At 37.7% G+C, this 72,089-nt stretch overlaps 2 protein-coding genes and 2 long non-coding RNA genes across 11 annotated transcripts in view; 2 read left to right on the top strand and 2 right to left on the bottom strand.

The window, feature by feature from the left end:
* The window catches only part of LOC131526573 (gastrula zinc finger protein XlCGF57.1-like), an 18,533-nt gene extending 18,353 nt beyond the window's left edge, over positions 1-180 (bottom strand). For all 5 annotated transcript variants that reach the window (XM_058754919.1, XM_058754921.1, XM_058754920.1 and 2 more), the window contains exon 1: positions 1-180. This exon is cut by the window's left edge and continues 225 nt beyond it. The gene's annotated coding sequence lies outside the window, so the exon portion shown is untranslated.
* Positions 181-19,639: 19,459 nt separating this feature from the next.
* Positions 19,640-20,642, top strand: LOC131526576 (uncharacterized). Its single transcript, XR_009267498.1, has 3 exons — positions 19,640-19,759; positions 19,958-20,198; positions 20,528-20,642. It is a non-coding gene; the product is annotated as an uncharacterized LOC131526576 (long non-coding RNA).
* A 9,480-nt stretch (positions 20,643-30,122) lies between these two features.
* Positions 30,123-41,984, bottom strand: LOC131526574 (uncharacterized). Of its 2 annotated transcripts, XR_009267492.1 has the most exons (5): positions 41,721-41,885; positions 40,620-40,731; positions 39,992-40,039; positions 32,969-33,080; positions 30,123-30,300 (listed from the first exon to the last, which is right to left on the bottom strand). It is a non-coding gene; the product is annotated as an uncharacterized LOC131526574 (long non-coding RNA). The 2 variants fall into 2 exon arrangements; XR_009267493.1 differs by lacking the exons at positions 39,992-40,039; positions 40,620-40,731 and adding an exon at positions 41,895-41,984 and having other exon boundaries at positions 41,721-41,810.
* A 6,136-nt stretch (positions 41,985-48,120) lies between these two features.
* On the top strand, positions 48,121-61,263 carry LOC131526572 (uncharacterized). 3 transcript variants are annotated; one of them, XM_058754915.1, is made up of 11 exons: positions 48,121-48,313; positions 54,199-54,264; positions 54,399-54,464; positions 54,608-54,658; positions 54,752-54,808; positions 55,365-55,470; positions 55,738-55,808; positions 55,896-58,080; positions 58,286-58,384; positions 59,887-59,931; positions 60,026-61,263. In XM_058754915.1, exons 5-11 carry the CDS (start codon positions 54,752-54,754, stop codon positions 60,274-60,276), a joined length of 2,814 nt encoding a protein of 937 aa, XP_058610898.1. In that variant the 5' UTR covers positions 48,121-48,313; positions 54,199-54,264; positions 54,399-54,464; positions 54,608-54,658; the 3' UTR covers positions 60,277-61,263. The 3 variants fall into 3 exon arrangements, with proteins under 3 accessions (XP_058610898.1, XP_058610899.1, XP_058610896.1); XM_058754916.1 differs by lacking the exon at positions 48,121-48,313 and adding an exon at positions 49,230-49,290; XM_058754913.1 differs by lacking the exons at positions 48,121-48,313; positions 54,199-54,264; positions 54,399-54,464; positions 54,608-54,658; positions 54,752-54,808 and having other exon boundaries at positions 55,230-55,470.
* The last annotated feature ends 10,826 nt before the right edge of the window (positions 61,264-72,089 follow it).

The raw sequence follows: 72,089 nt of genomic DNA, 5'->3' as shown, positions 1-72,089 counted from the left end.
AATAACTTTCATTAATGTTGGACAAACAATTACAATGTCATTAAATCGCCTGCACACACTATAATATAGATGGTTTGCATCGATTTAAGCCCGTTAAAAGCTTAGAACATAAACCTTTCTTCCAGTTAGAAAAGACCCAGGAGCGCGGCGCAGCCTTATGACGTCATATCTTCTTCTTCTTTTGGTTTTATGGCGGGTTGCGAACCAACTTCAAAGGTGCATACCGCCACCTACTGTGATGGAGTGTGAAGAGAATTATCTCATTTCTATATCCTATAATATAACCCACAATTCTTGATGAATTTTTTGACTACATTTATTTGTTTCCTTGAATTTGGACTATCATTTAATATATTCGTTATATTGAATTCCCGGCACCCTACTGCTCTTCCTTAAGAATCCTCCTTTCTTCTTCATATGCTTTACATTCCTTAAAAACATGTTCTACCGTCTCATCTAACAAACAAACCTCACATAAACCTGTGTTGTGCTTCCCTATAATGTGTAAAGTGTAATTTAAATTTGAATGTCCTGTTCGTAAATGTGTAAAAAGAATTTGTTCTCTCTACTTAAATTGAAACTTATTTTGCTTTTCTTTACCGTTTTTTGAATCCTATAAAAATACCGCCCCGTATGACATGCATCCCATTCTGTCTGCCATTTCCTATTGCACGCTTCTAAAACTAACTGTTTACCTTCTGCGCTACTGAGTGATGTGTTTATGTTTGGTTCTTCCATTTTTAATGATTCTTTTGCCACTTTGTCTGCTTCCTCATTCCCTTGAATTCCCACGTGCGCTGGTACCCACATAAATCGAATTATAATTCTCATTTGTTTTAAACTGTATAACCTGGTCATGATTTCTATTAAAATGTCAGTTCTATTTGTTTCGAAGGATTGTAGACTCTTAAGAACAGCCATTGAATCAGAGCATATTATTACTTTATCAGGTCTAACTTCATAGACCCATTCAAGTGCCATTAAAATCGCTATCATCTCACCCGTATATATTGATGTACCATTTGTTATCCTTCCAGCCTTTTTCACCTCAAACTCTGTAACATAGAAGGCAGCCCCTGTCCTGCCATTATCTACATTCTTTGATCCGTCTGTGTATATTTGAAGAAATGAATAATGTGTGTTTTTGATATATTCAAATGATATCTTGATATCAAGTCTAAACCACCTTCAGTAACCCACCCCTTTATTTTCCAAGCAAACCCTTTACCGGTTACATTTAAAATTTCCCAGCAGTCATTCAGGACTTCCCTTACAGGATGATTATCCCTTTGTCCCTGAAGATTGATCCAGTATGCCATAGCTAATTTCTGTCTTCTTATATATAATGGCATTTGTGATGTTTCTACTTGCAATACTGCAATTGGCGTGGTTTTAACTGCTCCTATAATAAGTCTTAATGCCTTAGCTTGCATGACATCTAGTTTCTTTAGCAACGTTGATGATGCTGACTCATAAACAATGCATCCATAATCTAGTGTTGATCGCATAAGACCAACATAAATGCCCTTTAATGACTGTTTGTCAGCCCCCCAGTCTTGTGCAGCATTGTGGTAATTGTGCCCCGCTCAACACTCGGTCTCTAACTGGGAAAGGAACGTTTCTTCGACACTTCATCTCTGATAATAACTGTGATATGCTGATGCTCACAGAAACCTGGCAAGCATCTAATGACTTTGTTGAACTTAATCTGCTCTCTCCTCCTGGTTTCGGTACTTTGACTAAGTCCCGAATCGGAGGAAGGGGCGGGGGCTTGGCGGTGGTCTATCGCCAGAGTCTTCATATTGAGCTGTCTCCTTTCCACGAGGTGACATCGTTTGAATATTTGGCATTTAAAATCACTGGTCACACTTCACTGCTCATAATACTGGTGTATCGTCCTCCTAAAACGAACATACAATTTCTATCAGATATCTGTGAATTGCTGACAGTTGCTTCTGCCCAATCTACAGCTATGCTATTGCTAGGGGATTTCAATATTCATGTTGATACTGATACTGTTCATGCCCTTGAATTCATGTCTGTCCTTGATTGTTTTAATCTGCAGCAACATATTGATTTTCCAACTCATGTACATGGCCACACACTGGATTTGGTTTGTTCTACAGGTATTGACATTATTGCCTCTAAAGGCTCTGACATAGGTATCTCTGATCATAAACTGATTGAATTTTCTTGTGATTTGTATACTCCAAAATCTGTTGCTAAATCTCCGATTGTTTATCGTGCTTGGAAGTTGGTTGATCCACTGTCATTCTCTGCTGCACTTAGTGATTCCCCCCTTTCTGGTTGCTATAGTCTTTCCAGTGCTGAAGACATTGTTAATCTCTATGATGAAAGTATTTCTACTATTTTGAATCAATTTGCACCCTTAAAATTTAGACAGGTCCCTTCCTCGCGTTGCTCCCCTTGGTTCAATACTGAGCTTAGGGCAATAAAAACCAAAGGCCGCCGGCTAGAAAGGCTTTATAAGAAAACTGGCCTTGTTGTTCACTCCTTGGCTTATACTGAACACATTAAGCAGTACAGGAATGCTCTTAATGCAGCCCGTTCATCTTATTTCTCCACTTTTATTAATAAGTCCAAAAACAGGCCTAGAACATTATTTACTTCAATTAAAAAGTTAATTCAGCCTCCTTCACGGTCTCTAGAAAGCTCTGATCAAATGTGTGACGCTTTCCTGAACTTTTTTCAGAGTAAAACATCTTATACCTGTCTACACCCTACCTCTGCTCCCACTACTGAACTTCTCTCTTCAAGCCTCGCTCATAGTCTCCCTAGTTTTGACTCTATCGCCCCCACAGTGGTTGATGAGATGATCAGGCTGTCTAACTCCTCTACTAGTCTTCTTGATCCTGCACCTACCCTCTTACTGAAGAATTGCTTGCCTGCCCTGTCAATACCCATCACTCATTTCATTAACATGTCAATGTCATCCGGAACTGTACCTTCCAAGCTTAAGATTGCTGCTGTCACTCCAGTTCTTAAAAAGCATGGTCTCGAACCATCTTCCCTAAGTAGCTATAGGCCTATTTCTAACTTATCCTTTCTCTCTAAGATATTAGAAAAACTTGTTGCCTCCCAGTTACAGACCTACTTAACTGAACACAACCTCTATGAGCCCTTCCAGTCTGGTTTTCGCCCATTGCACAGTACGGAAACAGCCCTGGTTAAGGTTATCAATGATCTTCTTTTAGCTTCTGATTCTGGTGCTCTTAGCACTCTCCTTCTATTAGACCTCAGCTCAGCTTTTGACACCGTTTCTCATGAGATACTCCTTTCACGACTTTCAGCAATTGGAATTACTGGCACAGCCCTTGATTGGTTTTCCTCCTATTTGACTGGGAGGCAACAATTTGTTATATACCAGAATCACAGATCATCTACCAAATTCATCAGCTCTGGTGTACCTCAGGGTTCTGTTTTGGGCCCTCTCCTCTTCACCATTTATATGCTACCTATTGGACAAATAATTAAGCAATATGGGTTTAACTTCCACTGCTACGCAGATGACATTCAGATTTATTTTAGTACACCTTCCACTTCAGTGTTTCCTCCGCCTTCATTAACAAATTGCATCAAGGAACTCAAGCTTTGGCTAGAGGCAAGTTACCTTAGATTTAACTCTAATAAAACTGAGCTAATTCTGATTGGCTCTAAAGCTGTTGTGTCAAAGCATTCTAGTCAACTGCTGGATCTGGATGGTGATCTGATTATGCCCTCCACTAAAGTTTGCAATCTTGGTGTTCTCATTGATTCTACTCTTTCATTCAACGATCATATTGGTGAAGTGGTTAAGAGAGCTTTTTTCCATCTACGTAATATCTCGCGTATTCGATCCTCTCTCAGTCAGCAGGATGTTGAAACTGTTATACATGCCTTTGTTATGTCCCAATTAGATTATTGTAATTCACTTCTTTGTGGCATCTCAGCTAATAATATCAAACGACTACAATATGTTCAAAACTCTGCTGCTCGCTTGATTACTCACACTAGAAAGAACGATCACATTACCCCTATCCTTTATCATCTTCATTGGCTCCCGGTTTCCTTGCGTATAAACTTCAAGATACTAATTCTCACTTATAAAGCCCACCATAACATTGCTCCTCCTTATTTATCTGATTTACTTCTGCCCTATGTTCCTGCCCGCTCATTAAGATCTTCTAGTGAGGGATTGTTAGTCACCCCTAAATTTCGTCTGGTGACAATGGGAGCTAGGGCCTGACTATTACTCTTCAAGTCATTGACTGTGAACTGTACCCTGTTATGGATGTTTCTCTTCATTCTTTCTGTTTGTAATCTAATCTTGTAAGTGGTTTCTGTATATTACTCAGGTTTTATTTATTTATTTTTTTGTTTTTTGGTATTGATGTCTATTGTCTGTCCTTAAGCCTGATTTGTAAAGTGACCTTGAGTGCTAGAAAGGCGCTATATAAATAAAAATTATTATTAATTATTATTGTCCTGCTACTGCCCTCATTAGGTTTAAAACTTTAACACATTTTTTTAATATATACTCTATTTGATCCTTCCAGGTTAATTTATCATCAAACCACAATCCTAAATACTTACATTTTGACACTTTCTCTAAAGAAGCCCCATATAATTTTAACCTTTTCTCCCCTTTAATTTTCTTCCTTGTAAATATCTGATAACATGTTTTAGATATTGAAAATTCCTGAAATTTATCTATATTAAAAGATATATTCCGTCCTCTTTTCCACATAATTCCATCATCTGCATATAATCCAGTGCTAATTCCTGGTGCCACATTTCCAAAAATACAATTTATCATAATATTAAATAATATAGGGCTAATTACACTTCCCTGAGGTGTTCCATTTTCCACACTTTTGATCTGAGATACTTCACCATCGACTTGAACTTGAATTGTTCTATCAAATAAAAAACTTAAAACCCAATTAAACATTCTTCCTTCTATTCCAATTCTCTTCATTTTAATAAGTAACCCCTCTTTCCATAACATGTCATATGCTTTTTCCATATCAAAGTAAACTGCCACTAATTAGTATTCTTCCAGTAGTCTCTAAGGTTGCTGAAAAATGTGTGTCAGAGCAGTTTGTCTCTTTTCTTAATAATAGTCCTTCACACTTCATCCGATGCAGTTTGGCTTCCGGGCCCATCACTCCAGAAACGGCTAACTGTTACTTTTTAGAGACTGTTAGAGCAATGGTGGACAAGGGAGGTGTTGTTGGCGCTGTGTTTTTAGACCTCCATAAAGCATTTGACACAGTCAACCATCAGGTCCTTATTGCCAAACTCTCTACTTTTAATCTTTCCCTCTCTGCAATTAAATGGTTTGAGTCATATTTAACTGGTAGAACTCAATTTGTTTCTGTGAACACCCATCGTTCACTAGCTCTTAATTTATGCACAGGGGTGCCACAAGGATCAATACTTGGCCCGCTTTTGTTTAGTCTATATATTAATGACTTGCCATCAGTTTGCCCTGATATCAATACAATAATGTATGCGGACGATACTGTAATTTATGTGCATGCCAAGACAAAAAATCTGGCTGCCATAAAATTGACCAAAGCCATGGATCAGATTACCAATTGGCTAAATCGTTCATGTCTTCAATTAAATGTAGACAAAACTGTGGGAATGTTTTTACAAAAGACAATGTAATAGTGTGTCAAACATATCAATTTCGGTCAAAACATTACTATTGTGCCACAATTTAAATATCTGGGCGTTATTATTGATTCTAATTTCTTTTTAAAACACATATTAAGAAAGTCTGCAATAGGGTCAAGTTTAGTTTAGCTAATTTTAGATATATTAGAAGTGCCCTTACATTTCATGCTGCTAAATTATTTATGGATGCAATGATTATGTCACATCTAACATATGGTCTGACAAGCTGGGGACAAACTAACAGCTCATCACTTAAGCCACTAGCAACTATTTATAAAAACTCTTAAAATTTTGGACCAGAAGCCTAATAGTTTACACCATTGTATAATCCTTAAAAATATAAACTGCTGAGCTGGGAAAATGTAATCAAATATAAAAATATTTATTTGTCTGGTTTACAAAATTTTACATAATACCGCTCCGCCTCCTTTCAATTCATTCATAATCCAACGTAATAACAGCAGTCATAATACCAGAAGTACCACACGTGGCGACCTAGTAATCCCACTCAGAAAAAGTACATTTGGTCAATTATCATTTTCATTTACTGCAATACATAACTGGAATTCATTGCCCATTACAATTAAAACATACATATGTATTCGACTTTTATTGTACACCTTAAAATTGGCTAATCGACAATTACACCTGCACACATTAATATGCTAGATGTGATGTGTGCACTAGATGTGACATGATCATGCTTCTGCTACTTGATCTCTGCTGACTGTTTCAATGCTATGTTCTATATGTGTTTTAATGTGGCCTTTGCATGATTATTTTGTGTGTCAATTTTTCTAGTTTATTGCTTGACCTGCTTTTATGTCTTTGCAAGTTGTGTTTGCTTGTCTGTTTCAATTTTGTACCACTTTGTTTGTTTGTCTAAGCTTTTGCTTAAGCTTTGTTTTAATTGTAATGTATTTATTGATGTATGCCAATTAACAACTGGCTGGGGACTACAGCTGGAAATTAGCCGTAGAGGCTAAAGCTGCTCTTTTCATTAAAAGAGGTTGTCCACATTACTATAAACCAATAAAGTAAAGTAAAGTAAAGTAATCCCTCTTTAACTGCTATAGCTTTTTTTATATCCGTTTCCAGCTTTACTAAAGCATCTACTGTTGATCGACCTTTCCTAAAACCATATTGATTAGGTGCCAATACTCCCTTACTCTCAAGTACATAATTTAATCTATTTACAATCATTTTTTCCATTAATTTACATAAATTTGATGTAAGTGCAATTGGCCTGTAATTCCCTGCTATCGATGCATCTTTACCTGGTTTAGCTATAGGAATTATTATTGCATGTTTCCATGACTTCGGCATTCTTCCTTCTATCCATATCTTATTATATAATTCCAATAATACTTTAAGTATTTTATCATTTGCATATTTAATCATAATATAATAAATTCCATCTTGTCCAGGTGCTGATTGTTTTATTTTGTGTACTACTCTTTTAAGTTCCCATATTTTAAAGTCAGTATCTAATGCTCCTTCGCCATCAGGTCGTTTATTACAAATGTCTTGATGTTGATTTAAAATTTCCTGTCTTTTTATTCTGTAACTCTCATCAAGATTTTCTTTACTATGCGCTTTCTGAAAGGTTTTGACTAATAATTCTGCCTTATCCTTTTCTGTAACAGCTGTCCTTCCTTCTCCTGAAAGTACTGGCATATTTCTGGTTTTATATATTCCACTCATTTTCTTTAACATATTCCATACCTCTCCTAATTCAGTTTCCTTCCCTATAGAACTACAATAATCTCTCCAGTATTTCTTTTTTACCTGTTTAATTGTTTTCCTTGCCTTTGCTCTTTCCCTTTGATATTCTATTACTGCTTCTGGTGTCAGTGTCATTTTCAGCACTTTAAATGCTTTATTTCTGTTTTTAATTGATTTACTACATTCCTCGTTCCACCATGGAACAGCTTTTTTCTTCCCATTTCCTTCAACCTTTGGTATACTTCCTTCTGCTGCTTTGACTAAAATCAAACTTAACTTTTTTGTACCCTTATCAATATCATCCTCTGTACTATAGCTCCTTAATTCTGACTCACATATTCTATTATACTTTTCCCAGTCAGCTTTCTCAAATTTCCATCTATATTGTTTTATCATCATACTCCTTTGCATTTCCAAACCCACCGTGCAAATTATTGGGAAGTGGTCACTCCCGATTGATGACTTCTCTACCACCTCCCATTGACATTTTACTGCTATTGATGCCTTAAACCATTGTTAAATCTACGCATGATTTTATTTGTTTCCTGATGTCAAACCTCGTCCCACTGCCATCATTTAAGCAAACCAACAGATTATCTTCCATATATTCTTCTACCACTGTGCCATTTTTATCTGATTTTAAACTCCCTCATACCACACTATGTGCATTAAAATCCCCACACCATATCCCTATCCCTTCTTCTTTACTCCAAATGTTATTCAGCTCCACTAAAGATATTTGTTCACATGGATTATAATAATTTATTACTGTTACTTTTCCTAATAATGTCCACAATTCCACCTTAATACATTCATATTGTGTTTCTACCTTTACTTCCCTACATACCACCCCATTTTTAATAAATATAGCACATCCTCCACCTGTTGTTCTTGATCTGTCTTTCCTAATGGATAAGTACCCTGGCATAACGAAGTCTAAGTGCGATTTAAGCCATGTCTCCTGGATACATATTACATCAGGAAGGTCTGTCATTTCATGTACAACCTTCTTAAGTTCTTGCCCATTCGCAGTCAGACTCCTGGCATTCCATTGTACTATCTTAAATGTCATATGTTAAGTCTTTGTCTATCTGGGGTTTCCTGAAGGCTTGCATTATTCTCAGCTTGTCCTAGTAGATATTGAATTTTCTCAACTGTTACCTCTGTTATTCCCAGCTGACGAGCCGCTGCAGATATGATGATTTTCAATTTCTCTGTTCTTTTGTTTGTTTGTGCTGTACAGTTGATGACTTCAGCAATAAATGCAATGAAACTTACTTTGCTAATCATAAGCATACCGCATCAACATTTGTTTTATACCTTTCTGTATCCTTGTTTGGGGTTTCAGTTGCCTTAGATCTCTCATAACTTATCCTATTTCCTTGTTCATCTTGAACCTTCTTTACTGCTTGTGCATATGAAACATTGTACTCTGATTTGTACTTCATTGCTTCCACAGCTTGTTTTTGTGCTATACATCCTGAATATGCTGCACTGTGTGGACCTCCACAGTTGCAACATTTAGGCTCAACTAGATCCCCACATTCTCCATAACCATGTTCGCCTCCACATTTACAACAGTGTTTCTTTCCCTTGCATACTTCTGCTACATGGCCTAATCTTTGACAATTGAAACCTCTCAATGCAGGTTTTATAAAAGGCCTAACTGGATAGCACACATATCCCATTTTAACATTTTCTGGAAGCAATTTCCCATTCACTGTTATCATCACCGTTGTACTTAGTTCTCTTTTCCCGTTTTTGTTAGACATCAATCTCTTCACATCACTTACTTTTTCGCTCATTAACTGGTTTCTTAATATCTCATCTGTTAAAGATATTGGAACTCCAGTAATCACCCCTTTAATGCCCTTCATCTCGCCAGGCACATGACATTTAACTCCTTGTCCTCCTAACTCCTTCATTTTAGTCACCACATCTTGTTGTTTTTTGTTCATACACATCACAATTATCCGATTGTTGGTTAAGTATCTGGCTGATTTAATTTCCCCAATGGTTTTCCTAAGTACCTTTGTTAACCGCATTGGATTACTCATTTCACCCATTGTCTCAAACGTCAAGATAACTTTGTACTCATCCTCCTTCCTTATCGTTTTACTCCTTCCTTCTCCTCCTCCGGCGACCTCCTCAGAGTCTGAGCCTCTGTCTTTACGTTTCTGAGACATCTGTTCAGCCCGAGACCAGTCACCAAAATTCATGCTATTAGACTCTTCTTCTTCATCTAAACTACCCCCTTCATTCTCTTCATTCACACCACAGCTGTCGCTTATTCCTCCATGTTGTCTTTCCTTTGCAGCGTGTGCAGAGCTACACTCCACTCTTCCTGCTCTCGTCGCCATCCACTTTCCAGAGCTCCTTTCAAAACATCAGAGAAGATTTGCTCTAGCAGTGGCACCCGATTATTAGCTTTGCTCTGAGGTTCGGGAGTCCTCGACCTGACATCATATCACCAGACCAAAATAAAGGTCCTTTCTTTCTTCTTCTTTTGATGTTTTATGGCGGTTGGAAAACCGGCTTTTGGTGCATATTCCGCCACCTACTGGGATGGAGTGTGATATCACGTGATATCGTGCGGCGATATCAAGGGAAATGATAATTCAATAAATAAATAAAAAAACTTCTACCTATATTTTGTTATATACATTTGTTCTTTTCAGGAAATTTATAAGAGCTTTGTAACCTTTATTAGAACTGTTTAACACATTCTGTAATGTCATAGAATTAATGCCAGCAGATTTTAATTCCTCTTTTAACTGGATTCTTTTCCTTTCATATGCCCTACAGTTAATCAGCACATGCGCTATAGTTTCTGGAAGTCCACAATGATTACATTGACTGGATTCATGTTTTCCTATCATCTGGAGTGATTTATTAAGAGTAGAGCGTCCAATTCTCATTCGAGATATAACTGTATCATCCCTTCCATAAGCAGTTCTTACATGGCCAACTTGTTTATATATATTATACAAATATAAAGGTCCTTTTCGTACACTGCTGCATTTTATAATCACATTAAAAAGATGTAAGAATAATTAAAAGATGATTGTTTGGTGACATGCATATTTAAATACATTTTCTCCAGTGATGTACTGAAAATGTTAACAACTACACTGTAAAAATTGCTGTAGTTTCTACAGCAAAATTGTACTGTTTAAACATTTTACAAGATATAGCTGTAATTCACAATGCATTATAGGTCAAATAAGGTTTTACAGGTCAGGAAGCAGACAGACTGGCTAAACCGATCGTCTGCTAGCCACCTCACGTCACAGAAGTCAGTTAACTCTCAGCACATAGAAACCTTTTCACCTAGATATCACTCTATAGAGACTGTGTCTGTTCCCCGAACTAGAAAATACAGAAAACATCCAAACCAAAGTAAGAGTAACAATTTAATTGATGTTCAACAGATAAAAAAATGATATAATACAGATAAACATGATATAGCTTGGCTATACCAAATTGAGTACCAAAACACACCAAATTGAGAAACTAACGGAATGCATAGTCGATATAAAAAACTGGATGACGAGTAATTTTTTACTGCTAAATTCTGAAAAAACAGAGGTGTTAATTATCGGACCTAAAAACCCCACATGTAACCTAGAACATTATCTAACACTTGACGGCTGCTCTGTCAATTCTTCTTCATCAGTCAGGAACCTAGGTGTGCTGTTCGATAGCAATCTGTCATTTGAAAGCCATGTTTCTAGCATCTGTAAAACTGCATTTTTCATCTCAAAAGCATATCTAAATTGCGACCAATGCTCTCAACGTCAAATGCAGAAATGTTAATTCATGCGTTTATGACCTCAAGGTTAGACTATTGTAATGCTTTATTGGGTGGTTGTTCTGCACGCTTGATCAACAAACTACAGTTGGTCCAAAATGCAGCAGCTAGAGTCCTTACTAGAACCAGGAAATATGACCATATTAGCCCGGTTCTGTCAACACTGCACTGGCTCCCTATCAAGCATCGGATAGATTTTAAAATCTTGTTAATTACTTATAAAGCCCTGAATGGTTTAGCTCCTCAGTACTTGAGCGAGCTCTTATCGCATTATAGTCCTCCACGTCCGCTGCGTTCTCAAAACTCTGGCCGTTTGATAATACCTAGAATATCAAAATCGACTGCGGGCGGCAGATCCTTTTCCTATTTAGCACCCAAACTCTGGAACAGTCTACCTAACACTGTTCGGGAGGCAGACACACTCTGTCAGTTTAAATCTAGATTAAAGACCCATCTCTTTAGCCTGGCTTACACATAACACATTAATACGCTTCTATTATTCAAATCCGTTAAAGGATTGTTAGGCTGCATTAATTAGATCAACCGGAACCGGGAACACTCCCCATAACACACGATGTACTCGTTACATCGTAAGTTGAATGGCATCTGCGCTAATGTTTGTCTGTTTTTTCCTAGTCTGTTTCTCGGTCCGTGTCCGATCAGATGGTGGGTCGGCGCCGGAGGTGGCGTCTGCGGCCCTGATCGTCGGCGGAGACCAGGACGCCGGATGACCCCCAGAGATATATCCCCAGATATATCAACCAAAAATAACAAAATAACTAAAATATAATAAAATACCTAACTACATAATACTACTATTGTTAGAAATTGCAACAAAATTAAAATAGAAATAGAAACTTTTGAACTGCGGGTTTCGTCTGGTCAGAGGAGAACTGGCCCCGACTGAGCCTGGTTTCTCCCAAGGTTTTTCTCCATTATGTCTCAGAGGAGTTTTGGTTCCTTGCCGCTGTCGCCTCTGGCTTGCTCAGTTGGGGACACTTAATTTCTAGCGATTATCGCCGATTTGATTGCACAGATACTATTTAAACTAAACTGAGCTAGACAATGACATCTCTGAATTCAATAATGAAATGCCTTTAACTGAAAATTGAGTGTTTAATCTTATCATTATACATTACTGACACTCTATCCTCCAATTTGATACTGTTAAGTGCTTTGACACAATCTGTATTGTAAAAGCGCTATATAAATAAAGGTGACTTGACTTGACTTATTGAATATTAGATCCCTTTCTTCAAAAGCACTTTTTGTAAATGATATGTTCACTGACCATAAACTAGATGTGCTTTGTCTGACAGAAACCTGGCTAAAACAAGATGATTACATTACTTTTAAACGAGTCTACACCCCAAGATTACTGTTACAAACATGAACCGCGTCCAAAAGGTAAAGGGGGAGGTGTTGCTACAATTTATAGCAATATTTTCAGTATCTCTCAGAGGTCGGGTTTCAAGTATAATTCATTCGAAGTAATGGTGCTTCATATAACGTTATCCAAAGAAACAAGTGTTAATGATAAATCCCCTGTGATGTTTGTACTGGCTACTGTATACAGGCCACCAGGGCACCATACAGACTTTATTAAAGAATTTTCTGATCTTCTATCGGAGTTAGTGCTGACTGCAGATAAAGTCCTAATCGTTGGTGATTTTAATATCTACGTTGATAATGAAAAAGATTCGTTGGGATCAGCATTTATAGACATCCTAAACTCTATTGGTGTTAAACAACACGTGTCAGGCCCTACTCATTGTCGAAATCATACTCTAGATTTAATACTGTCACATGGAATTGATGTTAATGGTGTTGAAATTTTGCAGCAGAGCGATGATATCTCAGATCATTATCTAGTCTCCTGTATATTCCATATAGCTAAAGCTGTAAAGCCAACTCCTTGTTACAAATATGGTAGAACCATCACTTCTACCACAAAAGACTGCTTTATAAATAATCTTCCTGACTTATCTCAGTTCCTCAGCATATCCAATAGCTCAGAACAACTTGATGATGTAACGGGAACTATGGACTCTCTCTTTTCTAGCACTCTAGATGCGGTTGCTCCTTTACGCTTAAGGAAGATTAAGGATAAGAGTCCAACACCGTGGTATAATGAGCACACTCGCACCCTAAAGAGAGCAGACATTTCCCAAGAGCATAGCAGTAATGACTTTATGAACTACTTCACTTCCAAGATCGATACTATCAGAGATAAAATTGTATCCTTGCAGCCGTCAGCTACAGTATCGCATCAGATAGTGCACTATAGATCCCCTGAGGAACAATTCCATTCATTCTCTACTGTGGGAGCGGAAGAATTGTATAAACTTGTTAAATCGTCTAAACCAACAACATGTATGTTAGACCCGATTCCATCTAAACTACTAAAAGAGCTGCTTCCAGAAGTCATAGATCCTCTTTTGGCTATTATTAATTCATCATTGTCATCAGGATACAAAAAAAACCACAACTTGACCCCAAAGATCTAGTTAAGTACAGACCGATCTCAAATCTCCCTTTTCTGTCAAAGATACTAGAAAAGGTAGTATCCTCACAATTATATTCCTTCCTAGAGAAAAATGGTATCTGTGAGAAATTCCAGTCAGGATTTAGATCGTATCATAGTACTGAGACTGCTCTCATTAGAGTTACAAATGACCTGCTTCTATCATCTGATCGTGGTTGTATCTCTTTATTAGTTCTACTGGATCTTAGCGCTGCGTTCGACACTATCGACCACAACATTCTTTTGAATAGACTACAAAACTTTGTTGGCATTAGTGGAAGCGCCTTAGCATGGTTCAAATCGTACTTATCTGACCGCCATCAGTTCGTAGCAGTGAATGAAGAGGTATCATATCGATCACAAGTGCAGTATGGAGTACCTCAAGCCTCGGTACTAGGGCCGTTACCCTTGGGAGATATTATTAGGAAACATGGTGTTAGAAACTTACCAATTTGCAAAACTAACGGAATGTATAGTTGACTATAGATGACTAGCAATTTCTTACTGCTAAATTCTGAAAAAACAGAGGTGTTAATTATTGGACCAAAAACTTTTGCATGTAATAACCTAGATCACTGTCTAATACTTGATGGCTGCTCTGTAAATTCTTCGTCATCAGCTAGGAACCTAGGCGTACTTTTTGATAGTAATCTTTTCTTCGAAAAACTTGTTTCTAGCATTTATAAAACTGCATTTTTCCATCTTAAAAATATATCTAAATTACGACCCATGCTCTCAATATCAAATGCAGAAATATTCATTTGTGTGTTTGTAACGGGGTCAACGAGATGTGAGGCGTGCGGATCCATTTGCAAAGCTTTATTAGTCAGAGACATGGTCATAACAGGCAGGGTCACACAAATGGCAAACAGGTATATAGAGGGCAAGGCAGAAGAGTACTCAAGTGAACAGGCGTGGTCTCCGATCGGCAAACAATATCCAGAGGGCTAGACGAGAGGGGTAATCCAGGTACACAAGCAATAATCCGGGCAGGGGCGAACCGAGTCCGAGACAGCAGGCAAAGGGTTAATACAAGATACAACGGCAGAAATCAGAACACGAGGAAACAGGCAAGGCAAGACTAAGACAACTAAGTGGGCTCCGTAGAGTAGCTATCACTGGGGGAGAGATAAACGCTAGACACTACAGGAACTAAACAAACACAGAATGGCTTGGTAAAGCAGCTATCGCTAGGAGAGGGATATATGCAGAACTAAATGCAGAGCTAAACATAAACACAGAATGGCTTGGTAAGGCAGCTAACACTTGGAGAGTACTACACACAGAACAGTACTTGGCAAACTGTGAATGGACGTCCATGGTTTATATAGAGTGTGTGATTGTGTGATAGTTCTCAGGTGTGAGCGTGTGATTGAGACAGCTGTGTGTACTTGGTGCAATGAATGATGGGAAATGTAGTCTGGTGAAGTGCAACAATAGTGTGGTGCAAGGGTCCATGTGATGAGCAAGTGACCTCTGGTGGTGAGTGAACGGAAGACCATAACCCGGATTCGTGACAGCGTTCATGACCTCGAGGCTAGAATATTGTAATGCTTTATTGGGTGGTTGCTCTGCACATTTAATAAACAAACTCCAGCTGGTTCAAAATGTAGCAGCTAGAGTCTTACTAGAACCAGGAAGTATGACCACATTAGCCCGGTTCTGTCAACACTGCACTGGCTCCCTATTAAACATCGTATACATTTTAAGATCTTGCTAATTACCTCTAAGGCCCTGAATGGTTTAGCTCCTCAGTACTTGAGTGATCTCTTATCACACTACAGTCCTTCACATCCACTGCGATCTCAAAACTCTGGCCATTTGATAATACCTAGAATATCAAAATCAACTGCGGGCGGGAGATTGTTTTCCTATTTAGCACCCAAACTCTGGAACAATCTACCTAACACTGTTCGGGAGGCAGACACACTCTGTCAGCTTAAATCCGTATCCAGATCAGATGGTGGATCAGCACCTAAAGATGACCTCTACAGCCCTGAACGTCAGCGGAGATCAGGACACCCAGATGACCCCCAGAGACTGATCCCCAATGAAGACCTCGTCTCCTAGACGGCCATCTAGACAAGACCACAGGAACCAGACGAGTCCTCTGCACAATCTGACTCTGCTTTAGCCTAGATTTAAACTGCTGATTTTGTCTGGCCAGAGGAGAAAGACACTACTTCGACACACTATTTCCCCGTCTAAATACTTTAAAGCTAATATAAAGCCACCCAGCTTTATATCAAGCTGATGTAAAACTGCTTTGACACAATTTACATTGTTAAAAGCGCTATACAAATAATAGTGCCTTGACTGGACTTGACAGTTGTTAACAGTATATTTCCATGTCAACTGTAATTAATTTACGAGAAGCAGGTGTTGTCGCTGTAGCTCCTGCTTTTTACACTACTTTACTTTAGTGTGGCATTATGGGATTGCGCGCGCATCATTCAGCCGACTGGAGCAGTGCCAGAACGATTGAAGATTAGAGGCTTTATTCATAATTCCTGGTAAATTCACTTATTTTTACCTAAGAAACATATCCTTTTAAATTTATTTAAGTTAATGTATAAGCGTCGCAATAGCCTGCTATCACGACATTTAGACAAGCGGCCTTGGTATGTGCAGTAAGCTGGACAGTTTAATTTTCTTATTGAGAGCATTTAAAGTAGTGTTTACCCAACTTTTAATGTAATGCCCAGTACTAACGATTGTCATAGTAACGTTCTTCTCTGTCGAAATAACTGACGAACAGCAAAATATGTGAAATTTCATTTGTTTATATGTTTTCAGCTGTCCCATATTGACATGACATCTTACTATAATTAGAAACTACATGTAAATGAGAAATTGTGTCTATTGCCACTGTAGTTGTACCCGACATTAAAGCTTGTCCGGGACAATTTTTTAGTGAAATACATCTTTACATGCCAGATTGGACCAGTTAGCCTGATTAAAACTTGAGTGAAAAATAATAATAATTAGGAAGCATCGAAACGATTTTATTACATTCAACATCAAAACAAATAACCTTAACGGCACACATAAACTCACGGAAGAAACATGAGGTAAATCAAGTTCAAGTTCAAGTTCAAGTTGAGCTTTATTGTCATCCTGCTACATGTGTGGACATATAGTGGAACGAAATGTCGTGTCTCGCAGGACCACGGTGCTATACAACAGTTTAACCATCAGACTATACATATACTATAAATACAAAATGTAAGTGTACTTCAGTGTTACTTCAAACCTCTTAATAATAATAAATTGCGCTCACCACACACCAACTACAGGTGGAGACGAGAGAGAGAGATAGAGTCAATCAAGGGGATGGGGATTATTAGGAGGCCATGATTGATAAGGGCCAAGAGCCCAGAGCCCAACAAAAGGAAACACTGGTCTCTTTGATGGTGATTTCAAACAAAACAATAAAGCATCTAAACCTCTGTTAATTCTCAATAAGAGCTTCTCTAGAAGTCTGACAGAAATAAAGTCAATCTGGTCAATCTGATGCTGTTTGTGAAGCTGTTTAATCAGATCTTGAGAGATTTAATGTCTTCTTTTATTTCAGTTGATTTCATCTTCGGCTGTGGCTGAAGTCAGTTGTAGTTCTTGTGTTTCTCTTTCCTTCGGTGATTCTTCTTGATAACAGCAGGTGTTCATCATTAATGATCAATCATCACATAATTATCTTCTTAACTCCAGCACTGCTTCAATTCTACTTGAACACTCTGTAGTGTGGAAACACATGAACACTGAGCAGTGTGGGGACTTTGCTGTGAATTATTACATAAATCTTACCTGTTTCATTCATGTATGACTGATGCATATGACTCACATTAAGTTTATTGATTTGTTTATGTTAAAACTATGTAATCTAAATGGATGGAAAATTGTTATGCAATTGAATTACATAAAATGTCAATTTAGACCCAATCATTTTTTTGAGTGTATACATCTCAAAGGTCATAAGGTCAGGCAGTTATAGCTGAGGCAGCTTGCTGTCAAATAGAATAAATGATTAATAATGCATTATGCATATACATTTGAAAGAAGTCAGAAATAATTAAATGTGCTTTTCAGTGTGATGTCGGGACCACACAGATCATGGACCAATTCAGAGCAACAATGAAGAGTGCACCACTTGACCTTAATGGTGATTCCAACACTTACTGCACACCAACATTCATTTCCCGTTTGACCAAATACTTCCTCCCGCATGCCGTTCTGTGGTCTGGAATGATGTTAGGTAGGTTTAAGTCAAGTTAAATTGATTTAAGAGAACTATTTATTAAACAATACATCAATACAGTATTTGTGTCCAGTACTTTTACAATGTTCTAATTGTCTTTAGGGGATCTAGAACGTCATGGGACAAGGCAAGCATACCAGAATTTGAGTAAGCTCTATAACAAAGTCAAACAATCAAAGAAACAGGTAAAGTGTTGCAAGAAGCATCTCATTTTTTCTAATTAAAGCATACTTTTTGATGGCCCTTATAATTTCAACAGATTACAGATGTACTTTAAATTTTCAGAACTTCACTGAAGAAAACCGAACACAAGGCATCATGGAGAAGAGTCAGTGGGACCTAAAGCGAATTCGGCTCCAAAGAAGGCAGTTTACAAGACTGGATGACTTCGTTAGAGTATACCAAAAGATGCATGATGCACTGCTCCTTGAATATGGAGACGGAAAGATGCAGGAAGAAAGTATGGGATACTTGTTTTTAATAAAGTCACTTCAGTGGCAGTATCTAAGTACCAAATAAGATTGCTGCTTTTTGCCTGATCACGTTTTAAAAACAATAGGCCTGTGTATAGATTTTTGTTTTATTCTTTTTAATTGTGTGTAAAAGTATTTAACTTTATATGTGTTTTCAAGTCCTTTCAAGTGGAAGAGGAAGTATGGCGAAAACCTCAGAAGCGTACAGGACTGTACGTGTCCCCTTTAGTGCTAGACCTGTCATTGAAAGTAATTATGAATGACTATTATTAAGAGGTTAATTATTATTAAGGGGTTTATTATTATTAAGAGGTTTGAAGTGACACTGAAGTACACCTGCATTTTGTAATTTTTACTATTGCTACATCCTATTGTAGTGCTTAGAATTGTTTTAAAGCAAATGTAACTAATTGAAACTGTCACTTTTTTTTCAAACAGAAACAAAGAGAGAACTTTTCACACAACAGCCACAAATAGCTGAGGAAAAAATACAGTTATCATCCAAACACAGGTATATGTCTATAAAAATAAATATATGTCAAAACAGGAAGAAGCATATAGATTTCTCAATTAACATGATTTCATTCTGTATTTTAACATTGTTTGCATTCAATATGTACATTATATTCATTCAGTAATCAATTTATTATTTTTTTGTAGCAATTTCTGTGGTAATATCATATAATGAACATAATTTTGATGTGTTACAGGTTAACTTTGGCAACTACCAAGCTATTGTGTCCTTTGTTAACATTAACATTCCGAGTATGGGTCACCATACTTGGCTGTATGTCACTTCACTCACTAACAATATACACTGGAAGTTTCTGGTTAGTTTTTATTTAACACTTTGTATATTGATGTGCATTTCCCATGTTTCTGGTGTTGTGGTAAATATTTGTGGAATAATGTCATTTTTCTTGTGGTTACAGTACATGAGTGCAGCAGATGTACAGATGCACCGTGTGTATTTGGTGGATCCTTCAAGCAACGCTGCAGAGGAGGCAGATTCAGAAGCTGCTGCTCAAAAATTCCGGTTCTTATGCAATTTAGTTCATTCAATCTAATCATGTACACTGCATCTATGTAATTGTGTCTAAATTGTAGTATTTTTGCACATATATAAAGAATAATTATATTTTAACATTTCATTGTCACACAGTGAATACTTTCGGATAAGGACTATCCGCCACCGTGAGAGAGAGTGGGCAGATATTGAATTCACAGGAGCTGTTATGCAACACCCAGTTCAGCATGATACATATAGCTGTGGTGTGATGGTCATGATGGTAAAATAACATAGATGTGCAGTTACATGCTGTATTCACGCTTGTATTTTGTATTTATTTTAGCTTCATATTTGAAGAGCTATTTACAATATTTCAATGACTACAGTAGGCAATATACAGTACATACAGTATTTATCTTGTGTACATCACATATTTTCTTTCTGTCTTATTTTGTTTCTTTGTTTTTTGTTTCTTTAGATGGCAAAGGCAGTCATGGAGGCATTTCCTAAATTGCCTAACATGGAATTTGGGACTACTGAAGAAGAAATGGCAGAGGAACGCACAGCTATGGCACTTGAACTACTTGGGGCTGTTTTTTTAAATTTGTCTTTGTATTGTCATAAATTGTCAATTTTGTTTTTCATTAGTGTTTGATGCAGAGAACAATTGCTCCATGTGTGCAAAAGAGGAAAGTCCAGGGTCTGCCCTTACTGACTGGGTAAGGTGTTGTTTTTTAATGTTTTCTTTTGTTCTGGTTACTGGATTAAAGTGTTTGCATTTTGTGGCTTTAATAGAAAAGTAGATATCTGCTACATACCAAGGATATAGCTATTTTCCTTGCACTTGGCCTTTGGGAGCTGTCAAGTTCATATTAAGAACTATTGCAGATTGCCAACTACTGTAAATAAAAAAAGACAACTCTTAACCATGACAGTAGCATTTTTGGTAGCAAGTTTGTACATCATGTTAAAATATGTTTTATCGATACAATCTGTTTGTACTATCTGAATTTCTTTTATAAAGGTGTTGTATTTGTTATATTTACAGATTCGGTGCGACAGCTGTAACAGGTGGTTTCATGTACCGTGTGAGGACATGGACAAAAACAGTTTGAACATGCCAGAAAAGCAGCCTGGGATTGCTGTTTGTGCAAAGCTTGATCCAGAACTTATTGTGTATTTTCATTTATCAGATTAAAGACTAAAGGGTATCGTGCCTTCTCTGTGGCAGCTCCACGTCTCTGGAATAGCCGCTCTCCTCATATTAGATCATGTAACTCATTGGGTATGTGTACAATTTTTGCTGAAAATGCATCTCACGCTATTGCTTAAAACTGCCCTCAGGGGTGGAGTCTGAGTAGTGACTTGTTTTCGTGTATTTTTATTTGTCTTTGTGCTGACAGTGTAAAGCACTTTGGTCAACATGTGTTGTTTTAAAGTGCTTTAGAAATACGTGTTGTTGTTTTTATGATGTTACTTTTGATTCTGAAGAGTTGGATTCTGAAATACACTGCTACTTCAATAAAAAAAATAAAAAAAATAAATAAAAATATATATATATATACAGTGGGTACGGAAAGTATTCAGACCCCCTTAAATTGTTCAATCTTTGTTATATTGCAGCCATTTGCTAAAATCATTTAAGTTCATTTTTTCCCCCTCATTAATGTACACAGCACCCCATATTGACAGAAAAACACAGAATTGTTGACATTTTTGCAGATTTATTAAAAAAGAAAAACTGAAATATCACATGGTCCTAAGTATTCAGACCCTTTGCTGTGACACTCATATATTTAACTCAGGTGCTGTCCATTTCTTCTGATCATCCTTGAGATGGTTCTACACCTTCATTTGAGTCCAGCTGTGTTTGATTATACTGATTGGACTTGATTAGGAAAGCCACACACCTGTCGATATAAGACCTTACAGCTCACAGTGCATGTCAGAGCAAATGAGAATCATGAGGTCAAAGGAACTGCTTGAAGAGCTCAGAGACAGAATTGTGGCAAGGCACAGATCTGGCCAAGGTTACAAAAACATTTCTGCTGCACTTAAGGTTCCTAAGAGCACAGTGGCCTCCATAATCCTTAAATGGAAGACGTTTGGGACGACCAGAACCCTTCCCAGAGCTGGCCGTCCGGCCAAACTGAGCTATCGGGGGAGAAGAGCCTTGGTGAGAGAGGTAAAGAAGAACCCAAAGATCACTGTGGCTGAGCTCCAGAGATGCAGTCGGGAGATGGGAGAAAGTTGTAGAAAGTCAACCATCACTGCAGCCCTCCACCAGTCGGGGCTTTATGGCAGAGTGGCCCGACGGAAGCCTCTCCTCAGTGTAAGACACATGAAAGCCCGCATGGAGTTTGCTAAGATGGTGAGAAATAAGATTCTCTGGTCTGATGAGGCCTTAATTCTAAGCGGTATGTGTGGAGAAAACCAGGCACTGCTCATCACCTGTCCAATACAGTCCCAACAGTGAAGCATGGTGGTGGCAGCATCATGCTGTGGGGGTGTTTTTCAGCTGCAGGGACAGGACGACTGGTTACAATCGAGGGAAAGATGAATGCGGCCAAGTACAGGGATATCCTGGACGAAAACCTTCTCCAGAGTGCTCAGGACCTCAGACTGGGCGAAGGTTTACCTTCCAACAAGACAATGACCCTAAGCACACAGCTAAAATAACGAAGAAGTGGCTTCACAACAACTCCGTGACTGTTCTTGAATGGCCCAGCCAGAGCCCTGACTTAAACCCAATTGAGCATCTCTGGAGAGACCTAAAAATGGCTGTCCACCAACGTTTACCATCCAACCTGACAGAACTGGAGAGGATCTGCAAGGAGGAATGGCAGAGGATCCCCAAATCCAGGTGTGAAAAACTTGTTGCATCTTTCCCAAAAAGACTCATGGCTGTATTCGATCAAAAGGGTGCTTCTACTAAATACTGAGCAAAGGGTCTGAATACTTACGACCATGTGATATTTCAGTTTTTCTTTTTTAATAAATCTGCAAAAATGTCAACAATTCTGTGTTTTTCTGTCAATATGGGGTGCTGTGTGTACATTAATGAGGAAAAAAATGAACTTAAATGATTTTAGCAAATGGCTGCAATATAACAAAGAGTGAAAAATTTAAGGGGGTCTGAATACTTTCCGTACCCACTGTATATATATATATATATATATATATATATATATCAAGTGGTTTATGAAGTTGTTCATTAATATTATTCTGTGAAATTTTCAATGATTTAAAGGATTTACTCATGTGAAAGTTGAATAGCATAGAATTACATGTCTAGAACATGATCTGTCCTTGGTTGGAGAAAAGCACCCAACATGATAAAACATACATGTACTCTTCTTTGACAGCTTAGGTCATTAGGGCCTCTCATGTACATGACCAATTTACAGTTTACTTTATTCTTCAAATTTCCAAATAACAAAAAAAAACAAAAAAAAAAAACTTTAGTCTGAAACCTCTGGTAGAATAAAAGTACTTCATATCTGAATGTTTTGGGAAAGTTACTGATTAGAGCTTGGATTTGAACAACCCAGCCTTGAAGAAGTTGCATTTTTCTCTATGTATGTGTGTTATTGTCTGTCTGTTCAGGACCTGTTTCCTGTCTCCTGCCATTGCGAATGTGCTATATAAATAAACGCGTCTTACCTGTAAAGTATTAAATAACAGAACGTTTGGACCACATTTTTTGTCTTTTTTGAATATTACACATTTGTACAGTAAAACACAGTGAAAGCTGATGTACACAGAGTCTTGGGTGTCCTGAAGAAGAATGTATTGAAAATGTCATGTTAACTCTGAAGGAATTTGAATAATGCCTGTCTAAATGTCAAGGAATGGTCAGTGCTATAATGCATTGTGGCAGACTTTGCCATTCATTTTCTCCCAAATTCTACAGTAAAACCCAGGGAAAGCTGACACAGATAGAGACTTGGTCGTTCAGAAAAAAAAATGTATTGACATTTTTGTATTAACTAATTAGAATAATGCATGTAGAAAATAGTAGGAAAAAAGTATGTATTTTAACAGACTTTATTTTTATGGAAAACTCTACAGTATAATATATTTGAACATAATATAACTGTATCTTTTATTTTTTGTGTTTTGGGGCACATTTAATTCACAACTGCTGAAATATAGGTCTTTGTCAGCTGTTTGGCCGCTCCGTGTCTCCGTACCGTAATACCACAAATAGACGTGCAGCAGAATCCAGGTGGCGGCTCACTTGACCGCGGTTTCTATTCGCCGCGGGAGTTTTGCTCGTTAATTCTGGTGAGTGTTTACATTCCTCTGCAAGCGCACGTGAGCTCGGCTTTACAGAAACTCGCTGATATGATCACAGAGAGTGAGCAACAACACCCGGACTCTGTTTTAATAATTCTCTGGGACTTTACTAAAGCAAATCTCTCACGTGAACTGCCAAAATACAGACAGCATGTTACATGTCCCACCAGAGACAATAATACTGGATCACTGTTACACGGCAATAAAAGATGCATATCACTCCGTCCCACGGGCAGGCTCTCTGATCACTGTTTAGTTCATCTCATACCGACCTACAGGAAGAAACTTAAATCAGCTAAACCTGTATTAAGGACTGTAAAAGCAGAGCGGGATTTACAAGCCTGTTTCTCTCTCACTGATTGGACTGTTTTTGAAGCTGCTGCCACCGATCTGGACGAGCTCACAGAGACTGTAACATCATATATCAGTTTCTGTGAAGATATGTGCATTCCTACCAGGACTCATGTTTTGGGGCCCCGGAGAAGTTTTGACATGCCCTGACATTTGTGCTCTTTTCAGTTGCTTATAAACATTTTAATGGCTAAAGTCTAAAAACACTGTATTCAGCACAAACTGGGCTACAATAATATGTGAGCAGCATGTACATATGTGATTGTGTTTTTGAGAAAACAACGTTTATGCGTGGTTAGAAAAAAACAAACATTTTAAAGTAACTGAAATAAGGCCATAAAACACATACAGAACATTTGTTCACAAGACTTTTGAGAACTGGATCTTGTAGCCTAGAATATTTGCTTCAAAATGATCTGAAAATAATCTAACTCACTCATTCAGAGAAAACAATATATTGATTTAAATTTTCTAAGTCACTTTTTGAGTAGAAAGGGTGTATGCGAGAGGACGTGACTCACACCTGAGAAGACAACGGCCCGCATAATGAGCTCCATAATGAGCCATTCAGTCAGGTGTGTGACTGAGAGAGAAGAGTTACAAGAAAGAATGTGAGGAAAAAAGAAACGTGTATACATATAACTATCACATAAAATAACTTGAGATTCACTTGTGAGTGCAGTTAAATAGTTTATTAGGAACAAACAAACAAATAAACAACAGAAGAGTCAAGACATCGTGGGTGTAATATCCAAAATATCCAAAACAGTGGCAGGAAACTGGAACCCAGGAAAACAGGAGACAGCAGAAATTGCATGAGAAAACACAAAACAGACGTGAGCAACACAATGAACGGACAAAGACAAAGCAAACATGGTGACAATACATACACTACCAGTCAAATTATTTAAACAGTAAGATTTGTAATGTTTTTTTTTTAAGAAGTGTCTTCAGCTCACCAAGCCTGCATTTATTTGATCCAAAGTACAGCAAAAACAGTGCATTATATTTATTATAATATATAGGCCTACATATTGTTACTATTCAAAATAAATAAAGCACCCCCCACACACACACACACACACTAAAATTAATAAATAAATTAGTGAGCATGTTGATAGGCTTATCAGGAGCAACTATATTATTACATTAGCAATCTCCAATATTGCCCATGCGATTTTATAACATAGATGCACACATGCTTTGCATGTATTATCATACAATACAAAAACAACATTTTATAACTGAGAAACTAAATTATTATTGTTAAGCTTATTATAAATATGTTTGAGCAGGTATTTGCAAACAGAGTAGGCTACTTCACAGTAAAGACTGGTCTAAACTTTCTTAGACATTACTTTTATATCATTGTTTATAGAACATATAACTATCCTCACGTCGTTGCACTCGATTTCACACATTTTATTCTGGAGTTATAGTTTGGGAAAAGTTCACCTAGTAAATGCGTTCAACTTTGCCACAACAACACATTATCGAATGCCAATAAGAAACATTACTTAATCGGTATAAAATATCTCCTCCGTGGCTCCAGCTGAGCTTGCGTTCTGTTTGTGAGGTAAACAAAGCTTTTTCCTCTCAGCGTGTCTTCTGGGGGTAAATACAAGGCTTATTCCTCACAGCGTGTTCTTCCAAAACTGAAAAGTATCTGAGATGAACGCATTGCTGCTTTGTTTACGGTGCTGTGGGCGTTTACATGCCATGTGTCTCACGTGGAGATTTGTAATAACAATAGCGCGAGCAGCGTGTGGGCGTGACCTAATTAGAGATAATGAGACCAGACGGAAAAACTGGACATGTCCTTGGTTTCATACGGATTACTTTATCACAGAATATTTGTTTTCGGTAAGACTTACTTCATTTAAGAGTAAACATATTAAGCTTTCTATAGATATATTTCTCATGTCTCTGTGTGAAGTATTTGCTGAGTTACAGTTCATTTTAGTGACGTGTTTCAAAAAGCAGTTCGCGGAGACGGAGAAGACAGAGAGTGCACCCTGTTTGTTTTCTTTATTCTTCAAAAGCACAAAGTTTAGTTGTTATGAGTGTACACACATAAAAGTAGACCCCTTACAGATTCAAATGGTGTATTGCTCTTATCTGTACGATCAAAAATGGCAGAGTAATTCAAGCTCATGTCGGCCTTATCAGGAAAATCTGCCTCAAAACGCATATATGCGTTTGTCGACCCCAGAGGGTTAACTTACAACAATGACAAACCATGGTTCACTGCAAAACTTAGCCAGCTCTGTCAGGCCAAAGAAGATGCTCGCAGGAATGGGGACAGAGTCTTGTACAAACAGGCCAAATACACACTGGAAAAGGAGATCAGAGTGGCAAAGAGGAATTATTCCGAAAAGTTTCTTCAGTTCTCTTCTAGTGACACGGCTTCAGTGTGGAAAGGTCTGAAAGACATCACCAATTACAAGACACCATCCCCAGCACTGTGGAGAATCAACAACTGGCAGACGATCTGAATGAGTTCTACTGCAGGTTTGAAAAAACACCATTCACTCTCTCCCACACCTGCAATTCAGATCAGCGAAGATGACATGCGCGAGGTCTTCAGAAAGAACAAAAGAAGAAAGGCACCAGGCCCAGATGGTGTGACACCAGCCTGTCTGAAAACTTATGCTGACCAGCTGGCCCCCATCTTCACGCAGATCTTCAACGGATCACTGGAGCTGTGTGAAGTCCCCTCATGCATCAAACGCTCCACCATCATCCCCATCCCAAAGAAACCCAAAATTACTGGACTTAATGACTACAGACCTGTGGCTCTAACGTCTGTGGCCATTAAATCATTTGAAAGACTGGTTTTGGCTTATCTGAAGGACATTACTGAACCCTTACTGCCTACAGAGCAAACAGGTCTGTGGACAATGCAGTCAATATGGGACTGCATTATGTTCTGCAGCATCTGAACAGACCAGGGACTTATGTGAGGATCCCATTTGTGGACTTCAGCTCTTCTTTTAACACCATCATCCCATCTCTCCTCCAGCTCAAATTAACTCAGCTCTCCATGCCCACCTCCGTCTACCAGCTTCCTTCCTCCCTGGCTGGGAAAATTCTCATCCAGCACCCGCATCATCAGCACTGGTGCCCCTCAGGGCTCTGTCCTCTCACCACTGCTCTTCTCCCTCTACACCAATGACTGCATCTCTAAAGACTCCTCTGTCAAGCTCCTAAAGTTTGCAGACGACACCACACTCATCGGCCTCATCCAGGACGGTGACGAGTCTGCTTACAGACAGGAGGTTAAAGAGCTGGCTGTCTGGTGCAGTCTCAACAACCTGGAGCTGAACACGCTCAAAACAGTGGAAATGATCGTGGACTTCAGGAGAAACCCCCCTGCTCTCCCCCCACTCACCATCATGAACAGCACTGTGGCTGCAGTGGAGTCATTCAGATTCCTGGGCACCACCATCTCTCAGGACCTGAAGTGGGACACTCACATTGAGTCCATTGTGAAAAAGGCCCAGCAGAGGTTGTACTTCCTTCGGCAGCTGAGGAAGTTCAACCTGCCACAGGAGTTGCTGAGACAGTTCTATTCCACCATCATTGAATCCATTCTCTGCACTTCTATTACTGTCTGGTTCAGCTCAGCTACCAAATCTGACCTCAGAAGACTACAGAGGGTAGTCCAGACTGCTGAGCAAATCATTGGTACAACCCTCCCCACTCTCCAAGAACTGTACTCATCCAGAGTGAGAAAAAGGGCTGGAAAAATCACTCAGGACCCTCACATCCAGCACACTCGCTCTTTGAACTGCTGCCGTCTGGTCGGCGCTACAGAGCTCTGAGCACCAGAACGACCAGCACAGGAACAGTTTCTTCCCTCAAGCAATCCATCTCATGAACACTGGACAATAACGTGGAACACACAACACTATAATACATTTTTTATTTAACGCACATACTTATTTACATTTCAAATTTGCACATATCATAACTGTACGTACATAATTGTCTATATTATACAGAGGTGTCAAGTAACGAAGTACAAATACTTCGTTACCTTACTTAAGTAGAAATTTTGGGTATCTATACTTTACTGGAGTGATTATTTTTCAGCCGACTTTTACTTCTACTCCTTACATTTTCACGCAATTATCTGTACTTTCTACTCCTTACATTTTAAAATAGCCTCACATTCTATTTCATTTCACCTTGTTTTCATTCCGCTTGTCATCGTTAAAAAAACCTAAAAAAAAAAACCTATCCAGATAAATCGTGCCATCCGGAGAATTTGATTGTGGTTGGATGAGAAGTATAAACATATACCATTCCGACACCTTATTGGTTTGTACGCGATCGCACCTGCACATGACACAAATCACGTCACACTCCAGCAAGGACATATATACCCAGATAGCAAAATTTGTCTGGCCCATCTCTGGGCCACAACCTTGCTTAGCTTCTGGCCCAGTTCTGGCTGGGTCCCCGGCCCGAAACTGGCACACACACTGAAAACCGACTCAAACAATTTCCTCTGGCCCAGATGCGGCCCACGGCCCGTAAAATGACTTATTTATTGACGTGGCCCAGATCTGGCCCGCATTCTGTAGAGTGACTTCTATTATTTTATGTGGCCCAGGTCTGGCCCAGACACTTTAAACCAGATCTGGTTGAGACTCGGCTTGGTCCCCGGGCCGAATGTGGCCCAGAAACTGCTAAATGTAATTCAGCAGTGAAACACAAATACAACCATTTAAAAACATTAAAAAGGCTTTAATTATAAAATTACCAAATACTTTAATATAAATATATATGAACAAATGCACTACAGTATAAACATTCACACCTTTTAAACCACAAAGTAACAACTAAATTATATTTACTGTATATATATGAAGAGTTCATTTGCAGAAACAGATAACTTCGTTTTTAATCATTTTTAAAAATCATGTTTTTTCATTGTGCATTCCAATTAATCTCAATCAAACTGCATTCAGGTTATTTTGATTAGGCAAAGAATAACTAATAAATACTAGCTAACTAACACAAAACAAAAACACGATAACAAAAAACATGATTTTTAAAAATATTACCATAGGTAATTTCGGCTGAAATCATTTTATTTTTAATAGTAAATTGACACTGTGTTGTTTAATTTTAATATTGGCCCTTTTTAACTTAATGTTGTGCCGTGGCTCAAGAAGGTACCTGCTGATACTCTAACTCTCTTAATTTTAAAACAATTATACTTTTTGACATTTTAAAAATATATACATATTTAAGAGACCCATGCTAATTTATAAAAAATATAATTAGTTCTTATGCATTGCTTATTTGATGGTATTATAAGTCATTTACCAAAACGAGGCCCATTTTAGCTGACTTCACCCTATTCCTTAAAACAAAATCTCTTTTTTAACTGTGATGATAAAATGCAAAAAAACAACATTTTTTTTGTTTTGCAGATTGATATTATTATTATTATTTACTATAGTATTATTTGAATTCATTGTAAAATGAAGTTAGTTAAATTAATAATTTTAATTTCTTGAAAAAGAAAATAGGAGTAAATTCTGTAATTAAAAATGTCATTAAATCAGGAGTCTGTTTTCAGCATTTAAACATCAAAATCATGATACCCTTCAATAATATAATTGAACATATAGGCTACAATTAGGTTTATGCATTCCCCATGCATGAAGAAAATAAGGTTGCAGGAGCTCTAAAAGAATGTTATAGAGTGATGAATGCAGCCAAGGAAAACATGAAGAAAAGAAAGAGGAAAATAACACAGGTAAGACAAATAAATTAATTCTTTCCATTTACATATGAAACTGTTGGTAAGCCAACAACAAAAAAATAAGCATAAAAGCTTATAAAATAAGCAGTTACTATGGAATGAAAGATTACTTTACGAAGATCCCATTAAATCTGCTTACAATTGTACTATACTAATCTTATAATATAAGAAAATATCTGATATTAAATAAAGGAAAACATGTACAACCACAATCCAAATGGAAAACTCCAAAGACTTTTATTATTGCTAAAGGTCCAAGATTTAAGCAAAGCACTGCAAACAGAAATGCACAGTGACAGTTGCTCAATCAGACACATGCAATGACCTCCAAACAGAAACAGCAAGCACAGGAGACACCAAACAGGAAGGAAACGAGTCCATTGTTGAGATTGCTGGAAAATAAAACAAAAATATACAGGTAAGACATACATCATAATGTAAACTTAGCTTAAATGATGGGTGTAAACTATGATATCGTCTGAGAAACTTTGTCAGGCAGCAACATGTGTTTTTTTTTGGTCCTAATAATAAATAAGTTTCATGCAGCATAATAAATGCAAATATAATTTTCCCATCAAAATGTTTTCAGAATAATCTGAAAGTCTAAATTTCTTCTCAAATAGAATAAGGGGATAAAGCTTATAACCAAATGCCTGCTTTATTTGTTTGATCATGTGACTGTATATTTGTATTTGTGTTCATGTTATCTATCAACTTTATGTAAAGCGTCCTTGGGTTTTGAAAGTTGCTATATACATAATATTTATAATGATGAAGATAATAATGTTTTGTCACTACAGGCACAAATTGTGTGGCATACTTCATAGAAAATGGTTGAAATGTTTGTGATGTCAAACACCAAATATACTGAAAGAAAAAAAAAAAAAAAGTTGTCCCAAAATGAAATCTCTCTGCTGTATACAAAACATTTCAGAAAAGCATCTCTGCTCTGTAGGTAAAAAAAAAAAAGGAATTTAAATTGCAGCACAATGTATAACTCCAGTGTTTCCAAGTCTTAAAGTTGTTTGGAGTGATGGACCAAGCTCAATTGTTAAAATATTGGTATGATACTTAAATATCTGGAAATTGTGATTGAAATGTTATGCTAACATTCTATATTATATATATATATATATATATATAAATAAAAGTCATAGTAAAAATAAAGAACACCCTCTTTGAAGTTTATTATTTGTTTAGGTATAAGGACATAATAATAAAATATCTTCCTTAAGTCATAAATTAGCACACAAAAATTAGCATTAAGAATTAAAAGGGTAAGTAGCAGCTATATCTATATCTATCTATCTATCTATATGAATGAATGCTTTAAATGTGGCTTTATCAGAAAAAAAAAAAGTTTTATTTTATATATATATATATATATATATAAAAATTTAATCGCGTTAGTCGTGGACTGTGATTAATCATGATTAATCACACATTTAAAATACTAGGATTTACCTGTAAATGCATGAAACTAGTTTAAGGAAACAGAACCTTTCACACCTCCGTATGAGACATAATCCTTATTATTCTTTTGTTTTTATTCAGCCATTATCAGCATTTATACTGGCAATAAAACGTTTACCAAGCCACATCGCTTCAATCCCAGTATACATTTACCCAACTATTATCAAAAGTATTTCTAAATAAATACAACAAAACATTTCTTGCGACCTTACGTGAAGTATTATGACAAAATGCATTATGAAGAAGAATTGGACCTGTTCTGCAGCTGCATTAGAGCTAATATTAGCATCATGCTTCATAAGACAGTTTATGAGATTAATAGTCTTTTACTCAGAACTCACTTTAAACCACCATCAGTGTTTGTAATAACTTCCTTTTGCGATCACATGTGGAATTTGGTCGTTTACTGCTGTTAAAATATGCCATTTATAGCCTTTTATATGCTGCACAAATTAGCATAGATGTACACATTCTCCTCAAGAAAACCACATACAGACCATATCTATCGTAATCGTGTGTTTATTATCTAATATAATCTACAGTGGCTGTTGTCATGTTTATTTCTGCTGCTCTGCTGAAACTCAGGTTGTTTGTGATGTTACCGCCTCTCCGTTCTTAAGTTGCCAGGGACACATTTCAAGTATAATACACATTAGTAAAAGGATCTATTTTAATTTTAATTTGTCTATATACACTTTGGGCGGCTGCGGTACATTATAAAAGTAGCCCAAAAAACTGCGAACCAAGGCTCTGTAATTTTTCCCGCGACTGTATTTTCAAAATATCCCACTTGTGCCGTTACCCTGGCAACACTGTGCTGGAGCCTCGTCACACAACGATAGATGACCTTCCGCGCTGCGATGACGGGAAGTTGGGGTCAAACCTTAACAAACAATTAATCTGCGTTAAAAAAATATTAACGCGCTAAAAATTTGATTAAATCGCATGCGTTAACGTTTTAAAATTTTTTACAAAATTTCCTGATAAAAGCCACATTTAAAGCATTCATTTAATGCATTACTTGCTTCTTTTTTTACTTTCAGATTTGATTCTCACTCTTGATAATTATATTAATAAATCACAATATAGCTCTTTTGTCATTTGATCTTTGTTATTTGCATCTTTGTTTTCTTTTTTAGAACAAACAATAAAACAAATACAATACAACACGGGGGTGTCAATCTCAATTACCACAGCCCTGCAGAGTTTAGCTCCAACGATAAATACAAAAGCTACATGTAACTCATGTAAATGTCCGGTTAACATTTTAACCGGAGCTACTTCTCCAAGTTTATGTCTATGGCGATTCATGCAGGTATGTGTATGTGACGACCCGAACAGGCTACAATAATCCAAATATAAGCACTTATTATAAATGTACCGTAGTGATTTGGGATAAGACAAAAAGGTGGTTTGTAAGATGAATTGATGATGTACTCGCTCATTATATACATTTCACAAATTCTGAAGAGAAAAAGTTAATTAGTGCTGCTTTAATTGGCCTTTGGGCTCATTTGAAAACTATGTGTGTTGGAGCAGGGTTGGAACTCAAGCAGGGAGCCACATTCCTGAAGAGTTTTCTTTTACCTTTTTCAGTGCGTTTGATTATGGTTGGAGCTGAACTCTCAGGACCGACATTAGCCAACTCTGAACTAAATTCTGCAAGGCTGTGGCCCTCCAGGAACTGAGTTTGACACCCCTGCAATATAAAAAAAAAAGAAACAAATTAAAATTATCAGTGCTTCACTTATTTACCTTCACTTTACATCTATTTACCATTCATTAAAGAAATAGAGTAATTGAATAATCACTCATAAAATAATCACTGCATAGTGACTAGTGTAATCATATATAAATAAATTATTAAAGCTACAAAAGTTACTTAAGATCAGAGAGCGGTTCCCTCTTTTCTTTTGTTACTTATGTTAAGAGTATAAATGACAGGCAGCAGGTTAATTATATGAAGACCTAATGTACTGATCTATTGTTGCATATCAGATGTTTTTTCTTCCAACTGTTTACTGCATTTAAAGGTCGGGACACACCTCGCCTCACGTCAACAGCAACTGGACCAAAACGCTGAGCTTGAACACCCTGCAAACTAACATGTGCGCTCTGCACCTGTGTGAGAGGAATTAGCTCTCTATATTAGCAGCTATCAATAGTATATTTGTCACACGAATATACGAAACGCAAACAAAGCAGTGCTTTCTTACCATTTTAAATATCACCCCCAGTTACAGACAGGGCTTAAGCCTAATCCAGACTAAAATGTACATCTAAACTGTTTCAGCTGAAAGAAACTTGCATTGACTGATCGTTAAATATATCAGTGCCTTTGTTTTGTCCCAAGATGGACACCAGTAATGTTTTTTTTTTTTTCTAAAGGAACGTTTATAAAAAATTACTTTAATAACCTAATTAAATGATGGCCTAATCCTGGTTTAGTCTAAACCCTGTCTGTGAAACCAAGCCTTAGTTATGTTGATAACTTTCCTCATTTTAAGCTGCTCATATTGTTATAAAGATATTCACATATTGTAATGTTTGGGTAAAATCCGAAAACATTCGAACATTTTGTCATGAAATCTCGACTGTATTGTTTGCGATTGTGATCGCTGAATAAATGCACTTACTCAACTGCTGTTGTTTGAATAGAGAAACATAGGCTATTGCAATTTGGAATTACTATTAGGAATTTCACTTATATTTTTCATTTGTTTTAGCAGTTGTTTTCATAATATAGACAGAGAGAGTGCATAAGTCTTTGGTTTTAATAATATATATATATATATATATATATATATATATATATATATATATATGGGATGGGCAACTTCAGTCCTGGAGAGCCGGTGTCCTGCAGAGTTTAGCTCCAACCCTAATTAAACACACCTGAAGAAGCTAATATTATATTATTCATATATAAGCCTATAATCAGGGCTGGAAATGGGGGGGGGACGCGGGGGGACGGAGTCCGGGGAGTGAATTTCGAGGGGGGACGGCGTTTCATTTCTATGTGTATTTGGAAATTAAAGGGATTTCTATATTTTATCCATTCAAAAGACTACGAAAGCGATCCCAGTTCTGCATATAAACGTAGCGCTGTGTTTATGGTCAGCTGCGCAATGCTGTCTTTTGCCATTTAATATCTGCAGACTGCAGCCAATAGAAATGCTTCTCTATCGCTGCGCGTGCTGCTCCTCACAGCACAGAGCGTGAAGCAGACTGCAGTTGTTGTCATTCATTGTAACAAACAAAGTGTAGAGACGATGTAAATAATATATTAAGTGTGTAGAGAGCTTCATTCATTAAAATGGAAGTTTGTGAGATAGCGATGAACGGAGGGTAACAGCTTTTAATGATTATAGAGAGTTTGCAAATGTGAAATTTAATTTATACAACAGTTTATACATTTTGATTTTATACAAAAGTTAATATTAAGTGACTTACATTTTAGGACCACTGTCTATTTTGCTCTATTTCGTCAACAAAATATATTTAAAAACAAAGTCACAGCTGAGCCTCTGTGCAAGCCTTTAACACAGCGCTGTTTCGTTTTTGAATGAATCTTTGCTTTTGAACAAATCTAGTGAGTCAATGATTCAATGATCCATTCATAAAGAGAGTCACTTGCTTCGTTCCTAAATGAATCAGCCGTTTGAACAAATCGATTGAATGAATGATTCAGTGACAAAGACAGTGATTTGATGCCACCTACTGGCAGTTTCTGTTTCATTTTTAAAGTATAAATTGAGTCATTTAATTCATTGAAATGTATATATTTAAAACATTAATCTCATAACATTGTTATTATGAGATGCATTAATGCCACCTCTGAGTCTTGTCAAAAATTTCTTAAATTCTGTAAATATTCCTTAATGCCACATTTGTGCTCTTCTGTGCCATGCAAAGATGAATTGTTGATGCTGATTTCATTTGACTGGAAACTTATTCTTCCTGATTGTTATTGTTATATCTTATTATTTTGATTGAATTTATTGTGTAGTTAAAATTTTTGATAAAAGTTTATATATATAATTTTTTTTTTTTGGCACAAAAGATGACATACATTTAATAAAGTTAGAAAAATGGCATTACAAAGTTTTAAAAAATAAATAAATAAAACTTCAAGGAGTCAAATAACAATAGGAAGGTTAATTTCTGGGTCATTCCTGGGATTCGGTAATATTTCAGTCCCCCAGAGTTTCTAAAGTGGTGGTTCACCAAAATGAATTGTTAGAAGCTGTTCACAAAACTTTGGGATGCCCATTATAATTAATAAAAATAATTATTGCATTTTTATATTTTTAGCATAAAATAATGTCTTATATCTATCTTGAACCAAGCATTTTGTAATGTCCCTGAGTTTGTACAAAATGTGCATAGTGTCTGTGATTTTTGGCAACAATGTAAGCATTTACTTGTGTTCCTTTCTTATAAAAAATATTTTTCTAAAAAAATGCAAAATATTTGCTAAAAAAAGCAGACTGTAAAGTTATGTCTCTCAGTCTGAACTCAACCCCGTCACACTAACCATTCTTCGCCCATAATAATTTAGTCTCCACTCATATGTGACTTCATTCAGGTCTCTTTAATAGTGGTGCAGAAAATGGTTAGTGGTATCATACTTTTTATTCATATTTTTGAGGCATGTTATAGTCAGGGAGGGTACTGTCAAGCTTAACAACTCAACCCTGTCATATAAAATTAAGATGGAAAATTATTACTTTTACAACATTTTATTTTCATTCATAAGTATATACAATGTGTTTATTTTATTGCTGCCATATATAGTCTACTCTCCTACACTACATGAGCAGCAGTGGCCACAACCCCGTCACACTCAACCCCATCACAAATATATGTATTTCTCATTGTTACAGGGTTGAGTTATTTGCTTAATTTATTAATAATTTTAATGAATGGTTTCAGTAAATATATATACTCCGAAATCATGACAACTCATATTTTTGTTTTAAATAGAAGTTTTGACATAATATGTCGACTTAAACGTGGACAAGCATCATACATCAGAAATTGTGCCCACATTTACAGCAGAAAGAAAAAAAAAGCTGGAAAAAAACTCAAATTGATAAAAGGTCTTTAATGCCTGAGGTGGGAAAATATGATATTCTGAATATGATATATTAAAATGTGATGAATATTTTTTGGAAGTTTGATATGTGCCTAATGATGTGGGGTATTTAGAAGTTGAATCACATGTAGTTGAAAAACATGTATATTCCAAGTTGAAATGTTACCGAATCCCAGGAATTACCCTCCTGTCATTGATCAGGAGGTCTGTTCCTATTTTTTATAAAAAAATAGGAACCCCCAGTCCCCCCAGTGAATTCTGGCCATTTCCACCACTGCCTATAATGAATCAGTATACTAGATGAGGTAAAATAAACCATGTATGAGTCCACATTCTATTGATTTGTGCTCATGGTGGTGGATCATCCATGAGGCATATTTCCCAAAATTTGCCAAATTAGCTAAGAAATACCTATGTGTTCTAGCAATCAGCTCCCCATCTGAGAGGGTTTTTAGTGCCTGTGGGAACATTATTTCCCCCATTTGCACAGTGTAAATTGTCAATTGTATGCACTAAAAAAAGTTGACAGAATGCATGTTCTGTACTTGTTTTGCACTACTTCAGTTACATTACATGTGTTCATTTCATAAAAAGCAGTAAGTGATCACTTGGTCTAAATCTTTTTTTAAATGCTCAAATTTGCACTAAACAGTTTGTATTTACTTTGTAACAATTGCTGTTCTATCTAAATTGTTTTTTTGTTTTTTTTTTTAAATAAGGAAAAAAAAAAAAAAAAATGATATATATATATATACAGTGAGGAAAATAAGTATTTGAACACCCTGCTATTTTGCAAGTTCTCCCACTTAGAAATCATGGAGGGTCTGAAATTGTCATCGTAGGTGCATGTCCACTGTGAGAGACATAATCTAAAAAAAAATCCAGAAATCACAATGTATGATTTTTAACTATTTATTTGTATGATACAGCTGCAAATAAGTATTTGAACACCTGAGAAAATCAATGTTAATATTTGGTACAGTAGCCTTTGTTTGCAATTACAGAGGTCAAACGTTTCCTGTAGTTTTCACCAGGTTTGCACACACTGCAGGAGGGATTTTGGCCCACTCCTCCACACAGATCTTCTCTAGATCAGTCAGGTTTCTGGGCTGTTGCTGAGAAACACGGAGTTTGAGCTCCTCCAAAGATTCTCTATTGGGTTTAGGTCTGGAGACTGGCTAGGCCACGCCAGAACCTTGATATGCTTCTTACAGAGCCACTCCTTGGTTATCCTGGCTGTGTGCTTGGTCATTGTCATGTTGGAAGACCCAGCCTCGACCCATCTTCAATGCTCTAACTGAGGGAAGGAGGTTGTTCCCAAAATCTCACAATACATGGCCCCGGTCATCCTCTCCTTAATACAGTGCAGTCGCCCTGTCCCATGTGCAGAAAAACACCCCAAAGCATGATGCTACCACCCCATGCTTCACAGTAGGGATGGTGTTCTTGGGATGGTACTCATCATTCTTCTTCCTCCAAACACGTTTAGTGGAATTATGACCAAAAGTTCTATTTTGGTCTCATCTGACCACATGACTTTCTCCCATGACTCCTCTGGATCATCCAAATGGTCATTGGCAAACTTAAGTCGGGCTGGACATGTGCTGGTTTAAGCAGGGGAACCTTCCGTGCCGTGCATGATTTCAAACCATGACGTCTTAGTGTATTACCAACAGTAACCTTGGAAACGGTGGTCCCAGCTCTTTTCAGGTCATTGACCAGCTCCTCCCGTGTAGTTCTGGGCTGATTTCTCACCTTTCTTAGGATCATTGAGACCCCACGAGGTGAGATCTTGCATGGAGCCCCAGTCCGAGGGAGATTGACAGTCATGTTTAGCTTCTTCCATTTTCTAATGATTGCTCCAACAGTGGACCTTTTTCACCAAGCTGCTTGGCAATTTCCCGTAGCCCTTTCCAGCCTTGTGGAGGTGTACAATTTTGTCTCTAGTGTCTTTGGACAGCTCTTTGGTCTTGGCCATGTTAGTAGTTGGATTCTTACTGATTGTATGGGGTGGACAGGTGTCTTTATGCAGCTAACGACCTCAAACAGGTGCATCTAATTTAGGATAATAAATGGAGTGGAGGTGGACATTTTAAAGGCAGACTAACAGGTCTTTGAGGGTCAGAATTCTAGCTGATAGACAGGTGTTCAAATACTTATTTGCAGCTGTATCATACAAATAAATAGTTAAAAATCATACATTGTGATTTCTGGATTTTTTTTTAGATTATGTCTCTCACAGTGGACATGCACCTACGATGACAATTTCAGACCCTCCATGATTTCTAAGTGGGAGAACTTGCAAAATAGCAGGGTGTTCAAATACTTATCTTCCTCACTGTGTGTATATATATATATATATATTTATTTATTTTATATTTAAAAGCAAATGCAAACAGATATATATATATCGAATATCGTAAAAAATTGTGAAAATATCGAGGTATCAATTTATTTTTATCTCTCCCAGCCCCAGCTCCGGATAAATGTCTTGATCACTTTCAATTTCGAGAACGAATGTCAGTAATTAAAGCTGCAGTCTGTAACTTTTGGCGCTCTAGCAAAAGTTAATAAACAGAACTGCGTGCATCTTGCGGAAGAACATTGTAGCCGGAGCTACTTCTCTCTGTTTATGTCTATGATGATGATGAATCACGCAGGTGCTGGGCTACAATTTTATTACAAATGAACTATATTTGTTTTTTTATCAAGTAATTTATTTATTTACTTATTTTTCTGTTATTACATTTATTTTTTTAACTAAATATTCATCTATCTTTAATTTCTGCAGGTTTGATCCTCTATACCAGTGTTTCCCAACCACTGTGCGCCGCGGCACACTAGTGTGCAGTGAAAGGTTGTGGGGTGTGCCGTGGAAAATTATCTAAAACTTCCATATCTCTATTATATTTTATTATTATTATTTTAAATCAGTGCTATTGGCCATCGTTATGTCTGTTTGTGGGGTTTACAAATATTTAACCAATGAAAAGCATTCAAAAGAGCTTGTGACTAAACCTCGTAACGCCATTGGATCCTCAAATTGTCAGTCAAACCTCATAACTCCACCCCGCCTCCATTCAGTGCCCATATAGCTATAATAAACTTTAAAACTGCAAACTAATGAAAACGTAATGCTATTTATTTACTACCTCAGATGCGGCCGTTCTAATGATGGACAAAACACAGATCTCTGTCAATCGGTCGTCGAAAACCTTGTTAACTCCATTTGAGCATGATTTTAAGAAATTAAGTGCAAGTGTGTGATCATATATAAAGCCAAAATACCAACTCTGATGACGCAATGTTTAATTAGGCCTATATATATATACCTAGGTATGCCGTGGGATTTTTTTTACATATCAAAACTGTGCCACGGCAGAAAAAAGGTTGGGAAACACTGCTCTATACCATTGTAGCCCAAACCAACATGCTATTAAATATCAAGAAAGGGATTAAACATCTAATTTGATAAGGTGTTAGGTAATGGTGTCAGTTGATTTTTTTTTTACCTAAAGCTTCATTCATCCGCCAGGAAGAGAACCTTAGCACACCAGGCACTGAAACACAGAAACAGAGACGACAACAATTGTTAGATTGTTTGTGAATGGTTTCTTAATTTTCCCATGAACTACGCATATATACACTGAAAATATTATACATGTTTGAAAATGGTCCTAAATATCACATTAATGAGGTCACTTCAACCTGCAGACTATAAAAACAACCTGCTGCAACAATGGAAAAAAAATCTTGAAAACACTGGAAGACATCACGCAGAGTCATACGGAAGAATTGTGTTATTTTAGTTATAAATTATATAAATAAATGCTTGTCGTACTGATATACAAGCAGGGGAATTGCTAAGAAAAAAGTACATATAGGACAGTTGGTGAAATAAAACCACCTGTCAGTAAATTCAAGTATGGTCTGAGTGGCCGTATAAGATAAAATCAAGATTTTTTTTTTTTTTAGATTATATAACAGCAAGTTTGAGAAAAGACAAAACCGAAAAGGTAAGCAGCAATATTTGAGAACAGCGCATATTACAGCAATTACCAGGGAATCACAACAAACGTCACTCAGTGTCACATTATTTCTGATTCTTGTGAAATTGACAAATTGTATATTTTGACTCACATGTCAGTATGGTGGCCCACAATCCCCCATTGTTATGATGGGTTTCAGCATCTGGATGTAATAGTCAGTCTGAGAATCTGGAGTAGCAACAAGCCTCCCTTTAACAGGGAACCTATTTATAGAAAACATACATGTCACATTGTCAAGCTATACATCACAATCAAAAATCAGAGAAACCAAAATCAATATTCTAATTTCAATTATGACATTTCATGGTTGTGTACCTAAATAATCAAAATTATGCCTATTATCTAATATGAAGAAAGGAAACAAGTTGTTTTGTAAAAAGTTGTTTTTCTTGTTATTTCTTGTTCATGTGTATCATTATAGGTCCTGACTAAGAGCGGGAATAAAACATTTGAATGCATTGGAATGTCTCGCGAGTGGTACTTAATAACTGTCACAACGGCTGTTGGTTGAAGACGGTGGTGGAAATAGACTGAATCCTATTGACTTCGTCTTTTTTTACATAAATTTGAGTGTATTTTCTAGGTAACTGGTAGATAAAATAAGTCATTTCGTTAAGTTTTCGTTATAGGTTAAAGTATAGTTACTATATATAGTATTTATTGTAGTGTAGTTTGATAAGTTAGATTAGATAAGGTTTGTAACGTTAACGTTAGTTTATTCGTTATTTACTTACAGTTAGGTTGTGTGTGTGTGTGTATACACCCACACACATATATATATATATAGATAGAGTCGCTGTTCATAAGTGTTTGTATCTAGAATTAGTCATTTCATACTAAGTTTGTAGCTATATTTAAGTGTTCTCGTCGTGTAGTTTACATCGTAAGTCAAGTTATTTCTAGTATTTTAGTCGGTTTTAGCGTTTAATACGTCGCAGATCCATTACACCGCTGTCTCCTCGACAACTGGGCACACAATTACATTTCTGGTAAGTAAATGTATTAATATATTAACTTTACATTCATAGCTAAAAGCTGCGCGTGACGTGCGCGAGACAAGTTACACAGCTCGGCCGCGCGACATCATTGCAATCCCTAGTTTCTGTCGATATAATTGATCCTCAAATAACAGAAAAGCTAACTGCAATCATAATGAACACATGTTAACGTTTAAATTACTGTAAAATCTTACCTTTTATAGGGCTTTCTCTCTCTGTGTCTTCTAGCGATGCATCTGCTAGCCATTCTGTGCGCATATTCAAAGGCGGATCATGGTTGACAGCTGTTAATGCACAATTACCATTTTAGATCGACAAACTGTACTGTATAAGATTTCTATTCAAACTGAAAGCATAATCTAGGCTACCTGCTGCCGTCTTCAAAGCAAAGCTGTCTGTGACATTTCATTCACTGACGCTCATCCATCAGCAGCGCTAAACCCGGAAGCGCATAATACTTACTTGCCGGCAACCCGCCAAAATAAAAGCTCGCTGATTTTACGTTTGAAAAGGAATGATAATAATAATGATAATAATAAAAAAAATTAACATTTTATTTTTAAGTTTACTATGAAATAATTGCATTTGTATTATCACACTTGATTATTTAGATTATTTTTTTTAGTTAGTTCATTTATATATATAAAAACAAAACAAAAAATAAATAAATGAAGTGCAATAATATTATTATCACTATTATTAATAAAATTTTTTAGAGTTATATTTTATGGGTCACACTACATGCCATGGCCTGTGTGAGGACCAAACCAAATCTCCAGGTTCTCATATGAGAACCAGGCTGAAAAACGTATGTGCACCCCTGTATATAGACAACCATACAAGAGTAATTGTTACTAAGCCTGCCCTGGGTACAGCAATTTTCTTGTCCGTTGCCCTCACGGATTCCTGCAGCTAAGCTTGGGTGTACATTTACATTCCAATAAAGGTTAATGATGACATTCCTCTGAAGTTTGACTTTTTGCACCATTACAATACTTATAGGCAACTAGTCATCATATCTTCCGCTCCATGAAACACGTTAATGCTCAGTAGTACACATATATGGTTCTTTAATGTATTTGCATTGTACTAAAATGCGTTCATTTTTAATGGGCATATATGCGGCTGAAACAGGTAGCCTAGTGCAACCCAAATTTTTCAACATTAACATTTTAATATAACATTATAGTCATTATGGCCTTTAGAAAAATGTTTTTTTGAGGAGGTGGGGTAGTGCACAATAGGCCCCTGTGGCGCGGCCTAAGCTTTTGTCCTTAATGGCATTTTTTTCCTTACATTACTTTTACTTTTATACTTTAAGTAGTTTTGAAACCAGTACTTTTACACTTTTACTTGAGTAAAAAGCTTGAGTTGATACTTCTACTTCTACAGAAGTCTCCGCGTTATTCCGATGGTTGCTCTTCCCGTTGGCTTCTAACCTAAAACAACGAAACGAACACATTCATGTCATAAAACATATGTCTAAAATGTTTCCTTGCAATGAAACCACAGCAAAATTCTGCGTTAATACTGAAAAGCATCCACTCAAATCTTCTATTAATTTAATTTTTAAACATCATCATTAATTAAAATAAAATGACATTCACATGACATTCGGAGGACGTTCGCAAGAGGCCATTTAGGGGACGTTCTGGGGACCTTTATTTGTTAGCTGGGATATTGGTGTGAACAGTCACTCAAACCTTAAAGTGGGAGAATCTGTTAAAGTTGTGTAGCCTATGTGTAAATGCAAACGTTATTCTCGATGTCTGCACGTGAGTTTATTAAGCTTAATTTCCATAACGATTTTGTCACACGCGTTTATACCTCATGAAAGCCGTACGAAAATACCTTTACTGTGAAATCAAGTAAGGTAAGTTGTCTTATGACATAGCTACTGATTGTTTTTTTTATGATCTTTGATGTTCTTATGCTTATTGTTTGCATTAGGCTGAATAATGGCTTAAACAAACCACTAGTTTACTAGAAAAATCTTTAATGGGGGGCAGCCGTACCCAGACGCCGCTGAAGTCTTTAACGCATTTTATACGCATTTAGTTGGATAAATGCTGCTTTCAGAACTGTCAAGTCCGTTACGGAGAGATGTTTAAAAATAAAAATAACTTGACTACATGGCTACAAGTGTCTTTTCCAGTGCATGTGATAAGTGTGACTCATCTCACCCATAACTATAATGCCGACAGATACTAATTTTAATATGTGTAAAAAGTAGATCTTTTAATCCAGTCTCTACTGAATGTTCACAAATATAAAATGTTGTTTGTGCTGTCTGCCTTTGAATTCAAGTACTGATGTTTGATTAGTATGTTAACTAATTTTAGTACAGTGTTTTGCCTTCCATCCATCCCACCCACCCCATCTGTCTGTCTGTCTGGCCACGCACACACTGCAAGATTCAGGAGCGAGACCACCTTTAAATGCCAGAGTGTGTCCCGTTCATGTGTGTACAGAACAAGACTCGCTCCCGAAACTGCCATCTGTACACCAACATCGGAGTGCTTCTCGTGACATCATTATTAACAACTAGTTGTTCAGTTCGGTTCTGTACACACTGCGTATAATTTAATAATTTTGCTGTAATCTGTTTTAAATTTTAATCTGTAATGTTTTATTTTTTTTATTGGCATGAGACATATATAGATTTATATAGATTAGTTGACAAGGAAGAATTTATGTATTTATGCATGCACTAAAATGCCTAAAATGAAAGATAAAAATGAATTAAAAAAACTATAAAGATGTATTTGCAAACAACAGTTAATAAAAATTTCAAAAATGCGCAATAAACTCGGTAAATGTGGTTGTCACTACCTATATTTTTCAGTAGTTAATGCGGTTGTCGAATGAGGTTGTCACTCGTATTTTAGTGAATTATGTGTGTACAGAACACGATTAAGGAGTAAAAGGTGAACTGGCAACCGTTCATCCATAAATCCATCCATCCTGTCTGTCTATCTATCATATTGTTGTATCTATCAGTCCTTCTATCTGCCTGTCTGTTTGTCCGTCTGTCCATCCATCACATTTTGTCTGAGATTAATAAATGTGCTTTTTTTGACTGACTGTTTATAATAGGGGTCATCAAACTTGATCCTGGAGGGCCGGTGTCCTGCAGAGTTTAGCTCCACCGTGCCTCAACACACCTGCCTGGAAGTTTCAAGTATACCTAGTAAGACCTTGATTAGCTGCTTCAGGTGTGTTTGATTAGAGTTGGAGCTAAACTCTGCAGGACACCGGCCCTCCAGGACCGAACTTGGTGACCCCTGGTTTATAACTTACAGAATTCAATTTCATAATGCACTCACCTGATTAACTGTTTTTTCACGATCCGGGGCATGTTTTAGGGTGACCGCAATCATGTCTTCCACACTCTGGGATTTTTGGTTTGGGTATGCCTTGCTGCAGGCACCTTGATTTAATACAGAGGTCACCATTATTAAAATTAAAACTAGAAATTGTATTGAGAAGAACTTACAACTTTTACATTTAAAAGGAGTAACAACATTTACAACCTACCAAATCTTATTTACAATTTATTTACAATCCAAATAATTTGAGATCTTGAAATAGACAGATTATTAGTCATTAGTGGCAAGTTTTGAAACTTACGTATGATGACATCATTGATAAGGAGCTGTTGAAATTTAAGTTTTCCCTTTCTGCCTTTGTAACTGTAATATTCCCATAAGGAATTATCTCCAATTTTTTTCAGCATCCTCCGAATTCCATCTCCCAAGCTGCCACCACTCCGAAGACACAGATAACGAATCTACAAACAACAACAATCAGTAATTAAACACAAGAGCAAAATGTTTTAAAATATTATAGGTTAAAAATCACTAGTAATGTTGCTTGTGTTATTCAGCATCTTTCAGCTCATCACACAGCTCCTCTAATTCCTCTACAGTCTTACAGGGCTGCTCCAGCACCTCCGTGAGATCAGAGACAGAAGTGCTTGTGCTTGTTGATTGCTGCATTGTTTCAGCCGCTGATGCAATGTTGTTCTGGATTTGGTCCAGTTTCAACATGATTCTTCTTTCTAAATTCTCAAATAACTTGTAGATTTCTGTGCAGAATTTATTTTGAAACATAAATGACATAACACTGCCATAAGACAACATAATAATTGAATAATTATGATGAAATTAAATAGTTACCATCTCGAAGAGATTGTGGATTTAAATTACTTCCTAAAACAAGTCACAAATCATTTTATCAGATAATATATACATTACAGGTGTGTGTGTGTGTGTTTTTGTGAAAAGTCAGGACATAGATGTGTATAATGACGAGGGTATGGCAGGTATTACAAGGTGAAGGTGGCATCTCAGGACATTGACCCATGTCCCCACTTTTCAAAACACTTATAAATCACTCAGAATGAGGTTTTTTTGGGGAAAGTTGAAATGCACAGTCTCCTGTAAGGGGTAGGTTTAGGTGTAGGGTTGGTGTAGGGCAATAGCACATACAGTAAGTACAGTATAAAAACCATTACGCCTACTTTTCACAAAAACGAACATGTGTGTGTGTGTGTGTGTGTGTTTTAGTGTACCTTGATTTTGCCAGTTGGCAGAAACTGACTGATGTGGCTGCTGTTGTGTTGTTGAAAGAGATGGAACTGTAATCACATTACAAGAAAAAAAATCATTAAATTAAAGAATTCATGACCTATTGTTAGTCCAACAGTCACACTCGAGCTGTATAGTGTTAAGCTGTACAACCATAAAAACATTATTATTAGCATGTTGTTTAAATAATGACACAATATCTTTAAAAACAAGAATATTTTTATGTAACAATAGTTATTAGAGTTTTGCATGTTTTTAATGAAATTTTTTAATTTTGTAGTAATCAACATTATAACACAGATAGACTGACTTTAACCTTAAAATTCACTTAATTCCATTGAGATTTTAGTGTACTCGCAGCAAGGTGCTGCAGGCAACATCACATTAGATCTTTTTTTTACTGGTTGCTCCTCATCTAACACGGACAAAAAAATAAAATAATATATATATATATAAGTACAATTTCAGACTATAGCAAACAAATGAAAGTGAATCATAGTGTCTTTACCTTCATCAGGCTCCCCAGCTGAAAACAAAACAAAATATTAGCATAGACTTTTTGACATTTATTAAAGGTGTAGTTCACCCAAAATTAAAATTCTGTCATCATACTCACTCTTGTGTTGTTCCAACCCTGTTTAAATATATTTGTTTTGCTGAACACGAAGAAGGATATTTTGAAGAATGTCTGTAACCCTTTGTGTTCAGCAGAACAAATATATGTATACAGGTTTGGAACAACTCGATGGTGAGGGTGATGACAGAATTTTCATTTTTGGGTGAACTATCCCTTTAATGTTATGGTCTTCATGAATCAAACATAGAAAGACGATTCCATTTTAGATTATCATCAACAGTTGATTACTTTTTGTTAACTTTCTACTTACACTTAGCTGTTGATCTTGGCCGTTTGTTTATTTTCTTTGCTCTCAAACTGGAAATCTCATCTTCAGGGCCAAACGCAACAGGGCAATAAACAGTATTTTGTCAGTTAGAAAAATATGCTAGAGGGTACTGTTCTGAATAATTTATTCGCACTGTTTAACCTTGCATTAAATAAAGAATACAGTGACATAATAATGATTTCACCTTGGGATGATTCACTGTCCTCAAGAACTGTAAAAAAAAAAACTAGCATTTAAAGAAGATATAGATATAGACAACATATACATATATTTTCTTGATCATTCCAAATTCATTTGTTTTGCATGTATACTTACATCGATTTGTCTGTGGTGTCTTTCTAGGTTTGGTGGGCTGAAGTTCTTCTTCTGCAAGAAACAAAAGTTACAACTGCAATTGTCTCTCAACAACTTTATCTTATTTACAGTGTCAGCACAGATTGTATACCTCTAAATCTTCTTGGTGGTATAATTTTTCGTGAACTATTTCCATCTGAGTCTTCAACTTGGGAAGTTTCAACTGCTTTTTGGGCCCGATACCTTGCTAAGTTGTAACTGTCTGTTCTCAAAAATATCACAAATTTTGTTTAATAAATCTTATATAAATAATTTATATTTTAGGAATGGTTGCTAGTAGTTGCTGAGATCTTGGTATTATACTTTACCTGTGTCAGAATATACTCTGACGGCATATTTTGTCCAGAGATGTTTGTCTGGAATGGCACATTTTATGACCTTGGTCCCAACATTTGAATTGGGCCAATAGCTAACAGTACCTTTCAGACAAAGACAAGGATGCTTGCTTAATGTTTTCTATGTATATAGTTGACCTTGATTAATGTGTATCATTTATGTTTTGCTCAGTGAAATTGAGGACTACATAGCGAAGATAAACCTGTAAGTGAAGTTTAGATAAATCTGTAAGTTCAGCTTGCAACACACAAATGAAACATACCCCAATCACCTATTAATAGACAATCATTGGTTACTTTCTCTAACCTTATACTTAATTTATGTTTTCCAATGTTGGTTCTTGTTGTACTGGAAACATCTAGGTTTTCAAAAGTGAATGGCACTGGAGAGCAAATCACCAGATGACAGAAGGAAGCTGTAGGAGGCAGAAACTCGTGGGGCAAATCTTCAGAAGGCAGAGACTCAGGGGCAAATCTTCAGGACCCAGAAACTCAGAGGTAAAGCCGAAGCAGTTAGACACACAGGGGACAAAGCTTCAGGAGGCGGAGACTCAGGGGTGAAGCTGAAGGATGTAGAGACTCAGGGAGCAAAGGAATACTTCAAGTATGTAATTTCACCCAAATTGTCATTATCTTGTCATTTTATTATTTTATTTTTTATCTTTGGTGATTTAATTTTTTGTCGCATCCTAGAAAGTATGAAGAATGGACACCACAATTTTGATCCCGTAGTTTTCCTCCAGGATGAATGCCCTCCTCTGAAGGGACTTTCTTTCTAAGCAAAGCATTTGAGAAGGCCTGATGTTAGCCACGTATGTTCCATAGAGGCGTGAATCACACGGTGTCATCAGATATGGCTGTAGATTTGTGTACACCCTGCACAACACTGTGTCATCTGCTTGTTCTGACACCACCTCGCAAAATTGTTCAGGGCCTAACATAAAGGCATCGTTTGGGCACTTGAATGACATCAAGTTTTCCTTGATTTCTATCTTGGACTTGGATGTTTCCTCAAGACAATTTGCAACTTGTGCCAAAACATTTTTTCCAGATCGTACCATTTTTTTTCATTTGATGAAGATAGCTCTCGAACTTGAAAGCACTGCAGCTGTCAAGGCTGCCAAAGTTTTGGGCATCTTCTGCAAGGTGCAGCAAGGAATGGACATTGTATACCAAAAATGTCTCTCCAAACAGCTCCCGTCCTCTCTCTACAAAATACTTCAGCAGCTGGTTTGCATAAGCTCCTTGTGACTTTGCTCAGGAAGTGTTCATAGAGCTGCTCTTGGAGAATTCCCTTTAGAACAATCTTCCCTGTGTAGATAGCAAACTGTCTGAACTCTGTTGCTTTCCAGCGATCTATTTCCTGCAAGCTCCTTGGCTTCCTGGCAAAGCAATCTGGAATGGACTTCTTTAATGTCTCCAGCCTGCCACTTACACGGGTCACATCTCCTGATGAAATCCGGAAATCTGTTCTCCCTCTTGTCCACAAGAGCAGCAGCTTTTTCATTACCCCGAGACAGCTCTGGTGCATATAATCTATGGGGAATGATTTGATCATGTCGATTGGGAGGACAGAGAAGGGTGAGATCTCCTCTTCTTGATGGTGTTCAGGTTGCCAGCATTCCCTGAATGATTGATCTGTTCTCATGGCCAGGTTATTTGTTTCAGGATATGTTATCCGACCATCCCAAGATCCCCTCTGGTTGCATTTATCGCACCCATAGTATCCAGAAACTGCTTTACACACTTTACCATAGCTGTAGCTGGAGCATCGCAGGTAACACATCGTAGTTGGATGTTTAAGCGTCTCCCTCCCCAGATAAGACCATCCTGGATTAGTTCTGCCAATTGCTGAACCGTGTCAGAGGCAAAGTTTGGTGTTTTGGGTTTGGAAGCAGCAGTGGATATGCACAGGGGGAAAATACATCCTGGAGACAAGTTTATGGAACAGAGAACTGGCCAGAGGGATACGTTTGAGCTTTTGAACACTGGCAGCCCTTCAATGTTCAGGGAGAGGTCAAGTGACTGAAGAAGGTCTGTCACAGCTGCAGGATACCTGCTCAGATGTTTTGAGAGCTGATCTGCCACATTAAACTGTACACTCTCGACACCATATTTGGTAGTAAGTTCATAATGGTTCGTGTCTAAAGAGCGTCCTTGCAGTATGGGGAAGGTCTTCATGCCCATGTCTTTTAAGGATGTTTAATAGAACATCCACAGCATTATGTTTAACTTGAAGCATACATGCCCATTCGGAAAGTTCTTCCCTGAGTGTGGGTGTAATATCTTGTTCGCTCTCAGAACTTGACAGGGCTGGGTCTGAAAACATGTCAAGATGATCTTCCTCAATGTGCTGGTTGTGATTAAGGCTGTCACTTTCAGCAATGCTGGCCATCTCAACTGAACTGATAGTTTCTATGTTGTCGGCCTTCTTTTGTGCCCTTGACACTCTAGCCCAGATTTTGTTGTACTGCCTCCTACGCTCTTTGGATGTCATCAAGCTACTGTATTGGTGTCTCTGCCAATAATTCAATAAATTAAATTTTTCAGTACACTTACAGATTTAATCTGTTTTTCTCAATCTACCAGTATCAACCATATAACTTAATTTGGTACTGAACTTACCTTTGTTGACGACATATTTGCCACAAGTATAAAGGCTGAGAAAACAGAAATAAATATAAGTTAATATATATATTATATATATATATATATATATATATATATATATATATTAGTATCAGTCAAAAGTTTGGAAACATTACTATTTTTAGTGCCTTTGAAAGAAGTGTCTTATGCTCATCTAGCCTGCATTTATTTGTTCACAAATACAGAAAAACAGTAATATTGTGAATATTATTACAATTTAAAATAATGGTTTTCTATTTTAATATGCTTTAAAATATAATTAATTTCTTTGATACAAAGGTGAATTTTCATCAGCCATTACCCCAGTCTTCAGTGTCATTCTAATCATGCTGATTTATTATCATCAACTTTGGAAACAGTTGTGCTGCTATATACATATCGCTCAAAATTTGGGATCAGTAAGACTTGTAATGTTTTTTAAAGAAGTCTCTTATGCTCATCAAGGCTGCATTTATTTGATCAAAAATACAGAAAAAAACTGTAATCTTGCAAAATGTTATTACATTACAATATTAAATTATGGTTTCTATTTTAATATACTGAATTTCCATCAGCCATTACTTCAGTCTAAAGTGTCACATGATTCTTCAGAAATCATTATTTCTAATACGCTGGTTTATTATTAGAATTATCAATGTTGGCAACAGTTGTGCTGCCAAATATTATTTTTGGAAACTGCAATACTTTTTCAGGATTATTTGATGAATGAAAAGTTTAAAAGAACAGCATTTATATAACAATATAAATCTTTGCTATTACTTCTTATCAATTTAACACATCCTTGCTGAGTAAAAGTTTTAATTTCTTTCAAAAAAGAAAGAATACAAATTTACTGAACCCAAACCTTTGAATGCTCTTCTTTTTAACTTTTAATTCATCAAAGAATCCTGAAAAAAAGTATCACAGGTTACAAGAAATATTAAGCAGCACAACAGTTTCCAGCACTGATAATAAATCAGCATATTAGAATAATTTCTGAAGGATCATGTGACACTTAAGACTGGATGGCAGGAGAAAATTCAGCTTTGCATCACAGAAATAAATTAAATTGTAAAGCATATTAAAATATTTCACAATATTATTGATTTTTTTTTTCTGACTTTGATTAAAGAAATGCTTTCAAAAGCTTTAAAAATGAGTAGTTTCCGAACAAGATAAAAAAAAAATAAAAAAATAAAAACCGATTCAATTTGGCCTCCCTCCCCAAAATACTGTTCAAAGTGATTTTGTTTTTTATTAAAGATTCATATTTTTATTAAATTAAATTTGAAGTTTACTTGAAGATCATGTTTATATTAAACTTAATTTATAAACTAAACATATGGTAAACAATTTGTAAAATATTTCTATTTAGATTTGTCATGTTTTAATGTATCTTTTAAATATAAATTCACATTTAATTAAGTTACATTTGAAAGTAGTAATGTATAGGCTAAAGGTTAAAGATCATTTTAAAAAAGTATTTATAGTTAAATTCAGGCTGAATCAATGGCATGCTCTGTCTACACCCAACTATAGCCATAGGGATAAGTTCATGAACCACATCTTTCTTCAAACACATTAATATTGTGATTTGACCCAAAAGCTACTTTCTGCCTCGCCTATTGTTTTTGCGGTCCACTGAAATAAGGACTTTTCATTGTGTTTGCGTAATATTCAACACTAGAATCCGTTTTGATTAAACTCCAGTTCAATAGGTGGCGGTATGCATAGTGCTGCCCCTTAGTAAACAGGAGAACAGGAAGTTGGGCTATACGATATATGTCACATTGTGTGTATGTTTACACCTGTATTACGAGGACCGTGTTTTATGAGGACCATCATAAGAACATGTTCCTGTGTGTATGTTTACACCTGTATTACGAGGACCGTGTTTTATGAGGACCATCATAAGAACATGTTCCTGTGTGTATGTTTACACCTGTATTACGAGGACCGTGTTTTATGAGGACCATCATAAGAACATGTTCCTGTGTGTATGTTTACACCTGTATTACGAGGACCGTGTTTTATGAGGACCATCATAAGAACATGTTCCTGTGTGTATGTTTACACCTGTATTACGAGGACCGTGTTTTATGAGGACCATCATAAGAACATGTTCCTGTGTGTATGTTTACACCTGTATTACGAGGACCGTGTTTTATGAGGACCATCATAAGAACATGTTCCTGTGTGTATGTTTACACCTGTATTACGAGGACCGTGTTTTATGAGGACCATCATAAGAACATGTTCCTGTGTATGTTTACACCTGTATTACGAGGACCGTGTTTTATGAGGACCATCATAAGAACATGTTCCTGTGTGTATGTTTACACCTGTATTACGAGGACCGTGTTTTATGAGGACCATCATAAGAACATGTTCCTGTGTGTATGTTTACACCTGTATTACGAGGACCGTGTTTTATGAGGACCATCATAAGAACATGTTCCTGTGTGTATGTTTACACCTGTATTACGAGGACCGTGTTTTATGAGGACCATCATAAGAACATGTTCCTGTGTGTATGTTTACACCTGTATTACGAGGACTGTGTTTTATGAGGACCATCATAAGAACATGTTCCTGTGTGTATGTTTACACCTGTATTACGAGGACTGTGTTTTATGAGGACCATCATAAGAACATGTTCCTGTGTGCAATGTTCCCTCTAAGTTGCGCACATCTTCCACCGCGGAAGAAGAAATAATGTGCCACGCACAAGCAAAAATGATTTGGGAAAGCCATTTGATTGTATTCTAGTAAAAACGAAAGAATTGCAATGCTCGGCTAAACCGCTATAGAGTTAGAACCGGTGAATGCGGTTTACAGGTTTCATAGAAAGAGAACGATGTGCGGCAAATGAGTCGCTGTAGAGACCGAATACTTCAATGGTTGCAGACAAAGTAGCTCAAATCGAGAGCCAACGCAATGACATGTGAAATGAGTGATGGAAAAGCCAAATTTAGAATAAAATCCCTTAATTCGCAAAAAAGTTTTTACGCTCGCTTGAGGTGGTTTTTGACTTGTGCGAAAAAGGGTTGATGCGAATATTGGGAGATGGAAATGCATTTTGTGAATAAATTCCTCAAGCGCATCAAAAAAGTCATATGACTTTGCGCTATGGGACTAACCAGCAGACTGATATCATTCCACAACATCTGAAATGTTGTTATGGTTAATCTCAAATGCCCGAGCAAAGTCTGTCGTCAAAGTATTTCTCTAATTGCCTCCCAGAAATGTCTTACACGACTGTGTTCCCAAACAGCAGGATCCACCTCCGAAAGCAATGACCGCATTCATTGTGTTTCGTCTGCTCGCTCTGAGGCGCAAATAATTTATTATATATGAAAATGATCATATTCTCCTACGTTTCTTAGTGATTTATAGTGCAGGTTTATCAGGAAGTGACGATTTTGTTCTCTTTGACTCATTGGATGGAAACGGTGCTTGTTCGCAAATGTTTTATGCGATATTCCAGTTTTGCGCATAAGTTAAATTCGCAACTTTGGATGGAAACCCGGCTACTGAGACTCTTCAGTCAAGTCAAGAACATGTTCTTATGTGGTCCTCATGAAACAGGGTCCTCGTAACACAGGTTTTAACATACACACAACCTGACATACTGGGATGAACATGCATGTAATGTAATGCATAAAAAGTCATGAACATTATCTTGGGTAACACATAAATATTGAAATTGATTTGAAATGTTGTAATCTTACTTGTATATTACATTGATAAAATATAAGCAAGGTTATAAAATAATTTCATATCTATGTTATAAATCAGTATTTCATGCACAAATATATTGTCTGAATCAATGTTACCAATGTCTAATTTAATATTTTCTAGGCTCATAGTGAGGTTGAACCATCCACTCACACTCTGTCCCGGTCAGAAGTCAGAGACCTAGAGAAGGTATTGTGATTTTATTTTTTTATCTTTTTATTTTTTTTGTATCATTTTTAATTTTCTATGTTTTAAACCAGTATTTCACGCACACATTTATTGTCTGAATCAGTGTTACCAATGTCTAATTTAATATTTTCTAGGCTCGTAGTGAGGTTGAACCATCCACTCACACTCTGTCCCGGTCAGAAGTCAGAGACCTAGAGAAGGTATTGTGATTTTTTTTTTTTTTTTTATGTTTTCAGACAGTTGTCAGTGAAAAGGTAATTCATTATACATTTGGACAATCCCTGAATCCTTTGTCTGCAGTAGAATGTTTATTTATTTATTATTTCCATTTCCTTAATTTAAGGTGGCTCCAAAGAAGGACCAGTTACCATTGGATCAGGACTGTGTTGAGAAGGTAATAAAATGTGCATTGCATAATTTTAGAAAATGCTAGAATGATTGTTGTAAGAAATCATCTCTACATGATGCTTTTTTTCATTGTTTTCAGATGTCACTTGTCAATGAGGAGCAGAGCTTTTGTGCCCCTGCTGAAGGAGTTAAGGAGGTATTCACATGTTTCGGGTGAACTGTTATTAGTGCAACAGTGAATGCTCTGAAGTCCATCTCTGCATGGGCTGTGATATACTTAGGAATAAAAAGCTGTTTCCAAAAGTATGTAATTAATGACCTGTTTTCACTTTCAGTAATATTAGTCAATGTCTAAATCAGGAGTGCCAAAACTGTCCTACAGAGTTTAGCTCCAACTTGCCTCAACACACCTGCCAGGACGTTTCTAGTATGCCTAGCAAGAGCTTGATTAGCTGGTTCAGGTGTCTAATTGGGGTTGGAGCTAAACTCTGCAGGCCCTCCAGGACTGAGTTTTGGCACCCCTGGTCTAAATAAAGATTTGTAGTAATCTATTAACCAGTACCTTTTAAGGTCTGTAACGTAAATGTTCTTTAATGATTGTAAGTGATCTTATTAACTGAATGACCACAACTTCACTGTCACTAAAAATACATTGAAAGACCATGTAGCTCGTAATGTAGTTTCACATGCATGTTTTAGGATCTTTCTTTTTTGCTGTAATTTCACATTCACTGATGTTTTTTTCTTCACAGGTCTGCAAACATGTTGTGGTCACTTCAGCAATATCAAGCATGGACAAATGTGCTGAATGCGTGGGACCTGTAGCAGCACTCAAATGGATTGGCCTGAGATGCAAATGTTAGTATGGTGTCGTCTTGTTCAATATGCAGCATGATGTCTTAATTCATTTTAGTATCACTAATTTATGTTATGAATTCAGCTCAAAGTTGTATAACTGTTGAAGTGTGTGGTCAGTAGGAGATATCGGACGATTGTTTATGCACAGATATGTAATACCATTAACAATAATAGGGGTGTAATATTGTTTTCACCTTTATTCTATGTTAAGGCATAGAATCCCATGTTAGCAGTTGAACATCCTGACACATGACATTTCTCTCATAGTGTGCTCCAGTTTTTGGCACAAGTCCTGCTATTCGAAGCTTCATGAATGGAATGGAAAACGGTCATCGTGGGTAAGAAAATATTTGATTCTATGCCTTTGTTCCTTATTTTTATGAGTTATCGGTTCTGTAAATTAATCATAAATATCTTGACAATAGGAAGTAAGTTCAGAGGAAGACGAGCTGTCAGATGAGGAATATATACCACAGTCTGAGTCAGACAATCAGTCAGACAGTTCAGATGAGTTGACAACAAGACCGGCATGTTACGATCAAGCTAATCTCCTCTCAGATATACAGGAAGCTGCATCCTCTAAGTTTAGTGAACCTCAGAGATCAGATGTAACTGCCCTGAATGTGTCTAAGGGCAAAGGAAAAGGAGTCTTAAAGGCCAGGGAAGCAGCAAGTGTGTATGATGAGTCTGACTTACTTTGCCATGAAGAGCAGTTGACTGATGTTGAGACAGACAGTGATTCAGACTGTTCTGGTGAACGTCACCTTCCCAGAAAGCAAGGCTCAGTGGTACGCAGGTCAACAGATGTGCTTATATCACCCCAATCACACAATAGAAAGGACAGTAGTGAGAAGTTTTTGAATGCAAAGAGCACAGCTACGTTGAGAGAGGAAGAGAGGGAAAGCAGCGTGGCTGAAGAAGATCAGTGTGTGCAGTCAGCAACAATCTCCTGTTCAGCAAATAGTAAGAATTATTGTTACATCTGCGGGAAACCACAGTCCAAGTTAGCGCGCCATTTGAAAACTCATAAGGATGAAGTTGAAGTTGCACAGGCTTTGTCACTCCCGGTTCACTCGAAAGAACGTAAAGCAATGCTGCAAAAGCTCAGGAACAAGGGCAACTTTCAGCATAACACAGATGTGTTACAGTGTGGAGAGGGGGCTCTTAAAATAAAACGGGCACCAAAAAGAAAGTGTGATTCAAAGCAGTTTGTGCATTGCATGTACTGCAAAGGGATGTTTGTACGGAGAGATCTGTGGCGTCATTTCAGACGATGTTCCTCAAAACCAGCAGCTGACAGTGAAAACCAAGGGAGGAGGAGAGTTTTGGGCCTGGCGTCTATGGCAGAGTCTTCATTCACTCAGCACATTTCTCAAGGAGTTTGGAAACTCTTAGGTGTGATGAAGCAGGATGATATTTCCGCTGTTGTCAAAAATGACCTAAGTATTCTTCAGCTTGCACAGTCTTTCTTTAACAAACATGGGCATGACCCTACCAAATTTGAGTACATTCGACAAAAACTCCGTGAAGTTGCAAGATTGTTGTTGACTTTGCGTAGAGAGTTTTCAATATACAGTCTTGAAGAAGCTGTGAAGCCTGCCAATTTTCATAGACTCATTCGAGCGGTTCAGATGGTGTCTGGCTATGATGATGAGAGTCACTGCTACCAAAGCCCAAGCCTTGCTCTAAAACTGGGGCACTCGTTGAATAAGATTAGCGAAATCATTCACTGCCGAGCACTGATGTCTGAAGACAAGGAACTGATCGCGTCAACAGAGACCTTTAAAAAGCTCTACTCCTCAAAGTGGTCTGAGATGATCTCACACACTGCTTTGGTCACACTGAATGAGGCCAAATTTAACAAGCCATCAACACTTCCCTTCACTCAGGATGTCCAGTCCCTTCATCGGTTCCTTGAGAAGACTGCACATACGGCTTTTCAGAAACTAAAAGAGACGGCATCTCCTCAAAGCTATGCGGAACTGGCCAAAGCAACACTCGCCAGAATCATTGTGTTCAACCGCAGACGTGCGGGAGAGGTCTCTAAAATGCCGCTGAAGGGCTTCAATGAAAGGGACGGCACTTCTCTCCATGATGATGTTGCCATGGGCCTGAGCAAGTTTGAGCAGAAACTCTGCAGCCATTTTAGTCGCGTTGAGATCAGGGGGAAGAGGGGAAGAAAGGTTGCTGTTCTTCTCCCGCCTGATATGGTCGATGCCCTGACGCTGCTGGTCAGCAGGAGAAGTGAGTGTGGAGTGCTGGACACTAATGCTTTCTTGTTTGCTCGGCCAAACTGCCAGAGTCACTACAGAGGCCAGGACTCCCTCAGAGTGTATGCAAGTGAATGTGGAGCTCAGAATCCAGAATTTCTCCGATCAACTCATCTGCGCAAGCACGTGGCTACTCTCTCACAAATCCTAAATCTGAAGAACAATGAGTTAGATCAGGTCGCCGATTTCTTAGGGCATGACATCCGCGTCCACCGCGACTATTACAGGCTGCCAGAAGCCACTACTCAGCTTGCTAAAATATCAAAGCTACTGATAGCCATGGAAAAGGGCTGCCTTCCTAATCTTCAAGGCAAATCGCTTGATGACATTGAGATTGAAGGTACGTCCATCTTAGTGTAGGTTGCACAGAGGGTCTTTTACACTCACAGGGAGGTTTAAGGAAACATCTCTGAAATATGTCTTGTGTTCACTGTAGGATGTAGTGTCATTTGGCGTGTTTCACAAATGGGGTGTGATTGTGTTATTTGACTTCTGAATGCAGATGTAGATGTTTTTCATGTTCTGAATTTCATTTTTCATTGAAGATGAGATCAGAATGACGGATTCTGATGACAGTGATCCTGAAGAAAGTGATTCTGACGATGATGCTCTTGCTGGAGCTGCAGTAGACTCCAGTAATGCTGGTATGTCAACTAAGTTGTTGTTTCAATGTAATCAAAGTCAAAAATTATATTCTATTAGTTCAGCGTTTCTAACAGAATATTACTAAAATTAGGGATGCACCAGTATTCTATTGGTATCTGTAGGGATGTGCCCAAATCCGATATACGGTATTCGGAAAGGTAATGATTTGTACTATGGTAACCCTAAAGGGAATACATACGATATATAGGAGATATACACGCAAAATATATTTCAGTGCTTTCTCTCACAATTATATTGTTGGGTAATTGTCCTGTATATAAATCGCGGCATCAGGGAGCCATTTTTAATATGCAGGACATTGAAATCACTTATGAATGTGCGTTTGCTTTTTACTTCCACTTTTGAGATTTGCGATCACACAGCCTACATTCTAAAAAATGCTGGGTTAAAAACAACCCAACTGGGGTTATTTGGCAACCCAGCGCTGGGTAAATATTGGACAGAACAAATACAGGGTTATTTTGACCCAGCTGGTTGGGTTAAATGTTTTTAACCACCATGCTGGGTTGTTTTATTTAAGTCATCTATTGTTTAAAAATTATTATATTGCTGGCTTATAATGGGCTGGAAATTAAAAATCACACAGAATTACTATAGGCAACAGCAATAATCAAAATATGGACATTTATTATCAACCAAGAACACAAAGAACACACAAAATACATGACACATTGAATTTATTTGGGTGAATACAGCATAGTTTACTACATTACATGCTTTTAAACTTGTTTAACGCGCATTTTAGACATAAAAATGTAACATTTTAAAAGTAGCATTATAAGTCTATTCAACCATCTGCTGTAATCGCTTTTTACGGAAATAGCGCTAATTCTTATGCCGGTGTGTTGCCGATATCTCAGCCGGTGAAGAGCTGCTGTTCGCAGCTGCTGGCCTGGGTTGTTGCATAGGAGACAGGCTCAACCCAGCGGTTGAATAGAAAAAAAATAACCCAGCACCTGGGTAAAAATATTATAAACAACCCAATATAATGATCCAGCAGGCTGAACCCAGCACTTGGCTTAAAAAAATAACCCAGCATTTTTTAGTGTACTCTACTACGGAGCGGCACTACTTACCACACATTTCACAAGATTAGATGTTTGTCAGTGGTGCTCATGATCTGCAAATCATTCACCATTGTCCTATCAGTCATCTCTCCTTACCTCTCTCTGTTTATGTGGTAAGTGACATTTTATGTACTGTAATGTAACAGGCAACTGCTAGCAAGTGGCTAACCATGTCCCTTTGTGGCTCCGTAGAACGCATTATTCGTTTTCCGTGCCTTTCCGAATCTGGATTGGCTATTTGGGCACATCCATAAGTCTCAACCTATTGGTATAGCCAGATACCTATCATGTTAAGGCAAAAACTGATAAATGACTGTTTAAAAAAGAAATGTTTAACAGGCCAAGTCCTTTAGAATGAATGAATGAAATTTTTTTTTATGTTTCCTGATCATTATATGACTGATTTTCTGCAGGTGTTCAGAAGATGCCCATTGAGAGCACCACTGAAGTTCCTGAAGGTACCAGAGGTTTAAATTGCAATACCACCATCAATGTACATGAGCACACACTCATAGTGTTAGAACTCACTAAAGTATGTATTCTTCTGTACAGAGAGTGAGAGTGAGGCAGAAACTGAAAACCCACGGAGAGGGCAGAAAGTGGCCTGGTCAAATGCTGAAATTACAGCTGTAATGAAACATTTTAAGGGCCATATAACTAAAGGAAAACTGGCCACATTGACTGAATGCCAGCAGTGTAAGACTGCTGAGGATCCTGTTTTGGCGAGACGCAGTGCACAGAATATACGGGATTTTGTAAGAAATCGAGGAATTAGCTTAAAAAGGAAAACCCAGAGTAAATGATGTTACATTACATCCTGTGTCTCTTTTGATGCCATTCTATTTGATTGTTGTTATTGTTATTTTCCATAATGCAAACTGGTATGGCAGCAGTTCATACTGATATCTCACAGTAGAAATCTGTTTAAGTTCAACTGTTAGTTTGTCAAAAAATGACAATTCTGTGAATTCCTCAATCTTTTGGATGACCTGTCCCTTAAAGATAAATCAGTCTCTCTACACATCTGCAACATTTATTGCGTCCTCCAAGAGTTAATCTCATGTTTACTATCCGTTTAGTGAGGTACTTACAACATGTGGCATGCCTTTTAATTTATTGTTTTTTTTTTTTTTAAGTTGGTGGATTTCATTTTTTGTTTTTGTGTGGCATCCCTTTTTTATAGAAAGATTACACTATTTATTTACTTTTCTTTTTTTTCTTTTTTTTTTAAGTTGGTGGATTTCACTTAAGTTTTTGTTTGTTTGTTTATAAGTCACAATTTTAAGTTGTTATTAAAGTACTTCTAAAACACATTGATCCCTGTTGTGTTGTGTATTGTGTTTAAGATCTGGTGCTCTTTAACCACCTTAGTCTTGATAATGCAGCATATTGACACGTTTGTGTGTTGTGTATGGTCATGTACCAGTAAAACACATTGGTCCCTGTAATCCAGAGAACTGACATGTTTTGTGTATTGCAAAAGGAGTGTCCTCATAAATCGATAAGACCCTATAAATCCCAATTATGTAATAGGCGGGAACATTTTAGGAGGGGCGTGGCTGTCCTTGTTTACCACCAAAATATCATGTTGTCATATTATCCGTTCTATTGTGTGTAAAGAAAATCCAAAGTGGTATTTGTGTTCTGCAGAGTAAAACAAAATTTATGATAGTTTTATCATTTCTGTAGGACATCGGGAAAGGTGTGTCCCCTTAAACCACCATCCAACTGGTTTGGCCATCAAAGTCCTGCTAAACCACAAAAACCAGTATGTGTGTGTGTGTGTGTGTGTGTGTCATCAATCAATTATCAGTGCCTTAGAATTTTTACATTACATTCTACATCAGGGTGAATTTAAGCAAACTGCAAGTACAGTGTAAGTACTACAAATACAGTGGAAAAGTGCACCTTTAGAATATAAAAAAAAAATCCTATAGGATTAAAATCCTATAGGAACGGTTCCTACAGGATATTTATGTCTTGTCCTATAGGACTATTCCTATCGGAATCCTATAGGAATGGTTCCAAAATGCGATAGAAATTCCTAATGGAATCCTATACAATTGTCCTATTGGAATCCTATAGGATTTTTTGACAAGGGGGTACGCAAATGCGCTCAGAACTTATTTACGCAGCGCATTTTTTATTTTGGTCGCGCATGCGGACCACTTATGTGCGCCCCTGACTATATACAATAAACATTAGTGCTGTCAAAATTAATGATTAATGCAAGTGATTAATAAACTAAATCCTGATACCTTCCTGGTTTGTACTATGCTCAATTCTATAGCTAATGGCAACAATGTCACATTTAACTAGAAGATGTAACAAACACGTTGGACTCAATCCTGTATGTACAACAACAGAGTAATAATCTACATCAGTTACATTTCGCTCAGTTCTCTTGTTGAGTCTCTGCCACGGACATCTTCGTACTTGGCTACATACGTCTGCTGTGTCCAGTGTTGGGGGTAACTAGTTATAAAGTTAGTATAGCCTATTTATCACAACATTGTCAATCGCAAACGCTAATTTATTCAAACGTCTCTCTACCGAACTACCTACTGTAGCTTAATTTGTGGAGGACGAAGAGAAAGCACCCGTTTGATAAATGAGCCAGTAGTGGAGAAATAATAACTTTTAAGAAATAATCTTATTTGAGTAACGACCCCAACATTGGCTATATGTCTTTGCTGGAGTGTGAAGTGATTTGTGTCATGTGCAGGTGGATCGTGTACACACCAATAAGGTGTCGGAATGGTATGTGTTTATACTTCTCATCCAACCACAATCAAATTCTCCGGATGGCGCGATTTATCTGGATAGTTTTTTTTTTTAAATTGATTTATTTATTTTTTTAACGATGACAAGCCGGAATGAAAACAAGCTGAAATGAAATAGGAGTAACGAGGCTATTTTTAAAATGTAAGGAGTAGAAAGTACAGATAATTGCGTGAAAATGTAAGGAGTAGAAGTAAAAAGTCGGCTGAAAAATAATTACTCCAGTAAAGTATAGATACCCAAAATTTCTACTTAAGTAAGGTAACGAAGTATTTGTACTTCGTTACTTGACACCTCTGGTGGTGACCCAGGTGAAAAAGAAATATATTTAAATTGTGCTTTTTCAGACACACTTAATGTATTTAAACTATATTATACTAAGTGCATATTAAATGAATTATTTCGAAACAGCTTTAAGTATGTTAAGTGTATTTCAAGATATGTTTAAGTTTGATTTTAATCTATTTGTAATATATTTAATATATTGAAATTGTGTTCAAATGGAAACACTTTAAGTATATTTAATGCAATTTAAGTATATTTCTTAAAATACATTTAAAATATACTTTTAATACTTCATGAACTACAGTTCGAGTATATTTGAAGCATTATTTTAATGTACTTCAAGTACATTTCAATTGTATTTAAGCTCATTAGAAATGCATTAGCATTACACTACTAGTATATTATAAAGCTGCTTTTTTTTCAGTAAATACACACGTACATACTTTGATATCTAGAAAAACTTTAATGTATTATATATTGTTGTTTACATTACAAATATTCATAAAGTACATTAAAAATGTACAGCAGCATATATACCTATAACATATATAACATATGATTAGAAGCCCAACAACAGCACTTACAGTGAGCAGAGTTCAAGTACAGACTCACTGATATTATTTGATAACAAATTATTTCAATAAAGCAACCTGTGAGTATTACAGGGTATGTTGATAATTGTAGTTTATTGTAACCTAGGGTATTTCACGTGAATATGTATGTTGTGGTAATGCTAACATACACTCTATTCACCTCTGTTGCCACGATTAAAAAATAAAATAAAATTATAAGTTGTCCTAGTCATCCAAAAAAAATTATAATAAAAAATTAAATAACAGATTTTTACATGAATGACTGAAAGGAAGTACAAATTAGCCACCTGGAATGGACACATTGCCAATGTTTTTCTTCCAAGATTGACTGAATCACCCTCCATTAGGAAAATCTCTATAACAGAGGAGACATTAAAATATAATTACTATTCCCAAATGTTAACAAAAGTTAATATTCCACACAAACGCAAATGATGATTGATGATTTGTTTTCTTTTTAAGAATGACAGTACGCTGAGTACAATGTACCTGGTCGGTAATATAGTCAAAAGCCTTCCCAGTCTCAGCAGTTTCAGATGTACTGTATGCTCTCTTATAAGCAACCCTTCTTACAATTTGATGTTTGTACTTATCTGTAATGAGAAGTATATATTAGAAAATAAAGGCGATAAGATTATCAAGCTTGAACAAATATAAACACCTATCAATGAAGACTACCACAGTTGGGTGATCAGCTGTATGAGAAATTTTCTATTTATCATATTTAGCCTACATATGTTTACTATATGCATATTATTCATATTTACTCAGACATATATTTCACATTCCATATTAATAATCACATATTTACTACAATATATCTTTCCCATTGCAAACTGTTTGAGCACAGGGCCTATGAGGCCTGCTTCTGCCTTTCTCTGCCTTGTACGGGAATTTGTCACGATAACCTGCTTGTTCTTGCTTGCGAAGGGAAAAAAAACAGGATATCAGGAGATGTCTGGAAGACGCTACATGAGGATTGAAACATATCAAATGTGTTTATCATGCTTGCTTAGCCATATATGGTCATATTGGGAGACAGCTAGTGAAAACATGGGGCAAAAGGGTATAAAAGCAGAGAACCATGTTCACTTATTTTTGTCACACATATTGCAGAGCTCACTGCTGTATTGTCTGACCTTCTCGCGAGAATAAAATCTCAAAAGACTCTGTCTCTGACCGTGTTCTTTATTGAAGAGTAAATATCTACAACAATTTGGTGTCAAGAAGTGGGATGTCTTGAGTGCTTCGTCTGGATCTGATGGCGAACGGTGACTGAGATCCTGGTCTCCAAAGCGAGTCCAGCCCTACCCTGCAGAAAAGAGCATTACGGGACGAGGGACTGAACCGCCCAGACCTGCACCACTGACATCGCAGAGGGAAAAAATCCCACGTGCAGAATTTTACTCGGTAAGAGACAGATAAAATTTTGGGGTAAAATGAATTGCATGGGGAATTCCTGATTTCTCCTCCTCAGTGAAATCTCTCTGTTGTCCCAAGGGTAATTGGGTTACCCAAGGGTGGGTTCTGGTGGGTTCAAGTGTTTTACTGGAGGCTCGGTGAACATAATGGTTCCGTCCCTGTGGGGGTTAGAGTCCCTCATAACACGTGAATAGTTCACTGGAAGGGTCGCTTTCAGAACTGAATGAGAGGGTTTTTGTTGACGAACAAATAGCCTAAAAGATAAGCGTTGCGTGGCGAGAGAGAAAGAGAGGGGGAAATCATGGGTCCCTGCAGTAGCAAATCGGCTGTTCGAGAATATACCAGTTCAAATTATGATTATATGATGAAGAATATGGAGACAAATGCATTAGAGGTCTCCCACATTTGGTTTCTAAGTATAACTTCCCACTTGAAGGGTCTTTGAGTGTGAATAAATTACAGCAAATACAGGGGGTGCTTCAGAAATAAGTAAGCAAGACGAAAAGTAGGAAATAGAGGAAAAGACTGCTTAAGTATAGTAATACAGTGAATTGTTGGATGGAAGAAGCAGAACGTAGGGAAAGAAAACGACTGCAAAATGAGATGCCCCTGAGAGGGGAAAAAAGGGCTGAAAATTGTGATCAAGTTAGAATAGATAACTCGTCTCTCTCTCTTCTGCTCCACATCCCCCATATCTCATCTATCCGGGGGAGGAATTACAGGCTTTGAAACTGGACCTGGACCTCAATGACTCCCCGCCACGATGCCCAGTGCCAGGCCAAAGTAGCCCTCAAACTTCACCACCAGCCCAAAGTCACCCTCAACTTTTACCACCAGCCTCGGTTCACTCTCGACCTTCATCGCCAGCCCAGGTTCACCATGTATCTCCACCACCCACTCAGGAGAAAGGGGCTGAAGGGGCCAGCACTGAAAAGCGAGTGACCAGATCACAGGCAAAGAAAGAAGACAAAGAGGTGAAAGAGGAGAAAGAGGAAGAAGGGGAAGTTCAGGTTCTAACACCTATGATTGAGGTGTTGGGACCAGACGGGCCTATGATGGTTTTCAGACCATGGACTTTGAAAGATATGAAAGAAAACATGGAACACCTGCCACACCCTGTTGATTCGGGGAAAAAGTTTGCAGAAGCCTTTGAACTGTTTTGCAGAGAATTCAGCCCAATAGCGGATAAGATCAAGAGACTGTTGGTGATGAAAATGGGGACCACACACAGGTCAATGTTTTCAGGTCAGTTGAGCAGACTTGAGACACAGCGAGTGGAAGCAGACTGGGACAATGCAAGTAACCAAGCATACCAAGATGCAGTTGAACGAGCCTGCGCTGCAATAAAAAGAGCGTTTCCACTACATGTGGACACATCCAAGATCCAGCAATGCCGCCAAGCGCCAGAAGAAACGGTGCAGGATTATTATGAGAGACTGTGTGAGACTTTTAATTGCTATAGCGGCCTGACAGAGCCGGCCGCCATAGGAGAAGTAGTGACCACATGGGAGTCACATATTACCAACTCTTTCCTGAATGGATTACGCCCAGAGCTGAGTGCTGCTGTGAAGAACAGCTGCATTGGGTGGCATGAACAATGACTGGACATTGTCCACCAACAAGACATGAGACATGCACAAGAGAGGGTAGTGGAAGGACAAGCCAAGCGGAAACAAAAGCAAGAGACCACACTGCAGTTGGCTCTGATTCAAGCTACTCAGCCACAAGGAAATCAGGTGGAAAGACAGCAGCGAAATTCTGGCCAAAGGCAGGGCAACTATAACAGGGACTGTCGCCTGTGTGACAAAAGAGGACACGCGCCATGGAGATGCCCCATGACCACTTGTCGAAGATATGGAAAGAATGGACATTGGGAGAGGGACTGTAAAGGGAAACCAAAGGCTGACTGACGGGGAGGAGGAGGGGAGTCCTCAGAAAGGGAGAGGTGACATGCACTCACAGACACATACACTGATGATGCTATCTGCAATGAAGAACTGCTGGATGCTAGTTTAGGGAGTATTAGCTGTTCAAAAATACATAATGATGCCTTTCAGAAAATGCCAACCATGTATGTTATTGTGGAAGATACATTGATATCATTTATGGTGGATTCTGGGGCGGGTAGGTCAGTAATAAGAACATGTGAATTGCCATGCAAGCCAGAAATTTCTGATGTATGTATGTGTCATGTCATGTATTCGTTTTTTTTAGCACCATCTTGTGGCAGTTTGGTGTAACAACCAAGTACATTGATAATTGTGAGCTATTTTCTTAGTGGTTGATTTAGACCATGTGACTCTTGGGTTAGAGGTTAACCAGAAAATAATCGCAGTGTTCCAGATTCTCTCCATGCGGTTGTCCAAGAAGTTCTTTACTCTGTTTCCTTTGCGTTTAGTGCCTTGGAAAGGCTTTGCCTGTAAGTCTATTACTTTTCTTCAGTGTTTGTAAGTATGTATATGCACTTATAAGTGTGAAATTCATAAGTTAGAGTTTAAAACTATTACTCGTCGGTGATAACAATACTAAGCAAAGCACGAATGTATACCTTTGTTATGTGTGTTCAGATAACATTGTAAATAATGTAAATTCATTCACATTTATTTGTGAACTCTCTGTAACAAGACATTTGTAATCTTTATATGTTTCAGTTTTACAAAAAAGAAAAGAATAAGAAACGGAAGAGGAAAGAACCTAACAGTAAAATGTTCAACTTTACTCCTGCGTCTGACCCTTTTCTGAATTCTGACTGTTAGCTATCTGTCAGTGTTGCGTAGATGGAACACGCTTCTAGGACAGAATAGTATGCATAAGCTCACTGTCAGTCTCTGGTCACGCAATGGATGAATTTTTAACCACCCCTCTTTGTTGAGAAACTGAAAGGGGGACGAAATTCAAACATGCTTTTCTATTATCAGAAGCATGTCCTGTAAATATTCATGGGTAAATTGGGAATTTCAGTAATTTCTACTCCTAATGGGGTGCATCCAAGCGATGGAGAAACCCTCCTTTGGAAGGGGGAATTACAATATGCATATGAGTAGCTGTTGACCGACATTGAGTGGGCAAACCAAGTGTTAGCCAAGGTAACCGAAAGAGTGTTGCTGGGGCAGAGCTTATGCAACCTGGCGAACTGCATTGCACATGTCTTGGGGTCATGATGAAAAATATGAGCAGAGCTGGTTTGCTTCTGTGGCAGCAGAGATGCTGACAACCACTGAGATGTTTTGGTCAGGGGAGAAATGTGCTCTGCGTGTGAGTTTGGCAGACGCCCAACTTTCTCAGTACACTACTGCAGACGCAGCCCCACACATCTCTCTTTCTAGGAGTGTAGAAGAGACATGGGCTGAGCTAGGGTTGTTTACAAAACAATGTGTTGAGGCAGAGGACTGGACACAGACTGTAGACTCATGTTTAATGTTTAGCAGCTCTGTAAATGCTTACAGACAGACTTTTCCTTTTACTGTACCAGTACAAAGAACCATAGTGCCAATATTGAATGAGCAAACTGTGGATTGTTTTGCTTCAATAGAGCAGACAGAATTGCCATCCCCCTTAGATCAGGTTCCAAAATGTCTGTGGGCAGAAAATAAATATGACGTTGGCTTGATAAAAAATGCAGAACCTATTATTATAACACCCAAATCTGATTTCAGGCCTTGTAAACCACAATACCCACTGAAGCAGGAAGCAATCGATGGCATTAAGCCAGTTTTTGAGTCATTGTTGAAAGCCGGCATAATAATCCCTTGTGGGAATTCGCCAATCCGTACTCCTATTTTCCCTGTAATGAAAATCAGAGAAAAAAGGCCAACCTACTGAGTGGAGATTTGTGCAATCAATTCTGCAGTACAGGCGAGAGCACCAAATGTACCAAACCCTTATACAATCTTATCACAAATTCCTGCTGATGCAGCATGGTTTTCCGTTGTGGACTTGGCAAATGCGTTTTTTTAGCATGCCAGTTCACAAGGACAGCCAATATTGGCGAAGTTTGCGCCCCCTCCCGGGAACGGTGTACAGCTGACACAATAGCCCTATTGTGTTACCTGGCCACTGAAAGGCACAAGACTAGTTTAAGCAAATTGCAATTTGTGAAACAATCTGTTGTTTTCTTAGGGCATGTCATAACAAAGTAAGGGAAATCCCTGTCTGATAAACAAATGCAGGCAATACAACATATTCCAAAACCAATTGCTAAAAAGCAATTGTTGTCATTTTTGGGAATGTGCACTTATTGTCGCACATTCATTCCAAATTATGCTATTATGCAGAGTCCGTTGCATAATATGGCTCATCAACAACATCTCCGAGCAGATGATAAAGTCAATTGGACACCTGAGGGGTTGATTGCCTTTGAAAATCTCAAAGCAGCCTTACAGAGCCCTCTGACCTTGGGATTGCCTGATGTAACACGGCTGTTTACACAGACAGTGGATGAGCGAGATGGTTGCATGATTTCAGTATTCCTACAGAATCACAGGGACAAATTTAGGCCAGTAGCCTATTTTTCTGGGAAACTTGACCCTGTTGCAGCAGGCCTGCCAAAATGCCTGCGCGCAGTGGCTGTGGCAGAAAAGGCAGTGCTAGCATCCCGAGACATTATGGGGTATGCTGACGTTACCCTATTGGTCCCTCATGCTGTTTCCGTGATACTGTTAGAGAAGAGAACCTCCCACCTTTCTACTGCAAGATGGTTGAGATATCATACAATTTTGCTTAAAATGCCTAACATCACTGTAAAGCGCTGTACTTTCCTGTACTTTCCACACCCAGACCAGACCTGCAGGTAACACCGCTTACTAACGCTGACATGGTGCTCTTTGTGGACGGCTCAGCTTTCCGAGATCCCTCCACGGGTACCAATAAAGTAGGATATGCTGTTACCACCAAATTTGAAACGTTTAAATCAGGCTCATTGCCTTCCAATTTATCAGCTCAAGCAGCAGAAGCCTCACTGAGGCTTGCAAATTGGCAGCAGGCAAGTCTGTCACGATTTACACTGATTCACGTTATTCTTTTGGGGTCACACATGACTTTGGAGCTCTGTGGAAACAGAAAATTTTTGAAATCAGATGGAAAGCCAATTCTAAATTCTACCTTAGTGGCAAAATTATTTGGGAGATTCTTCTGAGTGTCTGACAGAGACATTGTTTGCCGTTGTGTCTGATGAAATTAACTCCTCTTCTCTCGTTTCCATGAAGGACTTTGCAACTTCACAGGAGGAAAAATCTTTAGAAGAGACACGAATGCAAAGTGATTGATGGGGTATGGTTTGGACCCAATGACAAACCCTGTTTGCCTAAACACTTCTTTCCTCACTATGTAAAATTGACACATGGTCTCGATCACGTCTCAAAAGACCGTATGACATGAATGTTAACCTCAAATTGGTTCACAAAAGGGTTTGCTACTTTTGCTGACAACCACTGCAAATGATGTGTAATTTGTAACACACATAATGTGGCAAAAGGCCAACATGTCCCAGTAACTTGACATCCTCCACCAGAGGGACCCTTTGAGTACATCATGATGGACTTCATTGAACTAACGCCAAGTGAGGGGAAAAAATATTGTTTGGTTATGGTGGATGTGGTCTAAATGGCTAGAGGTCTTCCCCACATCTAAGGCTGATACAGCAGCCGTTGCAAGGGCACTACTAGTGGAAGTAATTCCACAATGGGGAATTCCGAGGAAAATAAGCAGTGACAATGGTACTCATTTCATCAAAGAGGTAATCAGGCAGGTGGGCCGATTCTTACAAATTGATCTCAAACTCACCCGGCCAGCGGGGGCGCTGTTGGATGATACAATGGAGTATTGAAACAGAAACTAGCTAAGTGTTGTGAACAAACTGGTTTGTCATGGGTAAAGCCCTACCTATTGTATTAATGCACATGAGAATGAGAAAACGTACTAATGTCAATTAGAGCAATGTGGATACACGCCAGCCATTGCAGAAAGGTTCCAGCATCAGCGGAGGAACACCCCCATGAAAGCAGCGAACAAAGAATGGAATAGAGCAGTCCCATTGGTGCACCTGGAGAACAGACCACCAGCAGTCATATACCCTTTACTTGTAGTCACTCAGTCCTGCCTTCGATACCTACAAAGAGAAAAAGCAACAGTGATCAAACAGATCCTAGCGTCTGATGACTCCATTTTGGCTCTAGCTGCTACTACAGTAGACACGTTTTGGACTTGGGAGAGCACACAAACTGTTCAAGTGGCAGCAATGAAAAGAGGTTGGAGACCTGAATTGAACAGAGAGACTAAAGACTGGTACCAAGAAATAACTGTTGTAGTCACTAAACCCCAACCTGAGCCTGGGTAACGCTTTAGATTACAGCCCGCAATTTACCGCGTAATTAAACAGAATTAACAGCGTACCTATTTTGTAACTATAGAGTACCTCCACAGTACCTACTCGTAGGTATAAGGGAACAATATGCAATGTTTGGGGAATAAGGGGTGTAATAACCTGCGGAATTATAAAGCATTTATACTGTAAGTATTTTATAACTAAAGGGCACCTATTCTGAAATTATGTGTATGTGTGACACACAAAGCGTAATTTCTGCGTGAGCATAACTTGCAGTTGTACGTACGTGTAGGTAAATGGAAACAATGTGGGCTCAGGAATACTTCCAGAAAACATTGTCGGTGAACACAATCCACCGTGCCATTCGCCGTTGCCGGCTAAAACTCTATAGGTCAAAAAATAAGCCATATCTAAACATGATCCAGAAGCGCAGGCGTTTTCTCTGGGCCAAGGCTCATTTAAAATGGACTGTGGCAAAGTGGAAAACTGTTCTGGGGTCAGTCGAATCAAAATTTGAAGTTCTTTTTGGAAAACTGGGACGCCATGTCATCCGGACTAAAGAGGACAAGGACAACCCAAGTTGTTATCAGCGCTCAGTTCAGAAGCCTGCATCTCTGATGGTATGGGGTTGCATGAGTGCGTGTGGCATGGGCAGCTTACACATTTGGAAAGGCACCATCAATGCTGAAAGGTATATCCAAGTTCTAGAACAACATATGCTCCCATCCAGACGTCGTCTCTTTCAGGGAAGACCTTGCATTTTCCAACATGACAATGCCAGACCACATACTGCACCAATTACAACATCATGGCTGCGTAGAAGGATCCGGGTACTGAAATGGCCAGCCTGCAGTCCAGATCTTTCACCCATAGAAAACATTTGGCGCATCATAAAGAGGAAGATGCGACAAAGACCTAAGACAGTTGAGCAACTAGAAGCCTGTATTAGACAAGAATGGGACAACATTCCTATTCCTAAACTTGAGCAACTTGTCTCCTCAGTCCCCAGACGTTTGCAGACTGTTATAAAAAGAAGAGGGGATGCCACACAGTGGTAAACATGGCCTTGTCCCAACCTTTTTGAGATGTGTTGATGCCGTGAAATTTAAAATCAACTTATTTTTCCCTTAAAATGATACATTTTCTCAGTTTAAACATTTGATATGTCATCTATGTTGTATTCTGAATAAAATATTGAAATTTGAAACTTCCA

Source organism: Onychostoma macrolepis, chromosome 20 (genome assembly GCF_012432095.1).
Source record: "Onychostoma macrolepis isolate SWU-2019 chromosome 20, ASM1243209v1, whole genome shotgun sequence".
Lineage (NCBI taxonomy): Eukaryota > Metazoa > Chordata > Actinopteri > Cypriniformes > Cyprinidae > Onychostoma > Onychostoma macrolepis.
The sequence above is the reverse complement of the archived record's forward strand: the minus strand, read 5'-3'. Positions and strand labels throughout refer to the sequence as shown.

Bases quoted from the DNA above. Each gene is read 5' to 3' on its own strand.
- LOC131526572 (XM_058754913.1), top strand. From the start codon at position 55,299: ATGCATGTTTTAGGATCTTTCTTTTTTGCTGTAATTTCACATTCACTG. The intron at 55,809-55,895 runs GTAAGAAAATAT...TCTTGACAATAG, and splicing joins ATGGAAAACGGTCATCGTGG to GAAGTAAGTTCAGAGGAAGA. The intron at 58,385-59,886 runs GTATGTCAACTA...GATTTTCTGCAG, and splicing joins AGTAGACTCCAGTAATGCTG to GTGTTCAGAAGATGCCCATT.